This window comes from Oncorhynchus mykiss, chromosome 18 (assembly GCF_057628025.1).
Source record: "Oncorhynchus mykiss isolate SJ-2025 chromosome 18, ASM5762802v1, whole genome shotgun sequence".
In the NCBI taxonomy this organism is placed as follows: domain Eukaryota; kingdom Metazoa; phylum Chordata; class Actinopteri; order Salmoniformes; family Salmonidae; genus Oncorhynchus; species Oncorhynchus mykiss.
The window spans coordinates 28,921,719-28,993,807 of NC_143039.1; the positions used below are offsets into that span (position 1 = coordinate 28,921,719).

The following is a 72,089-nucleotide window of genomic DNA, read 5'->3' on the forward strand; positions in this document are numbered from 1 at the left end:
TCGGACCAAAATGCAGCGTGTAGATTGCGATCCATGTTTTAATGAACAAACGTAAAACACGAATCAATGCAAACACTACAAAATAAAGAACGTGATGAACGTAACGAAAACCTAAAACAGCCTATCTGGTGAAAAACACATAGACAGGAACAATCACCCACCACCACACAGTGAAACCCAGGCTACCTAAATATGGTTCCCAATCAGAGACAATGACGAACACCTGCCTCTGACTGAGAACCATATCAGGCTGAACATAGAAATAGACAAACAAGACATGAAACATAGAATGCCCACTCAGATCACACCCTGACCAATCAAAACATAGAAAATACAAAGTAAACTATGGTCAGGGCGTGACACATCCCTACTGTCTAAAACCTATTATGAAAACAACCGTTTTACGTTGGGTGGGCCTATTCTGTTAGCTTTGTTGGGATAAGATTAAACCAATTGCAATCTAACTGAACACATTGTTGGATTATCTCTCGTGTCTGCACGTGTGGGTGGAGGGATACTAGCAAAATCAGTTTCACGTCCTGCCTAGCCTTTAGGGAAATTGGGCTGTCTAGTTGCAGCTTGCCTATGCTCCTGATCTTGTAAGAGGTTTGCACTGCTGGCACCGCTATGGGTAATTCAAATCCCCAGCCTGTGTCATCAGGGGGTACAAAATATTATTGCTTTCCCCAGATGTCTAAAGCGGTCGTTTTGGATCTCGCTCCAGAACTACAGGACATTAATTTGAAGCTCTGGTGGATAATATTGAACCCCCATTGTCAACCAAACTGCAGGCATGTTGGGGCAGAGCGCGCCTCATACTTGTAATTCAAAAATCCTGCAATCTGTTGCAAAAAAATATACCCAGAGCCAATAGCATGTTTTCCAAGTCAATGGGCGACGCTACAGAGAGCTTGATTATCATCGGGAACAACAAGGGAGACTGCTGTGTGTTTGTATGGAAAGAAAACCCCAGCTGATCCCTCTGCCTTCAAGGACTGTCTGGAATACCCCATGATACAGGGAGTTTACACCTGCATTGAGGGAGTTTACACTTCATAGTCAGGTATAGTCAAGTTTACACTTTACAAAAACATATATTTTAAGAAGGTTTACCTGTTCATTAGAACATTTCACAGTTAAGAGTAGTTGTATAAGTAGGTTTATAAGAAGCACATGATAAATGTTCAGAGTTAACAAGGGATTTAAAAGGGATCAAGCCCATGTAGGAAAGAGCTGGATGCACTGTCTCCTCCATGTCTATGAGAAAGAGTGATAGCGATAGTGGGACAAACCGTTGGTGCCAAGTCTGCTAAGTGTCAACACAATCAGTAGCATCTCCCCCCTGAGGTTTCCCGCTCTTTTGTGTCCCATTCTGAAGTCAACGAATGGGACAGTGGGAAGAGGGAAGGTGGTGGGGTGGGGGGGTGGGGGGGGGGTGGGAGCAGGCAGCTCAACGTTCCGCATAATGGGAATGAGAGGTCCAAACCACATGATAAAGCACTCAAAGCACTGGTCTCTCCAGCCTGCTTCACGCTCTCCTGAGCATCTCGACAAGTATGAGTCAAGGGAAAGGGGGAAGGACAAGGAGAGGAGGGGGAGAACAACAGAGGGAAAGACTCACTGTGGAGGCTTGATTACTCATGTTGTGTTTTGAGTGCCCGTTGGATACGTGGCTCCATCTCTCTCTCTCTCTCTCTCTCTCTCTCTCTCGCTCTCTCTCTCTCTCTTTCTCTCTCTCTATATATCGTGCCGTGCTTCACTGTTTTCCCAGGTTGGTCATCCTATGCTTGTCTGTTCTCGGTTGGAGGATTACGAAAGAGTCTTGAATGTAAGTACTTCATTTGTTCAGGGCCATCCTTGTGGGCTGTATGTTAGTGGAAGATGCTGAGGCACTAAGCTTGGTCACACATGGGGAGGTGTGTTTCGGGGGCTCCATGTGCTTGGGCATGGGTGCACGTGTACGTTGTCTGCACGTGTACATTGTTGTTATTCTGTCTGTGGCTTCCACTCTTCGGGTCTGACTTGGACTGGGATAGACTTCCAGCAGATTTACTTCAAATGGATTCAGATTCAGTAAGTCAAAGTAATTAAAAGTACAAACCCTTTGAGGTAACTATATGCAAATGTATGTCCAAAAACAACTTTGAAATGACTGATTGGACTGTATATATTGGAGACCACAAATGCCATAGATTCAATAATACATAAACCTATTACATTGCTGATTAATTTTGCAGTACAGTTATTGAGAACATTATACGGTGGCTGAAACAGGAAGCAGTTGCTTTCCATGTTGAAACAAAGATCCATTTTTTCAGATGAATTCTTCTTGGAACCATAATTCCAGTCTTGACTGACTGATGTCCAATATAATGTCCCAAGTCTTTGGAATAAGGCTTTGGCCTATTTTGTATTCTCACAGGCAGCTGCCAGAAGGACTCTGAAAAGGGCAAATACCCTTGGAGCAATCATATTTTGTGCCTTTTTTCAAGGGATTTGTCTTTGGAGGTTTGCCAGAATCAGGGTTTGCGTAAATATCACTTGAATGACATGCTCACTGCTGAATTGTATAACAATCTAATACAATAATGTACAGGGTACATTAGAGGGCAGTGCCTTCAACTGCACTCAAGGAAAAATGGTTTTCATTTTGCACTCATCTGCAGGACTATGTTGTCAGGCTTTTTCTGAACACCTGCAACTGACCTGGGATAAATTTAGTCTTACATTTTTGGATGTTGGTAGTTAACATTTGCATTACATTTAAGTCATTTAGCAGACAATCTTATCAAGAGCAACTTACAGGAGCAATTAGGGTTAAGTTCCTTGCTCAAGGGCACATCAACAGATTGTTCACCTATTCAGCTTGGGGACTCGAACCGGCAATCTTTTGGTTACTGGCCTAAAGCTCTTAACCCATACGCTACACAGCAACAAAGGAACACAATTCTGACCCTATTTACTGTCTTTTTTGGTCAATTATAGATGAATGATTTACCCATTTTGAGTGTTATATTGTTTTTGTGCATCTCTAAGCAATGACCTATCAATTCCCGGGGTCATTTCATGTTTTCATGTATATCTAAGCTATTACTGTTCAAGCAGGAAAAAATCCTGCCGGTAAGATGTAGCGCTGCGATAAAGCTGCTCTCACTACACTCAAGTTAATAGGAATAAGACTTTTAGATTGTGAAAACATCTATCATACATGTCAGATTTCAATATTTGCAGATGTAATAACTTGGGAGGTTGCCTTCTCTAGAATGAGCCATTGGTCATATTTTTGCGATATTCCTACCTTGAGAAATGTGTAATTGAACAGGAGGTCCACCTAATTTCTCCTATTTGTCTGCCTCTTCAGTCCAGGGTGCCTTGCATGGTTCCGTTGTGAATGTCAGACTCCACTCTGCGAGGCACATCGAGCTGCAGATTGAACATGGTGAGATTGTAGACTCCTAAATTGACTCCAGTTTGTTTAGGCGATTTTAAAGCTAACTAGCTACTCACGTGTTGATATTGATTTTGTTATTATTGTGTGCAGCTATGTTTGCAGGCCAGCACATAGATAGAGTATTGTATTGTGGGTTTTGTAGTCAACTTGAGCTGCAACAAATTTCCACAATTTTTACATTACCACCAACTGTATTATAAAGACAAAATGTGTTAGTGTTATTTAACACTATAAATTATAGGAATGAGTGGTTTTGGGTGGATTTTTCCTTTAGGGCTGAAGCACGTTGAAACCCACAGGATACTGTATTCATCAAGGCCTAATTGTAAATTCCACATAGAACTACAAATGAATCATAAATGTCCCCGTGACCCTTTTCCACTTGGTTGTCACGTAGGATGCTTTTATAGGGGTGTTTCTATTCAGTGCAACTCAAGGACATTTGAAGTGAGTTTCAGTCAGGACGACTGATGAATAATCCACATAGTGTACATACATTTAAGCAATAAGGCCCGAGAGGGTGTGGTATATGGCCAATAAACCACAGCTAATAGCTGTTCTTATGTGCGATGCAACGTGGAGTGCCTGGATACAGCCCTTAGCCGTCGTATACTGGCCATATACCTGAAACCCCTGAGGTGCCTTATTGCCTGTGGTATATGGTCTGATATACCACGGCTGTCAGCCAATCAGCATTCAGGGCTCGAACCACCCAGTTCGAACCACCCAGGGCTCGAACCACCCAGTTTCTAAACATCAATAATACACATGCTTGGTACAGTATGTTTACAGAGTGCACATCAAATAAACAGAGTCCGAATTGGTGGCTGCGACCTAAGTTTTAATATTCATTGTTGGTTGTTTTTCTGTGTGGCTGCTCTCTACTTTTCACACGGTTCTGCCCTGGGTCCATTGTTATAGCATGGCAGATTGTGTCCTAACATAAATATTGGATGACAAGATAAGTGTATTGGTGCAGGGGCCTGGTTCCTCCTTCCACCCCCTCATCTAAACATATAACACCATCAGCAAGTCCCAAGGGAGTGATAAGATACATTCTGAAATATTTCTTAACACTTCGAGGTCAGGAAGGTAATATGCTCTTGGGAAACCGATGAAAGGTAGGATAGCTGTCCGGAACTCTGTTTACTTGTGAAAAGATGTACTTTCTTAGTCAGACTTCTCAGTTGACCTCGAGCTAAGGTTTGTCCTCTGAGAGAAACTGTGAAATGGGACTGCTTGAGCTCAGACATATACTGTAGAAGTAGGATCTTCATTTGATTACTGTTTTGTTGCTGAGAGTTTTCCTGCAATTTTCCTACACTTGTAGTGTATTCAAGGTAAAAAAAAAGGCCTCTAAAGTTCCCAATTTCCACTTTAAAATGTCAAACTTGATTTGCCCTAATGACAAATGTATCAACCCCTACAAAAACGTCCATAAATTATAATCGACATGATAATTCACATTTCCTGTTGCTGTAGGAGTAATTTCCTACTGTAGCAAATTGACTCAAATTAAAATTCTACATTTGTATTTATAGATTTGAATAACTTCAGTTTGCCCCTCGCTTTCAGAAAATCCCTGATTCTAGTTGACACGCAGAGTTGAGGCAGTCGTGACAAAGTCAGGGAGTGACAGTTCTGGACCTGAGGCCTGGAACAGAGCTGTGGTTGGTCACACTGCTGAGACTGTTGACATAGAAACACAGAGAAAGTGATGCTGTTATACCAAGTCTTTGTCTTTGAATACTTGTCAAATAAACTCCATCAGAAAGTCATGGCCACCCCCCAAACAGTAAAAACACAATGGATAATGTATTCATATTACTTTGGTGGGATCAGTTTCAGTACAAATGTATTTAATTACTTTATTTAACCTTTATTTAACTAGGCAAGTCAGTTAAGAATATTTTATTATTTACAATGACGGCCTACCAAAAGGCAAAAGGCCTCCTGCGGGGACGGGGGCCTGGGATTAAAATAAATAAATACAATGTAAATACAGGACAAAACACATATCACAACAAGAGAGACAACACAACCCTACATAACGATAGACCTGAGACAACAACATAGCAAGGCAGCAAACCCATGACGACACAGCATGGTAGCAACACAACATAACAACAACACGGTAGCAAAACAACATGGTAGCAGCACAAAACATTGTTTAAACATTATTGGGCACAGTCAACAGCACAAAGGTCAAGAAGGTAGAGACAACAACACATCACACAAAGCAGCCACTACTGTGAGTAAGAGTGTCCATGATTGAGTCTTTGAATGAAGAGAGATAAAACTGTCCTGCAGCGAACTGAAAAGAGGTGCGACCCAGGGATGTGTGTGCTTTGGGGACCTTTAACAGAATGTGACTGGCAGAACGGGTGTTGTATGTGGAGGATGAGGGCTGCAGTAGATATCTCAGATAGAGGGGAGTGAAGCCTAAGAGGGATCAGAGATAAGCATCAACCAGTGGGTCTTGCGACGGGTATACAGAGATGACCAGTTTACAGAGGAGTATAGTGCAGTGTTGTGTCCTATAAGGATGACAACATGGTCTCATTAAAATGTCAAAATGGTGACATTTAACCTCTGTACCCAAGCTGACCTATTAGTTATATGAATGATACAGATATTCCTTTACATAGACTGCTATATGTTGTTAGTCAAAGCCTACAACGGAAGATACCACAATGGTTCGCAGTGGTCAACAAGGCAAAGGAGAGTTCACATCAGCACAGTCCGTCTTTAGGCTAATTACTGTGGTCCAATTTTAATAAACCAACTCCCTTGTTGCCATGGTAGAAACACCACCATTTCCAAGCAAGGCCTTGTGTCTCAGATCTATTCACGGCCAGCCAGTCTCCCAAATTCCTGCTGAAAATCTATCCTTTCCCCCTGCTGTGACTTCTAGTGTCTGGCAGCCATTCTCTGGCTCTTCCACATCACACAGTTTCCCACTTGAGTCAAGAATGCTGGAGTTGTCAATAGAACTAAAGTGGTTTGTTTGTGAGGGTCTTTCTTTTCTACGCTGTGGGGTTACTGGACTGTGTGAAGGGTGGTTTGTGTTCCGTGTGACCAGACATGACATTGGAACGTACCTCTTGGCAAAGACAGACTAGAGAAAACCAAGCGAATCCAATTTACTGTGGTGGAGGGTGGATATTTAGTTCTATTCTATTCCGCACCTACTCATTAAAGTGTGTTGGCTTGGGAAAGGTTCAGTGGCCACCCTTTTCCAGCTCTATGCTGGAGGACAGTAGCAGAGGACATACAGTCATAGTATGCTTACCCCTGGGATGGTGTTGTGCAAACTTGTCTTTAGATTCAATGTCATGTCTATTAAACCAGCTATGACCCTGCCACAAATAAAATGGTCAATGACTTTACCCTGAGGCCAGTTTCACATCACTATCTAATGAAGGTGTTAGTGCGATGTCAGACTTTGGGCATACAGGGACATGATAGGAAGCTGCTGTGGAGGTTTGTTGACTATAACACGGTTGACACCGTCAATATAGAGCAGAAACAACCCGAGAGAGATCTTCGAGCAGTAACTGATAACTGCAAATATATTTTGGCTTGAATATCTTGACTTAGACCCAGGGCAAGTCATTGACCTCAGAAAGTACCCGTATTAGCCTAATCTGAGTATCTGAGTTGATTTACAAGGACGTAACGCCATCATGTAGGTTTATTGTTTCTCAAGTGCACACTTGATTTGAACTGGTTGATTTTAAGCGTTGTGCCAACATGATTTTAGTTGCATTGACAAAAGGCGCTGATGGAGTCTGTGTACACAGCTGTCGGCGTTAACTGGATATTCGATTGGATGACGTTTTCAGTCAATGGCACTGCATTTACACAACAGAGCAGTAGATTTTCTTTTCAAGCTAGGCTAGACGATAGCCCAGGATAAAAGAGGAGAGAAGCGAGTACAGAAAGAACAGTATTGATTGTCTCCTAGCCTTTAGAAAACACACGTTGACTTAAAAGGAAAGAAGATAATCAACGTATTTCCCTATTTCATGTTGTCACTGTGGTGAAACTACCAGAACTCGAGCACTGAAACATCGTCTTAGGTAACCTTCTACATGCCTTTTGCTGCAGACAATCTGCTGTGCTCTGTAATTATCCATTGTGTTTGTGGACCCATTTGACCCAGTCTATGGAGGGAGACCATAACAATACATTGAGATGCAAGGTGTGTACACACACAGCTACGCCGTGTTTAAGCTCATTAATACAGAAAGGCCACTATTGGTCCTGGGGAAATTTTATTTTGTTGTCAATTTCCCCTAATCTCCACTAAAACGGGCTCAAGGGGACAGTATTATTAAATGCAAGTGCTTTGGTGGGCAGTCCTGGCACATTGGTTATATAAGATAATATATATATAATCAAAGTATAATCAAAGTTAAATGTCATATATGGTCAATTAACCTAACGGAATCCATTTAGAATTCATATGGGACGGGTTATGTTAACAGGGTATATTTATGAAATTCAGGTAACACTATACATTAGGCTGCTCTTATACACATTTAGTAACATCGCAATTACACTAGTAACAACATTGTTAACATGATGTCAACGCACACAGTGTTTCAGCATTAGTACACAGGTAGAAGATCAACTTGATGCAAAGTATTACAAAATATAACACTTATGGTTAAACGTCACAAGAGCAACTGAATGTAATGTGTTTACAAACATCTAGTCCAGGGAGGGTGACACTGTGCTGACTTGTGCTTCTCGTTCCACACTATCGACTATGGAAACGCTCTGTTGTCTCCACAGTTCGATGCAGCAACCCCTCAATGTTGTTTTCCATCCACACAATCCATTTGGACTCATTTGATATACCCATCCCATGCATGAGCACACGCTGAGAGGAAGTGTCAAGGTTGCATTGCATCGCCACCAATCAGAAAGCGTCTTTCTTCGTTAGCGGATAACAAGTTGTGAGACAACAAAGCCACGGTGTGCCAAGGGAATTAATGTGAAATCAGCATGTGGCCTATGATAAATTCGGTAATGTGTTTTAAGAACAAAACATCACATTCTGTCTAGATAGAGGCCTACAATGCAACGTTTGCTGGACAAAGGCTATGCCGTCAGTGGTTTATTGATTTAGGTTTTCGATGTAAAAAGAATAGAGATAAGGCGCTTAGTTTGCCTTTAGTCTGAGTCAGAATCTGTTAAAGGCCCAGTGTAGTCGAAAACATGATTATCCTGCGTTTTATATATATATTTCCACACTATGAGGTTGGAATAATACTGTGAAATTATGAAAATTATGATAATGCCCTTTTAGTGTAAGGGCTGTTTGAAAAGACCCCCTGAAAATTCAGCCTGTTTTGGTGGAATTGAGTTTTGGCCTGCCTGGTGACATCACCAGGCGTAAATTAGTTTACACACTCTGAGGAAGTTTACACACTCTGTCCCCATCGGAGAACGCTTTTTGGTTCCAAGTAGAACTCTTTTGGGTTCCATGTAGAACCCTTTTGGAAAGGGTTATACCTGGGTTATTCAAAGGGTTATCCTATGGGGGCAGCCGAAAAACCCTTATAGGTTCTAGATAACACATTTTTTTCCCCAAGAGTATAGATCAATAAAAGGGAGTTCGAAACCTCTGCCAGAAAACAGCTAGTTTTCAGTTTTCCACTCCCAGACAGTCCCAGCTAAATTCTTGCTTGAGAAATTGCTCTTTGCTAAGAAGCTATTTTTGTTTCTTTTTGACCATTTTAATGAGAAATATCACAGTAAAGTACTTAATTGTTACTCAGAAATGATTTGCTATTGAGATAAAAACGGCTGCATTAGACCTTTCAGACTTAACTGTTCATGGTTTAAACTATTTCAGGTGAAATAAACCCATTGTTTGACTTCCCATTGAGATCCTTAGAACGTTTTGTTTAGTTTGGACCCTATTTGGAACTTTTGGAAGGTGAATGGAGAATTTAAGGAAAATTAGTCATTCGAGATTTTGATAGGATCCACGACTATAGCCTGGCTCGAGGGCGTATCAATGGATCACGCGACCTAATGGCCGCTCATCACCATTTTTAATTCCTCTGCCATAGCTAGCCCGTGTCCGCTCATGTAAAATGCATGGCTCTGATGAATGTTCCTACGCCTTCCTCTCTTAGCCCCATTAAGCATTTCTCTCCCATCTCTCTGTCTTTGATGCCTAAAGATGATGCATAACTTTCGTATTGGCGAAGAGCGAAGTGGGATATTCCAGTTCTGAGCGAGCCCAGGGTATAGACCTCTTGCTCTCTTTTTTGAAGGAGAGATAAATCACGTCTATCCCTAACGGGCCGTCACATTACACAGTGCACTACTTCTAGCTCCACTGTTAGGGGAACGGCGAGGTTAGAGTGACGGACGTATTCATGACTTATTCATAAACTTGCATTTTTATGCACCTGGATATTTTCAGTGTGACGTTGCTAGCAAGGGCAGGTGGTACAGGTGGTAGCCCGCCTGGGAACTTAGTCTTCTCCCATCCATATTCATCCTCTTTGACTTATTCTTTCGAGTTGTTTCCGTCAAGTCGTTTGTTCTAAATTATTATAAACCGTGTTACATATTGTATACGTTCAGATTGGCTGAACAAACCCCCAGTGCTCACTCCCCCACACTGGATATGAGTGATGCGTTCATTAGATATCATTTCTCTCTTTAACCGTTTCATCTCTAATAACTTCAAGCGTCACAGCTTACATGGGCACTCGACAAATAGTGCCTACATACGATATGGGTTCAAAAAAAAAGGATTAGCTGGCTATCGGGATGGGTTTGGCACATCACAGTTCCGCTGTAATCCATGCGAGTTGGTCATAGTAAATACATGAAACATATACAGTATTTATGCCACTAGATTGAGAACGTAGAGGAATATAGCACATCGCACCATCACAGGGTCCAAAACCTTATTTCACTTAATATGTTAGTTCCTTGCCGGAGCCTAGCTGGTGTCAGTGATGGGTGGGTTGAGGGCGAGAGTGGAGTGGACGCGTTTGACAGTTTAAGGCCTCTTTGTAATACCGTTCCCGCTGTGATAAAATGGTGATGTTTTGTGACATGCCAGTGTTGTGTGTGTGGGTGTGTGTGTGTGCGTGCGTGCGTGTGTGTGTGTGTGCGTGCATGTGCGCATGCCTGCTTGTACCCATATGTGTCTTTGCACATGCGTGTGTGTGAACTGGATTAACCCTGTGTGACAGAGAACGAGTTCAGTGCCGGGCGAGGGGCTTTTGTGTGTGTGTTTGCCAACACTTCCAGCATCGCCGCAAACTGTTTTCACTGTTCAATACTGGATTTGATTTAGCATCAGGATGTCTACTGAACCATAAAGACGAAAACACACAATTCATGATGCAAAAGATATTGATCTTGTGTATTTCCATTCAGCCCTTGTAGACTATCTCACTGGCTTGTGTCCCCTGGCAGAAAGGAGAATGCAGTATTCACTGGTTATAGTCATTACTGACCTCTTCATTCGTCCCTGAGCGGTCATTTCATTCAGTTTGTGTCCAATTATTAGTTTTTGCCTAGCAACCAGAGCCGACTCATAGGAAGTCCCTGAACAACATGGCATAGCTAAAAGAGAATGTCTGGTCCTTTCAGCTGAGACATGTCCTTTCTCTTGGTGTCTTGTTGAACCACGCAGCCACGCATACCTGTGGAACTTGGTGATTAGATCGAAAATATTTTCTAGGTGCCTGTGTTGAGAAGCCAAATGCAAACACTGGCAGTATATATCACCACAAAGAGTTTAAAAAAAAACTCCTTAAAGGCCCATCTGAACTCAGTTAAAGGGGCAAAGGTCACCAAGTGAAGAAATGTGTTTGGGATTTGCCTGGAGGCCATGACGCCTTAGAGCGTGATGCCCCCCCCCCCCCCAAGCAGACGTGTACTTTTATTAAAGTGCCCTCCCTTTTCTGTGAGTGCTTTGTCAACAAAGCTATACAGAGAACTTTAGATTTCCACTCAGCTTTATTAAACTACCACTAACATGTGTAGGAGCTCCCCTGTCAGACCATACCAGTTCATTGCAGGAGGGAGTCGAGATAGATGTGAGTGGTAAAGATGTTACGACCAGGGAGGAAGATGGGAGATGTTGATAAGAAGGGAGTGTGTGTGTGTGTTATCCATAGCGGCAGTGCCCTCTAAATAATCTGGTAACAGCCCTGGTCAGGCTTATCCCTTTAATGGGCTCACTTAGAGAAAGAAATCTCCTGAACATTCCAAGCATTCCACCACGTTAAAACCAAGGCTCCCAAAACACATCCTAGAAAGAAAGGTAGAGAAACCCCATATAACAGCCTGTGCTAATAATTGATGTCAGTTTCAAACACAGTAATCATCCACACCCGGATGAAAGAGCTGGCATTTTTACTTCGCACACTCTGACTTTGCACTAATGATTCCACAGACATTGTGTAGGTTGATGATATTACTTCCACGTACTAATTCGATGGCGGTCCTTCCAGGAAGAACAGAGAAAAGAATAGAAGCACAGTATCAATCAAATAAATAACACATCAAATCCTTTACATTGGAGGACGCAAGGCTCAACCTTGTTATAAATGACCTTCTTGACTCGTATAAGAGTCTCTTGAACACTGAGGAGGCTGAAGAACGCTGAGCTCCGCCTGTGTGCTGAGTGGCATGCATTGTGTTATTACAGCCGAGCCGGGGGCTTTCCAGCCAGGCTCTGTGACTGGAGGTCTATTGTGGGCTTAATTAAAGAAAGAGTCTGTGCTGTGGGTATTCATGTGCTTTCTGAAGAGGCCTCTCCACCTAACAGCACATCCCAAAGCAGCAGCAGCTCTCAAAAGGTTGCAAAGAGAACGGGGCTTTTATTTGATTTTCTTTTTACTCTAAGGGAAACGGAGGATATCATCTTACTCTGGAGATGAGCACTTATTTACTGAGGCTATTCTGGCGTAGTGTTTTTCCCAAAGCTAGAGAAACCTCTCTCCTGCTCAAACCTGCTACATAGTCTTTGTCTTAAAATGTACAATATTCTTTTTTGTTGCATTTCTGCAGACTATACATCATGTTTCATCAACTGTGCTTAGCTGATATAAAAGCGTATTTTGGGATGATACACTAACTTTGCTTTTTCAGTTAAAAGCTGAACTCTTGTCTAAAATGAACCTTAGATGGAAATGGATTTACTTCTCTTTCTCAAAAGTACATTTTTTAAAACTGTGCTTTACTCATCCGGTTCCAACTCTAAAAATAAGAGCCAGAATCACTGCCACGGTCAGGGTGCTTAACTAGCCAAGCGCCCTGAGTCATTGATTTCAGCCCAGGGCTTGTCTTAAACTTCAACTCTTTCTGATGAATACAAGCGTATTACATTCTTCTTCCAAACACGTTTGCTTTGAAATGCACAGATTCTAGAAGGGAGGTGGCAGATTTGAACTTTTCAAGTGACTATGGGGAATGTGACTCAAGATAAGGTCAGTGAGTCACTCAATATAATGCAGAAGTTGAGGGAGAACGAACGCCCTACTTGTCTCCAGAAGTAAATGACTGGGGCCAGAATCTTTAATCTAACCTTCTTTCGTTTGGGGAGAGAAAACAGCATGCGTGTGTGCGTGTGTGCGTGTGTGTATATGTGTGTATGTATGTGTGTGTGTGTGTTTGAGAGAGAGAGAGAGAGACATAGAAAGAGAAAGAAAGAGAAAGAGAGAGCGCGGGAGTGAGATACCAAGAGAGATACCAAGAGAGAGACGAAGTGAGACGGAGAGCTTTGACAAGATTGCAACAAGCGTAAATTATAAATGGGACAATACTAGGAGGGAGAGAAGATTATAAACCAGGATTGGTGATTGACACATTTCAATTTCAGCTGCCATAATCCCACAATAGGCATACTGTACTGTGCCAACTGACTGCACAGCATGGGCTGTCCCTGCTCTAGCTACAGTACCTCCCGATTGGCTCATCTAAAGCAGAGCCGCCCACTAAGCTATTTGAATACAGAGTGGAGGGGAGGGGGAAGGGGAGGTGGAGCGGTGAGCTAGATTCCCTCCTCCTGCCTGCGTGCTCTCACTGGGCTTGGGAGAGGAGCGGCTTTAGGGTGCGAGGAAATATGCCACGAGAGGCGATGTGACAGCCAGTGACAGACGCACACTGACACAAAGTTCCCCCAGTCGGACTGGAGTATTGCTGCGCTACTACTGCTGCAGCTGATCTGTTGTAACGGAGAATGAAGGGCCTCTACTGACCTGACGGTTCAGCAGCTCAGTTCAGCTCTCTCATTTCTTCTTCCTCTCTTATTTCACTCTGCTTATGGACAATGGGATTTTAACCATGTGGCAGGTAAGGAGGACTGTGATTGATAGTGTGGAAATGTTGTTGTGTGGTCCCTGAGGCTGTGGGGTCTCTGGTTACTTAATGCAGGGCTCATCAGGAGTCCTCTCCAAAGCACGTTACATCTAGTGATGATGGTATCACAGAGAGAGACGGATTCTAATCCTCAATAACTGGGATTACAGTTACAGACCTAATGATCGTATGACCATGAGGTTAAATAGGCAACATTTCCAGATGGGACTACCACCATATGCTTGTGAGAGGTAGTTCATTTAGTGAATATTCTACTGTATCAATATAACCTATCGATCATTTGTAGAATTGTAGAGTGTGATACACTTTACTTCAGAAACAGTGTTATTGTGTTTATGAGACTAGAACAGGTTTTCTGTCTGGGGTTATAACATAAGTAGTTGTTATCGCGCCTTGCATATTGAGATGAAGGGGACTGTGATATGTTAAATCTTTTTGAAAGCTGGAATACAGTGGGACTCATAAGGGTGCTTGACGTAATTGTATCAGCGCAGGGAGTGATGCCTCTGTTCGCTTCCACAATCGTTTTCATGCGACCCAATTGTGGGACGCAGACGAGCTTTTGTCCTCTTGGCAGACTTTACACGAGTGGGTGAGAGATATCGATGGGGTGTTCACAAAGTTAGTGTGGTGTGAGAAACCTGAACTGTTAGGCTTTTTATTGAAGAGAATTTGACACACTGACTATGGGGGGAGGGGGGGGGGGGGGGGACATGGGTGGGGTGGCAATTGGAAGGATGGCGTGTGTGTGTGTGTGTGTACCTGCATGTGTGTGTATACACATGTGCACTTGTGTTTGTTTATGCTATGTTATTTCTGAGTTCCTCCAAATCCACTCAGCATACTGCCGTCAACATGGTGTGATACTAATCACACAGAGTAGGAGGGAAGCAGAGGTCACATCTGCCCATTCAGCGACATGTCCTCTCCAGCCAGGCACGCGTTTGACAACGCTCTGCTGAGGATTCCTGTCCCTAAGCACAGTACTGTGGGTCAAAGGCACAGAGATGCCCCTCTAACCTTCTCTGCCCTGGTTCCAGATCTATTTGTTCATGTTTGGCATGACAATGACCATATGGGGTGACAGACAGCACAAACATACAGTATCTTGGATCAGGCTTTGCATTTATTGTCTTTGATAATGAAGGGAGCTGTGATTTCATGATGTGGTTGATGCTTTTTTAACCTGTTATAAAGCGGTCCACAGTCGACTTGGTCAGTGGAGACGACTGCTTGAGGACCATAGTCTGATAAGCTCTCGTGGGGCCACTTTGACCTGCCACAGGACATGACAGACTGTGGGAATGAGTCACTGTGACTTGCTCTGTGTTTGTCACTGGGCATAAATATAGCAACAACAGCATTGTCTGTTTGTCTCTGCTTTCCTGTGTCTTTGATGCACTTCTGGTCATGTTGTGTGTCTTGTTGATATAAGGTAATTAGATGGGTGGTGACTTAGCTGTTATCTTTGCGTTTGTAGTGGCTGAGGCATTTGTTTTCAGTTTAGTACAGTTGTGCTGTTTGCTAATTGCATTCTGGGTATCTCCCAGCAGGAAATGAACCACAGACAGTTTTTTTTCTTCTCTTCTGCGCCTATGCTTATGCGTTCTTTGATTGTTTGGTCCAATAGATGCATGAACAATATTTCCATGGTAACTTCTGCACTGAGCCTTTGACAATGAGAGACTTGTTTGGGATGTTGGCTCTGCCTCTTCGATCAAGGAAGTCGTGTGGACCGGAATGCAGTTTTTCAGTCTCCAGCGATCAGCCATAGTCATTCGGCAAAGTAGAGCGAGAACAATTGAAATAGGAAAAGTGTGACGCTTGCCATTTTGGGGGAAATGATGGAATGTGGGATGATGAGAGCCGTCTCTCTCAAGATCCAGCGAAGCAGATTCTCAAATGTATAACGATGTGTCTTTCTGCACGTCTGCATTGTTGCCACCAGAGAGCGTTCTTTTTTGAAACGTCTTACAAAGTCACCTTGATGGTCATTTTCGTGTGTAAATTGAAGAATTAAACGGAGTTCTCACATTCATATCACAAGAATGGTCAAACAACAGTATTAAAACAAGGCAAGATAATAGACAGGCTTGTATATGGTACATTGCACAGAAAACCCCGAAGAAGCAGGCACTGCGTGCTAAAACGTTGGTTGCTACACCCATCACATATTTGGGAGCATAATTAGTGTGCAACTTTCTTTCTTTTTATAGTTTACTCTCCGTTACTCAGCACTTCTACAAAACATTTTCGGGGTGTGTGTCAGCTTATGTCTTTTACTACAGAAAATGTGTAGTATTTGAAGTGTGAAACATAAACAGAATCACTCACACATAGGCTGCTTAAACACCTCCCATAGTGGCTTCATAGAGCTTCTAAGTTGATCCATGTGTAAGGTGTTATGTATGCTGTTATGACCTTATATGACTGTTTACCAGGTCAGTTCAAGCATGCCAAGGGTAACCTGGGGTCAGCCTCTTGGAGTGTGACTGATGGAGCAACCAATGACCCGTGGTCTTACTGACATGTCAGGACAAGGGCTCCCCAATCCCACGTGTCTGCAGTCTATAGCGACATCTTCTGCTGGTAGAAATGGGTATCAGTATGACTTGACGATGTGTGTCAGAGATAAGACCACCACACACGCACGCACACACGCACACACACACACACACACACACACACACACACACACACACACACACACACAAATAGGCGCACAACCACACAAACACACGGAAGGACACATGCACACACGCACACACACGAACACACACATGCACACACACACAGGCGCGGCCGCACACACACAGGTGTAGGCACACACTCACACAAAAGAGTGCACCCACACACACACCTTTATTACATTCCCACCTCTGACCTCTAAGACTGTTAAACTCAGTACCGTAAGCTTCCTAGCTCCATATAACATTCCACAGACGCCAGGTAAAGTTTTCCCACTCTCTCCACTCCGGCACTGGGCCTTTGACTCTGCCAGAACTGGCTGATGAGTGGAGAGGCATATGTCACCCCTGACCCCTCTCTCCTCCCCTGTCACTGACTGACACTTAGCCATGTCTGTGGAAACAAAAACTGGGCCTTGAAGAGTATCACAAAATCACATCAACAGTCTCAGCTGTTCTGAAAGGCAGACACTGAAAACATGAAAACATGCACACACACTTGCATTGTTGCTTGCATAGATCTCTCTCTCGTCATCTGTCTTGTAAGGGAGTGGAGCGAGGTAGAGGGGAACGACCCTATACAGTAAAGTGCATTATAGATGAAGGAGTTATGTAATGTTCACATCACACAGGTCATATAAGATGTCTCCACCGTAAACTGGACAGACTCCCACTTTCTACACAAACTCATAACCTCACATATGGGACTCAATTCAGGGAATTAGGCGTATGTCGCGGGTCACTACTTCACAGGATAGCCATTTTTTATGCTGACTTGCTGTGCAAACATGCACTCACACGTAAGCATGCAGGCAACGCACACACACATATGCATGCTTGCACGCACACACACACGCGTCATGGAAACTTTTCCATCGGGGCCTGTCAGCCTTATAAACACTATTATACATTAAACACATTCTTCCCCAATCTGTCCCCAACACAATTTTTTTTTAAATAAATGTTTTTATTATTATTCCATGTCTGGGTCAGTCAGGAGGGGGGAGTGAGATGAGGATCATAGCCAGAGAGACCCCCCTGAGTCAGATGTGGGTGACCCCCCCCCCCCCTAATCGCCTGGCTCACACCCTAGCCTCAAATACAGCGTCCAATCCCATTAGTCGTGACTGACCCAATCCTCAACATGAAAGTCTCTGACTGGTCACAGACACAGTGGCAGGAGCGGATTATGGATAAACAGGCAGGATGTCTAGGGTCGAAACAAAGACAGGCAGGCCAAAAGTGAGGGGGGGTGGGCTAAATGCTAACACTAATGAGTCGTACGGTCTGGGGTGGTCATTAGAGGTGATTAGGGGGGCACTGCATGCAACGGTTACGGGGAGAAGGGGAGAGAGACACTGGGTAACAATACACTCTATATTAGAACTGGTGTCATAACAGAGGAGGGGCTATGGAACTGTAGCTGTGACAAATCTGTTTTTATGCCAAGACCAAGGGGTCCAATAGCCATTTAGTAGTGGATATTTTCACACTCTCAACAATGACATTGGAAATATGCCTACAGTACATATTGACAATAAAAGCTGACATCAAGGGCATGAAGACCATGCAACAAATGTTATTCTATGGTTCAAAGGGTGGTGTCAATTTCATACACAAAAAAACATCTATCACTTCAGGTACATTGTAAAAGGGGGGGGGGGGGGGGGGCGGTTAATCTAGCGTCAGGAGTTAATCTCAGATGCTTTTTTTTCAAAAGTCCTAGGTAGCTAGAACAATTTTTTTCATTTTTTGTCCCTGGTTTGGAAACTATAGATTATGTCCTGATATATGAACTATGGACATGTGAGCTTTGATTCTTATTATATACCGTATAAGGATTATAAAACTCTAGTCATTCATTTCTATCTTTTTGGTCCCTTTTTTTCAACCCCAAAATAATGCAACCATTTTTTTCCCCATAAACAATGGTAAAATAAACCCTGCTATTTGAAGCATGTATCTCACATCTAATCCCCAAAAGTTGGGCGAGATGTGGACAAGACATGTTTGTATTTACACTACCTATAAATGGTTCAATCTCTTGCCCAAAAAACCACATTGTGCATCTCCTCTTGTTTTTCACCCATCTCGGTTCATTTGGAAATGAAAGTGCATGCGCATCCACACACTGATTACATTAGCTAGGTCAATGCCTTTGACCTACTTTGAGCGTTGCGTTCCGTGGGATGCCACAGTCGCTCACGTCAAGCCACCGGATGGACAATATTCCCCTCCATTTTGTTACAGCAGCTTTCTGCTGGTTAATTTATTTATTTGTTTATTCTATTTTACGTTTCAGCTGTTCTGGGACAACAAGCGTGGGATTTTAAAATGGCATCCATTGTATGGGATCTCCCTTTTTCGATCGTCCCATTGTACCAAACTGAAAGGGAATCTCTCACCACATATTATTGAATAAGGGGTGTTTTGTTTGGCTACCCCAGCTACACACATTCAGTAGGAGACGCAAGCTTATTATGAGAGCATAGGGGCTATTTTTACACCCAATTTCAATATACTGTAGCTTGAAGGCGTTAACCAATCTTCAATCAAATACTTTCCTTTTTTTTGTCTCAGAGCATCTGTTCTTTGCACCCTTATACTGCGTATTGTCTCGCTCTTTCATCTCTCATCCACTCTTCATGAAGTGACTGTTTTTAGAAACCGGAGAGAAAAATGATCTGTTTCAATTGTTACAGATCAAAGATAGTGAAAAAGCCACAACCTCTAGTAACCGAGTTGAATTAAAGATACAACCAGTACCTCCACACACAGACAAGATATCCAGAGAGACCGAATGGGATATGCACAGTGCTCTAAATCAGGGGTTGTTCAACTTTTTCAGCCTGGGACCCAAATGAGAAATTCAATGTTATCCTGGGATCTAAGCTCATGAAAACTTGCCACCTTTTGAGGGCCTTAACTGAGCAAAATATTTCAGTGGCCCCCCTCTTGAAAGCAGAGATATTTTTGGGGGTTTTAAAGTAAATTTCCTGCAATGGTTCATGCCATGGGCATAGAGAAAATGTATTTTTTTTTAAAGCAATCTTTCTGCAATTTTACACATTATGCCATGGGGCAGAAATCATATGTTGCCATTTCATAACAAATTGCATGCAATTCTACAAATGTTGCCATGGGGAAGAGATGTGTATATATATATATATATATATATGTTATATATTTTTTGTTTGTTTTAATGTTTGCAGTTTTACAGCTGATTTCATGCAATTCTACACATTATGCCATGTTAATATGATATTAGAGTGAGAGTGCAAAACAAAATCAAAGGGGGACCCCTGGAGGTCAGGGCCCCTGGGCACGTGCCCTGCGTCAGTATTCAGCCACAATAACTACACGTTTAGATAGCTGGCTAGACTAACTTACCAATCAAAAAATTGTTAGCTGACAAGTGACTGACATAACAAGAGAGAAACTGCTGATGCACAACCAAATCTCAAAATTGCACCGTGTATTCTACTATTGTAAATCTTAATAGTTAGTTGACAAGGCGCATTGAGTGACAGACATAACAGGAGAAAAACTGCTGATGCACAACAACATTTCAAAATTGCACCATGTGTTCTACTATTGTAACACTCAACAGTAAATTGACCCCCCCCCCCCATCATACTTTAAAAAAGGTTGCTCTTAAATGTTACTTAGGACTATATAACTTACTCACAGTTAAGGCAAATTTAGCTGAAAGTGATAAAGTTTACCTTAACGGTAAAGCAAACTGTTAGGTTTCAACTCGGTATGAAGATAGTGTAGCCTCTTCTTCATTGGTCATATTTCAGTCTGGCTGTGGCCAAGCTGGCTGTCAGTGTGAGTCTCCATTCTTTGTATCTGTCCCAACCTGGCTGCAATTGCCAAACCAGCAACATTTAACTTTCTCAACCCAAACCTGCCTGAGGCACCATTTTAGCTACAACAGAAAGTGTTAATGCCTTGAACGTTACTAAATGGAGAGTATTGTAATTCTACTTGTGACTCTATCAGGCATATCAGCACACTAACATAACTCCACACAGTATTTTATTGATCTTAAAGGTTCAGACTCAGTTCAACTACTAACCCTTGTTAGGCCCTTTGGGAAGGTCATCACAGTCTATTTTTCACAGAGGTCAATAGGAAGAAGAGTCCAAGACTAGTGTCTAAACCCATTACATGTCATAGAAGTTTACGCAAATATTGTTTTACATATCTGTACGTGTACCCCTCAGTGTACACAATGTGCTTTCCTCAGATCTGAAATTCACACCGTATTTTAATGACATGCGTTACATTGGTTATTCTTCTGACACCTATCCCTGCTGATTTTTCATTGGACCACAGCTATAAATGAGCAGAAGGGAGAGAGAAGACAATACCCTCTCCCTCACCCCCTCTCTGCCCCTCTCTTCTCTTCTCTCCCTCCTCCCCTCCCGCACCTCCACTGTGAGGTCCGACAGATTGCAGTGTCACTTTTTGTTTGTGTGAAGTGGGTTCTGTCCACAGAGCTAACCGCTCTAGTGAACCGCTCTCTCTCGCTAACTTTCCTGGAATTGCCCAGACAACTCTGTCCTTCCCTGTTGTGCCTCTGTGGCTCCTGTGGTACACTGGTCGGCAGCTACACTAGACGACTCCGTGTATTCAGTGTGTGCATGAGGAGGATAAGGGATAAGCAGACAGCAGAGCGATGCCTGCTGTGGACCGGTGTTCCACCCCGCTGTGTCTCCATGCTCAGGGCTCTGTCCTCTGAGCTCCCTGCTGCCTGTGTTTCTGATTCGGGCTCTTCAGCTTCTGTAGCATCGTCCTCCTGCATGGGAACGAGAGCCATCGGTGGTTACTGAGTGGGTAGGCTAAGAGGGGATCAGCGTGCTAAGGAAGGGAAAAGACCATGGCAAAGACTGACGGGGGCTCCACTTCAAATCAAATAAATGTATTGGTCACGTACACGTGTTCAGCAGATGTTATTGCGGGTGTAGAGAAGTGCTTGTGTTTCTAGTGCAGTAATATCTAACAAGTAATACCTAACAGTTTCACAACATATACACACAAATCGAACTAAAGGAATGGAATTAAGAATATATAAATACATAGACAAGCAATGTCAGAGTGGCATAGACTAAGATACAGTAGAGTAGAATAGAATACATATGAGATGAGTAACGTAAAATATGTATTCATTAGTAAAGTGACTAGCATTGCATTTGTTAAAGTTCTTACTTGCTTTGGACTTTTACCAGGGGAATATATTCAGCGGTTTCACGGTTTACCTGGTGTTAGTAGGTTGAGGGCCGACACTTTGACACGCCGTCGCATACTTTAATGGCGTACACCGAAGTCAAGGGACCGATCTCGTCGCCTGAGTTCAGGGAAACGATTGGGTCACTGCAGTTGTCTCTGCGATAGCCAAGTCATTGTTACTACGGCGCGTGCTACCCTTGATTTATTCAGTTCTGTATCAGCTCAATCATTGTAGGCAAGTTTGGTGTACGTGTTTAAAACGTACGAGTTATTACACATTGTATGATCCTTAATGGTGAATGTGTTTGGTCACTACAGCTTCTGTCCGATGGCGGAAGGTTGACGCATTCTGCAGTTGACATTCAGCGAACTCACTGTCCCCGATCAAAGGAATTCAGCAATGATTCCATACTAAATGAGAAGACTTTGTGTCTGTCACAGTTCCAGAGGGGTAGGGGAGTGGCGTTGCTTAGCAGTCTAGTCCCACTTGGAACTAGGTCAGAGAGATGTAAGAGTACCGTATTCGCTGGACACACAAGTACAGGAAACAGTGACATCTGTTGAAAATGCTGCACTCGGGGACATCCCTGGAAAAACGGCTTTATTAGAGGAAGGATTATTCTCTAACGTTGAAGGGTTATTGACATTAGACTTTGAAGAAGGGTTCAAATTGAACCCTTCAATTACATCAGGTCATCATTACCATGGTCAAGTAAAATCACATAAAATCATTACATTTCCTGGTAGACAGGTCCCGTTTCCTGTGCTCTGCTCAGCATCAGTTTATTGAAAATCATTTGCCCCTTGCTGTACTCGGCCAACCTGAAGTCCGAGGGTACATTTTCACTGCCGCAGGACTGAGAGAAGGGCATGGCGTCGGGAGAGTATTGGCACCCGCCACCTCAGACAATGGCATGTGTGTTTAGTTGACCTGTCTCAACGGCATTGTGGGGGAGCACATTTCAGTTCTCTGTTCTGATGTGATGTTCTGAGTGATTATCTGCATTCAGCATCAATTGGGGATTAGATAACCCACCTAGAGGCCTACAAAAAATGATATACAAATGTATATTGCCAAATGTATTGAGTTGTGTAACCAGGTTTTCAGGTAGAAGTAAAAAACATCCCTCCTTAATTGGTTTTGCCAATGGTTCTGGGTCACCGTCAGTCAGTGTGTTACAGCTTGCCGTTACCAAGACTGACGCTTAACATAAATTGTACTCCTGTCCTCTGTTTATTAACGTTAGACAATTAAGACACATAAATAAAGGAAACATAAAATAACAGAAGAGACTTTTGCTTTGTTATTTCTATGACCTCAACTTTTTTAGCATCACCCATATACTGTGGATATTGTAAACACTACAAGCTCTGACAGGTCAACACTCCACGTTTTTGTTGAATTCATTTTCATTGAAGTACGGAATCGGATGACAATGGAAATGATCAGTCAACTTCAGATAATCATTCACGTGTATTTATGTGAACGGTTCATTTCACCCCAAACTCTTTCTGTCCACCTCTCCAGATAGCTGAGCAGTTACCCTGGATTTCGCTGACACCGCGCCTGAGTTCCGCTTGAGAGGATGGAAGCGCTGGAGTCAGAGCTGACTTGCCCAATCTGCCTCGAGCTCTTTGAGGACCCACTGCTCCTGCCCTGTGCCCACAGCCTGTGCTTCGGCTGCGCCCATCGCATCCTGGTATCCCACTGCGCCTCCAACGAGCCCGTCCAGTCTATCGGAGCATTCCAGTGCCCTACCTGCCGCTATGTCATCTCTCTCAGTCCGCAGCGTGGCCTAGAAGGACTGAAACGCAACGTCACCCTCCAGAACATCATCGACCGCGTCCAGAGGGCCGCCTCCTCCGGCCCCCTGGCCCTGCTGCCCCACAGCGGGCCCAACTCCCCTAGCGAGGACGCCGGGCGATTCGCCCTGGCCCTGATCCCCGCCTCCACCGCCATGACCAGCCCCGGGACGCCGCCCAGCCACGTGCAGTGCCAATTCTGCGAGCAGGACCCACCGCAGGATGCCGTCAAGACGTGTGTGACGTGCGAGGTGTCATACTGCGACGAGTGCCTGCGTGCCACGCACCCCAACAAGAAGCCCTTCACGGGCCACCGTCTGATCGAGCCCATGTCGGACTGCCACCTGCGGGGGCTACAGTGCCTGGAGCACGAGGAGGAGAAAGTGAACATGTATTGCGTCACCGACGAACAGCTCATCTGCTCTCTGTGCAAACTGGTAGGAAGACACCGAGACCACCAGGTGGCGGCCTTGAGCGACCGCTACGAGAAACTCAAGGTAAGGGATGACTTTTTGATTGTATGCATGAACCTGGTCGCTATTCTTTGCTGGTGGACATGTTGTTTTGAGGAGGGCAGGAATCAGAACTGCTGTGGATAATCTGTGTGATCGGGTAAAGAATTAAAAGCCAGAGGTGAAGAGCTGCGGAAAGATATGTGTGATGTGAAAAGAGTGAGAAAGTGAGATGCCTTATTGTGCACTCGTAATCATAGGTATGACTTTGTAAGTGCAATGTTGTGGTGAAGAAATACAGCTACTGTATTTTGCTTTGAGTGCACTATAATGCTCACTAACTATGTAGCCTAGATTTCCAACAAAAATGATGTTATCATCTTTTTGTTTCATCATTAGCGGAGCGTCCTAATCATACAATTAGTACAAGTACCCCCAACATGCCAAGAGGGTTTCTCTGCATCTCTCCTGTGCAGGCAGTGTGAAAATAGGGGCTCATTAATGATGGGGAAGATGGCTGCCTACAGAAGGTTGAGGTTAAACAGTGGTAATCGCTCCGTTTGGTGGGGGTTGGTTTAATTGAGTGTGACTGGTAGGTCGTGTTAGAGGCTGTTAGGAAGGGCCCACTGGGAGATGGCAGGGTATTACCCCATCTCTGCAGGACAAATTAAGACCGGAGTTTGATTTGTGAGAAGGCCATGTGTGATCACTGATTTTCAGTTTGGCATCTTTTGCAATCAGGTCCATCTCTCGTGTGTATGTTAATTAAGGGGTCTAGAAAAGTGTTCTGATTACAGAAGTAACACATGAAGTCCAAATTGTAACTATTATCAGTGCTTAATTGGTAAATTGGGAGGTTCTGAAACAAAAAGTGAGCGCGAGAGGGGGGTGACCTGGGGGGCTCTGAGGTACCGGAATACATTATAAAAAATGTTTTTATAATAAAGCATTGCATGCACATCATCGTATTTGCCTAGTAGAGCAGTAGAGTAGAGGCACTTGCAGAAGTGGGGACTTTTTTTGTAGCCCCTGGTCCGGGAATTTTTTTTGCTTTTATAAAAGCATTTCTTGCAATTCTACGTCATTTTAAGTGACTGGTGACTTTAGCAGAATATTTTTTAATACCGCACAAGTTATAGACATTACAGACTACTTTGACACAGACAAACTGATAATCTGAGATTAATAAAAAACTACCTTGTGGAGACACACCAATCACATCTTTTTTTTTCACTAATTGTTCTTTGACCAATCAGATCAGCTCTGAAAAATATCTGTTGTGATTGGTCAAAAGACCAATTAGTGGAAAAAATATCACAGCCTTATTGTACAATATGAGGACGAAATTATAATCCTAAAAAAGCTTTCCAGTTTCACTGACTCACCCAATGAGCAACAGCTCACTCACTGGTCATGGACAATGATCTGATGTCAACAGCCTATCTCTCTATTGTTTTACTTTGTAAACAATGCTGTTTACTCAACAGGCCTATTTGGAAGTTGACAAAACAAAACAATCCTGCGATTGTATTTGAAATATTGCGAAAGGTCTGTTTTGGCTGCATGCTATTCGCTGACAGATTTGCAGAGCTTTCCTGAGGCCAATCCTTATAATTGGGCTACACACAATCCACTCATATGCTATTTATTTTAAATAAGCTATTGATCTTCTGTGGCTAAATAATAGACGTATTCCTAGTGTAGTATTCTGAATGATTTCATTTATTTTTGAACAGACAGACAGCAGTAATTCTATTCTTTGGCAAATGTATTTATTACAATTTCTCAGGGGTGCTGCAGCACCTCCAGCACCCGTTCCGTGGCTATGATTCTAAAAGGAAGTAAATGACGAAGTGCAACGCTGGAGAGGCGATAGTTGCAGGCTCATGTCCGTCAGAGCAAGAGAGATGGGGAGAGATCATAGAAAATGAATATCATTCTAGTTCTGTGAGTGATTCAAGAGTACTTCTCTCTCTCTCTCTCTCTCTCTCTTCACAGCAACGTTTGCAATTACCAGGCTACAATTATCTGCCCCCTAAAAAAAGGTATCTTTTATTTGAATTTTTACATTGCGAACGGTGTAAATAATGTTTCATACCAGAATCGGTAGGATACCGCATACTGGCAAAACTGAAAGGTGCCGGATCCTATGGTCGTGCCACGAGAGGTAGGCTACCGGATCCTTGCAAAACTGAGAGGTGCTGGATCCTATTCCGGCAAGATCCAGCTTAACTGAAGCACTGGCTTTTTGTTTTTCAGAGATTTGAACCATTGACTGAGTTTTTCATTTATTCTACACTACAGTGTCTTTCTGCCTCACTTATATATTATGTGTGCATTATGACAGACAGATGCATTCATATTAAGGTCAGTGAATCTCCCAATTTGTACACAGAATACTGTCATGGTGGTATACATGCATTTCTCACGGATCTTCTGCGCTTAAAGGGCATTGCACATTGCACACATGAGCAAACCAGAGGACTCACAATCATGTAAGAATGCAAGGACCGGTTACTGTTCTGCCGCCCTAGGTGTGTCCAAAAAAATGCCGCCCCCCCGCAAAACTAGAATGGGTACCTGGGTGCATGATTATAGACTTGCTCTGAGGCTTTGGGGTTCTTGGTTATAACATGGAGATAATTCATGATGCAGTGACAACGCAATACCACATGTAGGCACTGCAATCATCAAATAAACACATTTCGACCTACTGTAGAGGAAGAACCTGCTGATGCATGTCCAGTGAAGTAAAATTTGTTTTCAGAGTAATATTCTCAGTGTTGAGAATCCTTTATATTTTCCAATTTGACTCCAGTAACAATTAAGTAACGGAATGCAAACATTAGCTTTTCTTAAGTCCAGGTAGCCCCTCCTTGTAAGGGTAGACGAAGCTCAGATGTAGGTCACTACTACCGGGGCCCTTTGCACCCCACCATGTAAAATTCATACAGTATTGATTTGATTTTTAAGCTTTGCTCATGAAAGAAAACATTAAGGATCATTAAACTTGTACTACTATTAGGCGGAGCTGCCTAACGATTGACGGGAAATTACTGTCCTTTGATTGCCATATTTTCAGCGGTGGCAGTGGGCCTCTGTGAAGGAGCTAGGTCATTGTGGCTACACCCTTTCCTTTTGGGAGATAAAATTACCATTTCACAGAAACGTACAGAGAGAGGAAATGGTTCAAAATATCATCAGAGATCCATGGATCTGGGTCATAGAGGAAGCTCTGATCTAACAATGCAGAAGGATGATAAACTTGTAGTAGCTAAGCAAAGACCTTTGACTGTCCTCTGTCTTCCTCCCCTCCCCAATGGCACAGCTCCTGGCTTGGCCACAACTCATCACTTTTACTCAGCCCCAGTACAACTTGTTCCTCCATGCCCTGGAGTAATTGAGTCCTACTGTTACACTGTCATGACCCTTTGCCTACAGCCTTGCTTCCATCTACGACTGGCCATGCCGATGACTTTGTGTCTCAAGGGTCTAGGCCAAGGGACTGACAACAGACAACACAAGCATTGACAAGTGTTATCATGTACAGTATGTTATGCAGCATTATGGGTTGCATTTGGCAGAACTGGCAGAGTAGTGTCAGGAGAAACGTTACGTTTATCATGAACGTATAGTGATATAAATTATTTTGTATACATTTGATGTCAACAAAACTAATGGCACAAAATCACATGGATCCTGCAACTTTCCCATATGGTGCACACATGAAGGCCTGGAGTCCATTAAGTGACACTAAATAGCTCAAAATTGCTTGCCTTTCTACGTAAACAAAATCACTGAGTTTATATCAGACAGAAACAGCTTGGGAAAATGAAACGGGAGAAACGGAGAACTGAGGGAGATGACGAGAAGGTTGACACATGTAAAGATGCGGAGAACGAGATGGCACACAAACTAATACTGAGACAAGATACACAAGCAAGACAGACACATTAATTATAAAGCAGAATGTGAATTGGCAATATCGGAGAAGTTGATATACAGTCTAGGGCTGTTACAACATTCTGTATCCTCTGCTCAACAACCAACAATATCTTACGGTCTCACTTCAGTATTCAACTTTTGCACAGGGGGGACAAACGTCAAAACTCGACAGCTGTGTTTAGGTATTAATTCCGACTGGTTAAGGTAAGGGTTAAGGCCTGGGATATGGTTAACCCTGTGAGACCCAAGCATAAGCCTCTAATTATGGGTTAGGGTTATTATTATTTTTTTACTTCAAGTTTGTAGAACAATTTTGATGAAAAGCTGCAAAAATGTACCACTGTGATTGGTAGGAAGAATTTGTGAAATTGTAAAATTCTATAAAATACACATAAAAATGTACCAAAAACAGTGACGCGCTGGTGCATGTCCCGTGGGTCCTGGTGGTATGATCTTTGACCCTCTGTAACTTTCTCACTCATCATTATTCATGATTCATTCATGATTATCCGTAATCATGTTAGCATCCACATTAATGTAGAATTGTTTAGAAACATGTTCTGTTCTCATTTACAATATAAGTGACTCAAAAATGACATAAAACGTTAACTACCATATAATTCTGTTTTTAAATTTTGTAACTTTTATTTCACTTTTATTTAACCAGGCAGGCTAGCTGAGAACAAGTTCTCATTTACAACTGCGACCTGGCCAAGAATAAAGCAAAGCAGCTCGACACATACAACAACACAGAGTTACACATGGAATAAACAAGCATACAGTCAACAATACAGTAGAAAAAAATCTATATACAGTGTGTGAAAATGAGGTAAGATAAGGGAGGTAAGGCAATAATTAGGCCATGGTGGCGAAGTAATTACAATAAACCAATTAAACACTGGAGTGATTGATGTGCAGAAGATGAATGTGCAAGTAGAGATACTGGGGTGCAAAGGAGCAAGATAAATAAATAAATACAGTATGGTGATGAGGTAGTTGGATGGGCTATATTACAGATGGGCTATGTACAGGTGTAGTAATCTGTGAGCTGCTCTGACAGCTGGTGCCTAAAGCTAGTGAGGGAGGTATGAGTCTCCAGCTTCAGTGATTTTTGCAGTTCGTTCCAGTCATTGGTAGCAGAGAACTGGAAGGAAAGGCGGCCAATGGAGCAATTGGTTTTGTGGGTGACTAGTGAGATATACCTGCTGGAGCGTGTGCTACGGGTGGGTGCTCATATGGTGACCAGTGAGCTGAGATAAGGCGGGGCTTTACCTAGCAGAGACTTGTAGATGACCTGGAGCCAGTGGGTTTGGTGACGAGTATGAAGCGAGGGCCAGCCAATGAGAGCGTACAGGTCGCAATGGTGGGTAGTATATGGGGCTTTGGTGACATAACGGATGGCACTGTGATAGACTGCATCCAATTTGTTGAGTAGAGTGTTGGAGGCTATTTTGTAAATGACATCGCCGAAGTCGAGGATCGGTAGGATGGTCAGTTTTACGAGGGTATGTTTGGCAGCATGAGTGAAGGATGCTTTGTTGCGAAATAGGAAGCCAATTCTAGATTTAATTTTGGATTGGAGATGATTGATGTGAGTCTGGAAGGAGAGTTTACAGTCTAACCAGACACCTAGGTATTTGTAGTTGTCCACATATTCTAAGTCAGAGCCGTCCAGAGTAGTGATGCTGGACAGGCCGGCAGGTGCGGGCAGCGATCGGTTGAAGAGCATGCATTTAGTTTTATTTGCATTGATGAGCAGTTGCAGGCAATGGAAGGAGAGTTGTATGGCATTGAAGTTCGTCTGGAGGTTAGTTAACAGTGTCCATAGAAGGGCCAGAAGTATACAGAATGGTGTCTTCTGCGTAGAGTTGGATCAGAGAGTCACCAGCAGCAAGAGCGACATCATTGATGTATACAGAGAAGAGAATATGCCCTGTGGCATCCCCATAGAGACTGCCAGAGGTCCAGACAACAGGCCCTCTGATTTGACACACTGAACTCTATCAGAGAAGTAGTTGGTGAACCAGGCGAGGTAGTGATTTGAGAAACCAAGGCTGTTTAATCTGCCAATAAGAATGTGGTGATTGACAGAGTCGAAAGCCTTGGCCAGGTCGATGAATACAGTTGCACAGTAATGTCTCGTATCGATTGCGGTTATGATATCATTTAGGACCTTGGGCATAACATTTTCTGAAACACAACCAAAATGAACTGCAAATGCATCCAATACATTTGTAGAGTCACAAGCTTGTAGTAGTCATTGCGTGCTAGGAATATGGGACCAAATACTAAACTATGATTACTTTATATATAGGAATCTTTAGGGGAGTCAGTCATTTTGACACCTAGCTTTTTGAGTGAAAAAAAACTCCTTGTTATAAACAACATCTCTTTCTCTGAGCAATTGGGTTAGTATAAAATAATATAATTTCCCTTTTTTTGCATACAGTTTAGCTCAGTATTTTTATTATTTATTTCATACAGTCATTATTGTTCATCTTTTTCAAGGATGATAATCATTTCGGATATTGAGCATCTAAAATTAAGTCATATTGTCTGAAATAGCAAAATGCATCAAATTGATCTATCCACAAAAAAAAATTGCTATCAAAAAAAGTATTTTTGAAAGGATCAACTATTTTGTGGATTTTCTATGTAAGAAGAACAGCTAACTTACATTTAGTAATATTTGGTTGTCCTGTTTTAACTTGAAGAGATAACCTCCTGTCTTGCCTCTTTACCATAAAATGAATGATCATCAATGTCAGTTTTTTGACCTCATAGTTCTTTTATTTTTTATTTTTAAGATATACATTTGTATTATTTTCATATGTAGAGGCAATTTCAACATGATTCTTATTTGGTTGTCTATGTCTTGCTTGTCTATCAACATATGAAGAGTTTCATTCCGAAACGCTATAATGTATATCCACCTCACTCACAGATAAATAAGTAGTACATAATCACTACATCTTAGAGAAGACAGCAAAAAATGGCTCAAGTCATGTACTTGCATTGATGGTGTCATGACATTGGCCTGGGGGGTAGGTTTATGACAGTCATAAATACCTCTTCCCCCCTTTTTCCTCTCTCTACCCTACTGATGAGACATTTGAAAACCCCTTGGTTAACATAGAGATTCTGGGAACATCAGAAGGTGTCGGGAAATAAACTATATTCTGGTAATCTGACCAATTGAACATATGCGGTGGTACTTAATGAATATGATGTCAGTTCGGTTGTCCTCTGGGACATTCTCATCAATGATAGCATGACATAAACTCTACAGGGGAAAGTCTGCACATTGTAGTTATCGGAGTCACATGGAATTGTTGTTCAATTTAAATGTTTGAATATACAATTATTGTGAAGAGATGAAATGTAATTTTAGCTTCCAAATGAGAGATTTGGGTTTTCATAAGGTTAGGGCTCTGCTCATTCACCGGCCTGCCCCTGTGAAGAGACATTGGTTATACAATTTTTCAAACACACCCTTCTCGCTCCACTATATAAAGCCTTGACGAAAATGTAACCTCCTGTTCCAAGTACGTGAGGTCTGCAGCCTCTGCGTTAAAAAAGGACTAACATGTCAACTACAGAACTAAGCCAATCTCAGCATCATCTTTGGTTGCGATTGGTATGAACTTTGAACTCTTATTCACTACAGAAGTGATACCTCCTAGCCGTTGAGTTAGCAACAGCAGCTGCAAACACGGGCTAGGAAAGAACAGACAGAGTATCCCGTCTACAACGAAACGACATTACTACAACGTATCCAATTGACCACCAGAGACATTCTTCAAAGGACAAAGGACTCGGTTTGGCAACACGGCCTTCCATCTACCACCAACCTATCGAAGCGCAGCTCAGAGTAAATATTTATTGCATTTTCCTTTTCCAAATGGGCGGTAATTTAGAATGCATAAGATGCTGTATTTACGATGGCACAGCTTCTCCCTTTGTCCCTCAGTCTTCCCGCTCTTTCACTCAAACCCAGCCCCTTTTCTTTTGTGTAACCAGCTGTCATATCTGTTCCGCCCGCTAGGGACGTTTTCCTTTATGACGTAATTTGTAATCAAGGTATAATTCATTCTGTGTATATGTAATTCTGTGTGATTAGTCAGGTATTTAGTAAATCAATAATTAAACCCAATTTGGTATTGCTGATTCAACTTGTTAGCTAGGGTTCGTGAAGATAACCAAGAATTTACAACTTTCAGATGAGACTGATTTAAGGTGACGATTAATATTGACTGCTATTGATGTATAATATTACTAGGTCTTTAAGAGTTTACTCGTAAGATAACAGCTCTATAAATATTATTTTGTGGTGCCCCGACTCTCTAGTTAATTACATTGACATTGATTAGCTCAATCAGGTAATATTAATTACGGAGAAAGGATTTTATAGAATAGCATGTCATATCACTTAATCTGGCATAGCCAAAGACACCAACATATGCTTTTGTAGGGGACCATTGTAGTCTCAGTCGAGTGGACAGGTCTCTAATGTTTCAGAGGCTACTAATGCCAAAGGAATCATACTGACACACAACAAATGCTACTAAGAGATAAATATGGGTCGAAGGAAATGCATATAGTGTTTGACATCATTTTTTAGTGTAGGACCTTTATATGATGCGACTGTGGGTCTAAAAGGGATTAAACAGAAAAAAGGTAATGGTTAAGTTTAGGCATTAATTCCGACTGTTTAAGGTAAGGGTTAAGGTTAAAACATACCAAATGCAAAAGAGTGCCTAGCACTGGGATTCAAACCTCGATCCTCGGAGCCGTAGCTTGCGGTTCAAGCCCTTCCTCTATCCTAATCCACAACGCCCTATCAAGCCGCGAGCCTACTAGATGGTAATAGGTACTCACATTGCCCCCAGTGGATCGTATCCAAGGCATCTCCCGACGTCCTGGGAACCTGGACAAACGTTGAATACTGAAGTGGATCTGGTGTGACCTGGCTGCAACAACAGCGCTAGAGGGAGTTGTGATGTGTGATGACCCGGTAGACATTTTTCAGAGGATTAGACTGCTTGTTCAGGGACACCCGGACACAGAGTGAGCAGGAAAACAACGTCCCACCTGCCTATCTGGAAAGAAACAGTGGTGTAGCAACAGTATAGGATAATCGGTCTACTCCCATGACATCACTGCCTGAGGCTAACTATGTCTAACATCACTGAATGTCAGTGATAAACAGGGATAAAATATGTTTCTTGTTGTCATTCCGAACAGAAGCCTGTTGCTAAGAGATGTTTGGTATTGTGTTATGTTATAATGGTGGAATGGGCACTGACATGATAGTTCTTGGGGACCATTGTCTGCTAACTTTTTTTAGTTTTTCAAATCAGTGTCTGACCAGCAAATCCAGGTATATGCTTGCAGGTAATTACATGCCAGGCAAAGCACAACAACCAGCCTAGTTGCCCTCGTATAGAGGATGCAGAAGAAGTTATGTCACACGCCATGTTTTATCAGTGACCTTGTTTACAGTATAAAAGGTACAGGACCTGATGTACAGTGTGTGAGGAGGGTAGGCCTCCTAGGACTCACATCTTAGGGGGATGCTTTAGTGGGATGCTCACTTCTGACTATGGGAGAAGGAGAAAAGGGCAAAGTTGTGATCCTGATACTCCTGAGTCATGCCGTTCACAAAGGCAAACATTGGAGTAGAAATTGACACCCCAAAAGGTTCTTACTTACAAATATATAACAATTTTGTTATTTCCAAAACACATACATTATAGGTTGACCATTGCATTAAGATAAAAAACAGCCTGCCTGTCCTCAGCTCTCTTTATGCTATGGTAGTGTCAAATAAATAGTGTTTTAGATGCCTTTGGTGCTTCCTCCAATATAGATATGATCAGATATTGAACAGTAAACGTTTTTCAGGGATCTTGGAAGGTCAAGTTGAAAGAAGCCATTGAAATCTTGGTTAGTGGTAGCTTTCTCTTGATTAGATACAGATGTTGAAGGAAAGACGTTGGAATGTATTTCCTTTGTAGAACTCCCTGCAACTGCCTTCAATGTCATCTGACCACACTCAGGAGTAGCCCACTTTGTTTTTAGAGAACTGTATTTAAATCTCCAAAGTTTCCATATACCCTGCCACTAATGACCAGGGATTTCTCCCAGTTTGAAATGTTAACTACTGAAATGTGGCTAGTGATATTCCGCAATGAAGAGAACTAGTGTATTTGGTAAATGGATACAGTAGGCTGTCGTTTCATCTACTACATTATCTCCTGCTATGAGAACATTCAAAATAGAAACTAAGGATTTAGGCATTCCATCTGTTGTATTTGCATTTTAAAAACAAACTATTTTAAATATCTATAAATAGGACAATTGCATTGAGTTTAAGTTCAACCATGTTTTCATTTGTATTTTATTTCACCTTTATTTAACCAGGTAGTCTAGTTGAGAACAAGTTCTCATTTACAACTGCGACCTGGCCAAGATAAAGCAAAGCAGCGCGACACAAACAACAACATAGAGTTACACATGGAATAAACAAGCGTACTGTCAATAACACAATAGAAAAAAAAGAATGTCTATATACAGTGTGTGCAAATGGCGTGAGGAGGTAAGGCAATAAATAGGCCATAGTTGAGAAGTAATTGCAATTTAGCAAATTAACACTGGAGTGATAGATGAGCAGATGGTGATGTGGAAGTAGAAATACTGGTGTGCAAAAGAGCAGAAAAGTAAATAAAAACAATATGGGGATGAGGTAGGTAGATCGGGTGGGCTATGTACAGATGGGCTATGTACAGCTGCAGGTTGGAAAGCATGCATTTGGTTTTACTAGCGTTTAAGAGCAGTTGGAGGCCACGGAAGAAGTGTTTTATGGCATTGAAGCTCGTCTGGAGGTTTGTTAACACAGTGTCCAAAGAAGAGCCAGATGTATACAGAATGGTGTCGTCTGCGTAGAGGTGGATCAGGGAATCACCCGCAGCAAGAGCGACATCGTTGATGTATACAGAGAAAAGTGTCAGCCCGAGAATTGAACCTTGTGGTACCCCATAGAGACTGCAAGAGGTCCGGACAACAGGCACTCCAATTTGACACACTGAACTCTGTCTGAGAAGTAGTTGGTGAACCAGGCGAGGCAGTCATTTGAGAAACCAAGGCTGTTGAGTTTGCCGATAAGAATACGGTGATTAGACATCCATGGCTTAAAAACAGTGTCCATGTATGCCGATGACGCAAGCTAGATCCCTGCAATATCTCATCGATGACTTTTCTGTACTCTCTGGACTAAAACCTAAATATGATAAGTGTACAATATTACGTATTGGATCCTTAAAAAATACAACTTTTACATGACCTTGTAGCTTACCTATAAAATGGGCTGATGGTGAAGTAGACATACTCGGTATTCATATTACAAAATATATAAATAAGCTCTCCACAATGAATTTCAATAAGAAACTTGTAAAAATAGACAAGATCCTGCAACCATAGAAAGGTAAATACCTGTCTATTTATGGAAAAATTGCCCTGATTAACTCCTTAGTCATATCTCTGTTTACTCACTTACTTATGGCGCTGCCTACTCCTGATGATTTGTTTTTCAAATCATACGTGCAAAAGATATTTCGCTTTATCTGGGACGCTCAACCAGACAAAATAAAACAAGCCTATCTATATAATGAATATGAATTGGGTGGGTTGAGATTATTAAATTATTAAATATAAAAGCACTAAACCTCTCTCTAAAAGCTTCACTCATTCAAAAGTTTTATTTGAACCCTAAGTCGTTCTCAAGTAGATTAATAAGAAAAGCTCATCCATTGTTTAAAAATGGCCTTTTTGCCTTTGTGCAGATTGCCATGTCTCATTTTCGATTAATTGAAAATGATACTTTTGTGAAAGTATCTGTCTTTTTCAAACAAGCATTGCAGAGCTGGCTACAATTTCAATTTCATCCCCCTGAAAAGGTAGAACAAATATTACAACAAATATTATGGCTGAACTCAAATGTGCTGGTTGATAAAATACCTGTATTTATGGGAAAGATGTTTGAAAATGGTATTTTGTTCTTGAATGATATTGTAAATTGTAATGGTAGAGTTATGTCCTTCGTGGAGATATCAGAATTGTACGGGAAGGTCTGCTCAATCCAAGAGTACAACCAATTGATTACAGCATTGCCCCCAAAATGGAGGAGGTGGGAGGCAGCTGGAGGAGGTAGGGAACTGGTCTGTCTGCCCAATATAAAGGATCAAAACTGGAATAAAGGAATAAAAATAGCATAAATAGGATAGTATACCAGTTTCATTTGAGGACTAGGATGTTGACAACTGTGCCATACAGATTGCAAAATAGTTGGGAAGAGATTTTTGATGTACCGATTCCATGGTACAGGGTGTATGAGTTGATATATAAAACAACGCAAGATTCAAGACTTCGTGCTTTTCAGCTAAAATTATTATATAGAATTCTTGCCACCAACAAAATGTTGAATATTTGGGGCTTAAAATCATCAAAGCTCTGCAGATTTTGTTGTGAGGATACAGAATCAATAGACCATTTATTTTGGTATTGTCCTGAGGTAGCCTGTTTCTGGTCTCAGGTTCAGGAATGGCTGAAAATGATCTAATATTGACCCTAGAAATAGTACTGTTAGGAGGTGTGGAATGGTTGAGGGACAGCTATTGGGGAACTGTGGGGGGATCTTGGAGGGTTCGGGTATCACAAGATTGTGATCATGAAAAAGGAAACTATGACATATATTTTATATCACTATCATGCACACGCACCCTCACACATAAGGATGGCTCTGTTGCGGAAAGACTGATACATGTTTGATAGTGTCTTGTTTGTCCTTCATGTTGTAATACTTTAATGTTACCCCTTCCTTGCGTTTTTTTGTAATAAATAATTGTAAAATAAAAAAAATGCAAATAATACGGTGATTGACAGAGTTGAAAGCCTTGGCCAGGTTGATGAAGACGGCTGCACAGTACTGTCTTTTATCGATGGCGGTTATGATATTGTTTATTACCTTGAGCGTGGCTGAGGTGCATCCATGACCAGCTCGAAAACCGGATTGCACAATGGAGAAGGTACGGTGGGATTCTAAATGGTCAGTGATCTGTTTATTAACTTGGCTTTTGAAGACTTTAGAAAGGCAGGGCAGGATGGACATAGGTCTATAACAGTTTGGGTTTAGAGTGTCACCCCCTTTGAAGAGGGGGATGACCGCGGCAGCTTTCCAATCTTTAGGGATCTGCGACGATTCGAAAGAGAGGTTGAACAGACTTGTAATAGGGGTTGCGACAATGGCGGCGGATCATTTTAGAAAGAGAATGTCCAGATTGTCTAGCCCAGCTGATTTGTACGGGTCCAGGTTTTGCAGCTCTTTCAGAACATCTGCTATCTGGATTTGGGTGAAGGAGAAGCTAGGGAGGCTTGGGCAAGTAGCTGCGTGGGGTGAGGAGGTGTTGGCCGGGGTTGGGGTAGCCAGGAGGAAAGCATGGCCAGTCGTAGAGAAATGCTTCTTGAAATTCTCGATTATCGTGGATTTATCGGTGGTGACAGTGTTATCTAGCCTCAGTGCAGTGGGCAGCTGGGAGGAGGTGCTCTTATTCTCCATGGACTTTACAGTGTCCCAAAACGTTTTGTAGTTAGAGCTACAGGATGCAAATTTATGTTTGAAAAAGCTAGGCTTTGCTTTCCTGACTGACTGTGTGTATTGGTTCCTGACTTCCCTGAAAAGTTGCATATCGCGGGGATTATTTGATGCTAGTGCAGTCTGCCACAAGATGTTTTAGTGCTGTTCGAGGGCAGTCAGGTCTGGAGTGAACCAAGGCTATATCTGTTCTACATTTTTTGAAAGGGGCATGCTGAGGAAATTACTTTTAAAGAACAACCAGTCATCCTCGACTGATGGAATGAGGTCAATATCCTTCCAGGATACCCGGGCCAGGTCAATTAGAAAGGCCTGCTCGCAGAAGTGTTTTAGGGAGCGTTTGACAGTGATAAGGGGTGGTCGTTCGACCACAGACCCATAACGAACGCAGGCAATGAGGCAGTGATCGCTGAGATCCTGATTGAAAACAGAAGAGGTGTATTTGGAGGGCAAGTTGGTTAGGATAACATCTATTAGGGTGCCCGTGTTTATGGATTTCTGGTTGTACCTGGTGGGTTCCTTGATAATTTGTGTGAGATTGAGGGCATCTCGCTTAGATTGTAGGACTGCCGGGGTGTTAAGCATATCCCAGTTTAGGTCACCTAACAGAACGAACTCTGAAGATGTGTCTCCTGCCTAATATGAGTCTTTCCTTTTACCACCATAGACATTTCTTTACTCCATACAGCCAAATGTCTTTCAACAGAGGTCTTATCCACATGATTTATCTCTCAGGGATTCTCATTTACTCTATCAACACATTTACAGACAACAGGCTTGGATCACCCCAACATTGTCATACATGATTTATTGTCCAATGGTTTCAAGATATGTAACAGATGCTTCTTTCACATTTCTTCTGATACTCTGATTTATTCTGACCTCCTACTGGGTGAATAAGAATAAAATACATATTAAATATCCTCCTCAACCCAGAGCTTGTGTCCATTTTAAACTCAGTGAGTAGAGACTATGGGCTATAAATACATGAGATCAAGAGTAATTTCTCCTGACCCTAATACAAATTTACAACAGGGACATTTTAATTAATCTTCTCAGGAATGTGGGGGACAAATTCCATTGTATTAACGTCAATTTCAATCGGCCATTAGATTTAACACGCTGAGGAGAACATAATGGAGGGAGTCACATGGGGCATACTGTTTGACCCCTTAGTTGGTGACTGAACTACGGTTTTGGTTTCCAGTGATACCTATTCAATATGTCCATTCAAGCAAGAATACACGCTAGTAGTCCTTGTAGTATTGCTGTTTTCCTCCATGGGTTCAGTTATTTTTACACCCCCGTTGATCATGCCATCCCCTATGGTCCTTAATGTGTTTTTTGTTTTGTATGTCATCGTCGTATTAAGGCCATCCATTAGACTGGTAAGCCCCCCCCACCCTTATTCTCCTGCCTGGCTCGTCTGTAGTTTACGCTGTTTACCCATGGGGCAACTCCATTTAATCCCTACTGAACATCACATTGTGGCTTAATATGGTCGGTTTGGCAATAATATGATAGAATGATGAAATAAAGAGGACAGGTTTTTTTCCTGGCAGAATAGGAAGGGGGAAAAGGGGAAAAAACGTCATGAAGAACAGCTTACATAAAGACTCTTTGATAGGTAGATGGGCTGTCAGAGGAGCTTTTGATGCTTCATTTGCCGATCGGGGGGGGGGGGGTATGCATGACGTTTTCTTCCCCGGAGTGGCTCAGGCTCTGCCAGTCGTGTTAGGCTGTGAGTCCTGCTCAGAGACTGACTGACCGGGATGAGGCGGTATCGGGACGAGGGACAGGGGCAGCGCCCGGAGGTTCGTGTCCAAATTGTCCAAAAGCGAATGTGACAACTGTGGATGAGATTTTGGAAGGGGAAGGAGGGAGGAGGAGGAGGAGAGGGAGGAAGAGAGGGAGGAGGAGGAAGATGCTTCTCCGTTTTGGCTTTATGATTTTGCTCTCTCTAAAACAGAAATGTAGGACCTCTGACACCTTTTGATCAGCTTGGTTTTGTGTTTATTTTCTCTTGAAAGTATGGTAGGTTGATTTTCAGGCTTGTTCATAAGAAAAACAAGGACAATAACTGTTGTTTTCTCTTCTGTCTTCAATAGTAATTTCCTCTTTCTTTTGCAGCAAGCGTTGGATTCCAACCTGAGTCATTTGGTCAAGAGGAATAATGAGTTGGAAGGGTTGATGGGAAAGTTGATCCAAACCTGTCAACATGTAGAGGTGAGCGCTCTGTCACTGACCATGCTATGAGTTCATAGATGCGTGCATGTGCAAGAGGCATGCTGTAGTCAGTGTAGTGCATGTGATGCAAGCCCAATTAACTAACTGTACAGTATGTCATTCACCTCAGAGAACTACAAACTTTGTAGATTTTTGTATTGATTTTTTTCAAATGATGATTTCCCTGACATGATTATGCTAATGTTGTCATGTCATCATGAAGTAGTTTGTGTGGCAACAGATGCTCCTGTCTCCGCTTGAGTTTGCTCATCTGAATTTGTACATAGAATCATGTTCTACAATTTCAAAATACACAATGTTTTCCTGATATAGGCTACTAATCATTGACTTGTCAAGCAACACATTATAAACATGTATTATAATGTATCTATACGGAGACCACCGATTGGTTGTGCCACTTCTTTAATGAAGGTTCTTCTGGATTAAGCCTTTCTGACCATAGTCACTTGTTCTTGATCTGTGATGATTCAAATTAGAAGCGCCTGAGAGGAAAGAGTCACAGCCCCATGGTGGAAAGGTGGGCTAGGAAATGAAAATGACATGGCCTGAATCTTTATGACTTATACTCTAAGCAGAGATTGTAATATGCCTCCATGGCCACTGTGACCAGTACACTAAAAGGGTGGTAACATTTGAGGACAGGCCGCAGGTCCACTTTGGTCATTTCATTTAGCCTTTTAAAATCCACAAACCTGGTCCTTTTAAAATGGATGTATTTAAATAATGCATCAGAGAAAAAGAGGGGAAATATCTGACCTCGTTTTCATGGTGGATGTAGGTCAGAAATGAACGTGTACATGGTTTTTAAACACACTTCCACCCATTAACTAATGAGTGTATAGGCTAACTCTCAAGTGATTCTGTGTTTGTGTGTGTGTGTGTGTGTGTGTGTGTGTGTGTGTGTGTGTGTGTGTGTGTGTGTGAGTGCGTGCGTGCAGCTTGTGCTCAGTGAATCAACTTTGTACTTTGTAAAAGTAATCTGCGTGAATAATTGAGGAATGTGGAATGAGCTGCAGAATTATTGTGCAACACATGAAACCACTTCATTAAAGCTGTAGATTTTAATTTGATATATCCACCCCAAGGATTACAGTTAGAGTTTTTTTTGTATAGTCATCATCAGTGTGCATAAATGTGCAAGGACCGGAAAGACTCCCTTTCTCAGCACTTAAAGAGAGTACACAGGACGCGTGTGTACTTTTTGGAGAGATCGCTGAATATTTGAAATCCTTCTAAAGCAAATCAGCCTCTCCTCCACCTTCTGTTAAACGTTTCTGAGCTCTTTTGACGGGCAATTCCCCAGAAACGCTTTTGCTTTGGGTTAAATGAATCTCTTATGCTCCTGCCAAAGGCTCATCTTTTATGTCCGTCACACGCTCCCCTGCCATGTACAAAGGCTGAGCCCACAGTGTGTCCTCACTGAACATCCTACTGTAATACATAGAGAGTTCATTAGACCTACAATCCACAAATATTCCACGGCAGATCAGAGGGAGAGATGGTGGCACTCACCCATGACCCCCGTCTAAACCCTGTGAATGTACAGTAGAGAAACTCACTCACAGGGCGAAGGAACCTAATTACTGGCGTTGGAAAGGCGGATCTGTGTGCTTTTCAATGAGTCCCTTTCATATCATAAACAGCCTGTCCACACCAGGGAGTGACCGTAACACACCTCGTTGGCTTGGCAACGCTCAAACAATCCCTCTTTCACAACTCCCCTCTCTGCTTTTCGCTTCGGTTGAAAATCTGTGTTTCACCAGGACATAAAAACTGGCACCAAAGAGGCATCTATTTCAAAGGCCTGTGGCTAGTAAAGTGGACCTGAGTGTGCATGCACTCAACAATCGCAAACCTTCAAGATCTGTAGACTGATCCAAATGCTACATAGAATTGAGCACTGTTAGACTCAGCAAAACACAGGCACAGGGCATTCTTTATCTTCTGTAGTAGCCAGAAACAAACACACATTAAGGTACTGTGGCTCAATGTTGATTCATTCACCCGTAGGCTATTATTTGCAATGCAAAACCAACTGACATCTGAATTATCATTAGTTGAACTAGAGCTTTAAATGGATACTGCAAGATTCTGGCAATTCCTCTGTTTTTCTACTTTTTTTTATAAATCATGGCCTTGAGACAGGTCGGACATTTTGACAAATACAAAACATTAATGGGATACTGCGAGATCCGGTTTTCGACATAGCCAGAGTCAGATGAACTCGTGGATACCAATTGTATGTCTCTGCATGCAGTATGAAAGAGGTAGTTTTGAAAGCCAATGCTGAGCCACTGCTAACTAGCGTTAGCGCAAACCATACGCTAGCGTTCCTGTAGACTTCCAGGAATTGCGCTGACACTAGTTAGCGTTGGCTCTTGAAACTACCTCTAACTTCCTTCATAATGCAGACATAAAAATGGTATCCATGAGTTCGTCTGACTCTAGGTAAGTATAACAGTAAATGGTTTGTAATCACAGCTTACTTAAGGCTATGAATAATCAGACAGATGTATTATGTTCCACTTGTGTTTCTCAGGTCAATGCATCGCGGCAGGAGGGAAAGCTGATGGAAGAATGCGACCTCCTGATTGACATCATCCAGCAAAGGAGGCAGATCATTGGGACCAAAATCAAGGAGGGGAAGGTAAGATCCAGGAGGGGCCATGGGTCTGAAAGGGGAATCCCATCCAACACACACAATCCTCTGCACTTTCACTGAGCTGCAGTCTGAACCGTACGGCCTGGGAAGGAATGTAATAGTGAAACAACAGAAGGGTAAATGTCTCTCGCCTTCTGTTCGGGGTCTGCATTGGATCTGTTGGAAAGTCCACCGTCTGTTCACTCTCGATCTGTTCATTTACGATGCAAAGCGAACATTTGAACAAGGTCACCAAGGGGAATTGGACCATGCTTAATTATCAAGATGTCCAACCTACAGGGCATGTCTCAATTATTTTTACTGACTGACAGAGTTGGAGTTCTCTTAAAGCTAACTATTTGTAGTCAGAGAGGAAATGGAAATGACTTCACACTTTGTGTTACTTTTACTTGCTTCATTTCCCTTACTGAATTTCTGTTGGCGTTGGAATTACCAATAGCTGTCCAGGGTTAGTCAGAAACCAGACTCTTGCAGTTTCTCTAAATGACGGGACTTCCTTCGTTCCTTCCTGGTCTCGTGTCAGGACTTGAGTCAGGAGCAGGGCTTTAAAGTAGAAGTAGCAATATCAGGGGCCATAGAGGCAGTTTAGCTCTGACCTTTCGACTGGAAATAAAAACCTGCCTAAATAGAAATCCTTGAAAAGTTGTTTCATATAAATACCAGAAAATTGCAACAAAAATATACACATTCGAATGAAACCAAAGATTAGTTGTTCAGTTTAGTGTGTCAGAAAAGGTTGATGAGGGCAGTGTCTCTGACCTAAATACAACATCCAACCAACCACATTTCACTGCCCTCAATCACTCTCTCTTAACCTCTCATTAGGTGAAGAGAAAGCAACAAGCCAAAAACATCTGGATACGATCCCAAAAAGCCCCATCTGGGCTAAATCTCTACCATCCCTGACATGGGATTCAGTTAATCACCTTTAACCCATTCTAACCCCCTCTGTCCTATCTGCTCTATAGGCGGTCCGGATCAGGAAGCTAGCCCAGCAGATCTCCAACTGTAAGCAGTGCATCGAGAGGTCCTCTGCTCTCATCACCCAGGCCGACCAGACCCTGAAGGAGACAGACCACGCCCGCTTCCTCCAGACCGCCAAGAGTATCACCGAAAGGTGAGCAAGGCCAGCACGGAGGGTGTGGTAGAAATTCACTACAAACACCGGCTCTGACTAACCATTGACAATTCACAGTCAATCAACACGACCTCTGGCATCCTATGAAAATGTGCAACATAGTGGGATAGTTGTGAACTAAACCCTCTGGGATTATGTGTTTGTGGTAGGGTTTCCATGGCGACGGCCTCCTCCCAGGTCCTGATTCCAGAGATCAACCTGACGGACACGTTTGACACGTTCGCTCTGGACTTCACCAAGGAGAAGAAGCTGCTGGAGAGCCTGGACTACCTCACAGGTACAGAGTACAATCAGCTCTATTTACTGGTAGTGGTGGGCGCCAATAGTGATAATTTAATACAATATCGGTATATTGTGATAATGTGGCAATATCGTGATATACTGTGATATTGTTGCCTATATTATGATATTGCTTTATGTCATGATTTCAACTATATCAAAGCACTGGCAATATATCTCCCTATATTCTATTGTCAAGTGCAAGAGTTGGCATCTCTCTCTACAACCATAACCTAAAAATGTGGTTGTATGCACTCCACCTAACTGTGGTCCAAAGTTCCACATCTACATAATGCCAAAATAGTCCATGTTATTGCATATTATTGCAGTACCCAAAACAATTATACATCATATGAATAGATTTATATGAGTTTGTGGAAGAGATTGTTGTTTAGTCTTTGTGATGGCAGAGGGCTTCGCTTGAGGGCTGGCTCACTAAGTGAATCACTCTGAGTCATCGATGTGCACTCACTGGCGGAGGGGGAGCGCGAGAGAAGGAGAGGGAGAGGGGGGAGAGAGAGAGCGAAAGGGAAGGAGAGAAGAGAGAAGAGAGAGATGAGAGAAGAGAGAGAGGAGGGTTAGGGAGGGGAGGAGAGCGAAAGATGTCATCAGCCTCTGCTCAACTGTCAACCTCTGAAATATCATCTGGGCTACGAATTATCATTAGCAAACAAAAGCTTGGCAATCAACATAAGTCTCTAGCCTTCAGTCCTCCTTTAAGAGCCACGGTACTTTGTTTGAGGTAAAACAGCACGCTCAAAAGGTGAAGCACTGTTATTTCATCATTATGCCAGAGCACGCATAACATAACATTCTCCTTACCCTTATGTAGCGCCGAGTCCTCCGGGCATCAGAGAAGAGCTCTGCACTGCATCGTACGACACCATCACCGTCCACTGGACCTCAGACGACGAGTTCACAGTGCTTTCCTATGAGCTCCAGTATGCTATCTTCACAGGGCAAGCCAACGTTGTCAGTAAGTATCTGAGTGTCGGCAAAAATGCAGTCACACATACCAGGAACACCTCCAAGCACACAACTATCTTCATAGGTCAGGCCAATGTTGTCAGTGTGTATCAGGGTGTAAGTTAAACTACCCTCTGGCATACCAGGCACACCACCAGACACACAATGGTATCTTCACATGGCAAGCCAATGGTGCTAGTAAGTGCACAGAACGCCTTGAGAGAACGCTTTGTGCTCACAGAACTCTCTCCTGATGATAACTTTTGTATTTTCCAACTCAAAGCCCCGTGATGATTCGGGTGTAAAGCCAAACAGCTGGAGGACTCAAGAACCAAAACATGTGTTTCTTCTCTCCGAGCCTGTCGACTAGGGCCAATGGGGTGATCTCAAATCTCAGGATCTCAGCTTGAGTTATTGCAGTGTCAAAGGGGACAGAGTGGAATGGAGAGAGGGAGACTAGCTGACTCGGAGCGAATTACAGTCATAACACGAATCAGTGCTCAGAGCCCTCCTCCCCCACGGATCACGCCTGAATGCCACGCTCATGCATACTTCGCTGGGCAAGCAATATAAAATGAGATCAGGGGATGGGAAATATAGCGGTGTGTGGTTTGATGAAAGCGGACGGCTAGCAAACAAGGTTATAGGGTGTCATGAGAATAAATAGGATATGGTTTGTCTCATGTTGTGATCACCTCTCTTCACTGCAAACGTGAGCATTTTTAGCAACAACAACAAAGAGAAGAAACTGAGAAGTACCAGAACTATAGCTTTAATATTGCAATACAGCATCGGTGTTGCTGCAATTTGGAACTGGAGCAGTTGGATTTTTCCACGCTTAAATCATGTTGAAAACTCCAGTGCCCCCAAGTAGAATGACTTTTTGAATGTCTTTCTGGTACCAATATACACAATGAATGAGCATAAATGTATAATGGAAGTCTACCATGTTCACCCTAGAATGATAATTGAACGTAACAATTGTATCAGATGCTGTCTTTGGAACCCCATTGAGAAGGCCCTTTACCAACATCAGCACTTTTCATGAGGGGTTGGCTTTAAAACCCAAAGTGACACGTGTTTTTCTCCACTTCCTCCTCTCCTCATTCTCTGCACACGCTATGTTTTCTTCCTGCCCTAGTTTCACATCCAATCACCAGGTCTAAGCTCTGGACTGAGGCTGAGGTGTTGTCACAATGTCACATCTTTGAAATGACACTTCAGAGGAAAAGGGGTGACGGCAGACACTGGCCCCATAGGGTCTCACTCAGGGTCATTTAATTGCAGGGCAAACAGATGTCGCGTGAAGCTTACGGAGAATACACTGTGCACTCAGCACGATGGCTGTTCTGGCAGAGAATTAAGCCTGCGGGCATCAATGTGGCACAGCACGGCTTAGTATAGGCATATCAATGTACAGCACAGCCAGTCCCACGGACATGGAACAGCACAGCCATTGAGAGGTGAATGACCCCCCCCCCTCCATCCTAACACCTACAGTAACCACATGAAACAACAGAGTAGAGTGAATGGCAATATATATGGAATGTGTTGGATCATTAGAAATGAATCACAACAAATGGCATAATGCTGCGTTGCATACTGGCTGACTTTTTGAACATCACTGGCATTTGTCGTAATGAATTGACTTTGTATGATAAATTACCCCTCAATTCCCCTTAAATCTACTACACCCTCCGACGCCAAAGTCATATTGGACAAGAAGCATTGTCTGAACACACTGATCATGAATCCTTCCCCTCTCACTTGAGTATGATTAAAAGGCTTTAGAATTGATTGAGGAAGTGACTGATTATGGAATTTGGACCACTCCACTCTATCCTTTAGCTCTGGTCTCCTAGGATCACATGAATCGACTTCCTCCCCTCCTAACACAAACAGACTCAAACCTACACCTCTCTCAAACTATAGATAAGAGTTCGCTAAACTAAAGAATACAAATATACAATATGTTGGGGAAATATGGACTTAATTAGGTGAATGTTTATATTTGGTCCAAGTATGATACTTACATTGGCTGAGGATTGGCGGTCTCTGCAGCAGGCAAAGCAAATCATCTCCTCATTCTGTGACAATTAACTTTGCTTACGTCCTGGAATTCAGCAGGTTACGAGTGACCTAATTCATTGAAGATGTTTGCTTTTCAAAGTTTATCAAGGCCGCAATACTTCAACAACAAAGTATGTGTACTGTACATGTGCAGTCTGCGTTATTGGTCTGTTATAGCCACTCTGTGTGTGTTCATGTGACTACGTGTGTGGAAACGTAAACATTTGTGTGTTCCCACATACGCACCAATGCATAGCTGAGTGTGTATGCATGACCACACTGTAGCTGTGAGTCTGTTTCTCCCTCCCAGGCCTGTGTAACTCTGCAGACAGCTGGATGATTGTGCCTAACATCAAGCAGAATCACTACACCGTGCACGGCCTGCAGAGCGGCACCAAGTACATCTTCATCGTCAAAGCCATCAACCAGGCAGGTGCCCGCAGCAGTGAGCCAGGGACACTCAAAACCAACAGTAAGGGCTCCACATTCATTACGATTGAAGGAAACTTGGAATTATAGCATGCAGTTTTAGAGAAGTATCTTGTGATTCTTACCTAATATGGTCACCATATTATGTTTCAATACGGTGTCCATATTAGGACAGCATCACATGTCGGGGATGGTCTCCTAATATGGACACCATACATACAGCTGCTGCCTTCATAGCCTATCCTACCTTAGTCCCTTGCTAACTTAACCATGTTGTCTCTCTCTGTCCTCTTCGTCCAGGCCAACCTTTCAAGCTGGACCCCAAGTCCGCCCACAAGAAGCTGAAGATCTCCCATGACAACCTGACGGTGGAGCGCGACGAGACGGCATCGAAGAAGGGACACGGCCAGGAGCGCTTCACCAGCCAGAGTAGCTACGGCGTCGTCGGCAACGTTTACATCGACAGCGGACGCCACTACTGGGAGGCCCTGATTGGAGGAAGCACATGGTGAGTTAGACCTGGGAGACATGATGGACCAATGTCTTGCTCTGAGCCACATGGTGCCACATGGTGCCACATGGTGTTGGATCTGGCTGGGTAGAATGACAGAGATATAGGCCACATTGTAAGTCACTTAAAAGCACATTTACACAATGTAGTCAGAGAAATATTCGATGCACATGTAATAACTATGAGTATTTAACACTTGGTAAGTGTTCACAAGTGTTGAAGTGTTTGGGTTTTAGAGGCAGGCAAACAGTGTCTTCTTACTCCTTTCTCCGCAGGTATGCGGTGGGCATCGCCTACAAGTCGGCCCCCAAGCACGAGTGGATCGGCAAGAACTCGGCCTCCTGGGTCCTGTGCCGCTGCAACAACTCGTGGGTGGTGCGTCACAACAGCAAGGAGCTGGCCATCGAGCCTTCGCCCCACCTGCGCCGCGTGGGTGTCCTGCTGGACTACGACGCCGGCTCGCTTACCTTCTACGACGCCGTGGGCTCGCAGAACCTGCACACGTTCCACGTGTCCTTCGCCCAGCCCGTGTGTCCCGTCTTCAATGTGTGGAACAAGTGTCTGACTGTCCTCACGGGTCTGCCCATCCCCGAACACCTAGAAGGGTTGGAAACCCAGGACTGAGACCCCCTGGGAACTAGAGTTCCACCGGGCCAAATCAGACTAAATTGGGTTGGGTTAGGTTAGATTAAGCCACCTCCAAGGCACTTTGGGCCACTATGAACTAGAAAAGGCCATCCGCAAACTTGAATCATCACAGAAAATGTCATGCTACCACCTCATTTTATTTTAGGCACTTTGGACCACCCCTTGGGCCAACGTCAATCGCACAGACCACCCTCGATTCAACCACAGACCGTTTGACCACAGACCGTTTGACCACAGACCGCTCTTTGCAATGGGAAAGAAGGAAAGAGCTACGTAGCTGTACAGTTGTGAATTATAGCTTTGCCAAACTCCCACCTTCATGATTATGGAACTAAAGTAGCCATGAATTTAAATGTTTTTACTACCATTTTCTTGTGCTTATATGACAGATATTAATTATTGAAGTGTAAGAAAATAGCCTAGATAAATTTCAATATGCACATCTTCCCTTACATTTACACATTGTTCATACGTTATTTATGGTCAGTTTACCAGACATAGGAGACATTTATAAATCTAGGGAAATTATTTTGATGCAATTTATCGATGTTACTTTCTAATCTAGAAAAGGTATTGTGTCCTAATACATTAATGTGTAAATTATACATATTTTGTGACAACATAATTACTTTCTTCCTTGTAGTACCTTAAACCCACAAGTGTAAAAGTACTGTTGCATTTTAGACAAGCAATCCCTGCTTGCATTGCATTTTTAATTTTTGTCATGTTTTGTAATGGGATAGGTCCCTCTTTGCAATGGGATAGGTCCTTTGTAGTTCAGCCATGCATGTTAGTAAGTATCTCTCAGGTCTATTCCAAATCTTGTTTTCATCCATGGAAATAATGCAAACTACTTTGTCCTCTCCTGAGTGAATACTCACTTCCTACTGTACTTAGCAGTTGTCACAAACCCGAACTGAAAAACACTTCCACTTTGCTGTTAGGTACAGTGAGGACAAGACTAATATAATCATCACTCTCATTTCACTTACAAACTCAGTCATTATTTCACCAAGGTCGATGCCACCACGAGCCACAGCTTGACCTCAGCTTGACCACTGTATGACCCAGTGACCATGAACTCAAATGTTGTAGGATACGTCTCTCCACCACACACAGGCACTCCATGATGCACATAGCATATTATGTTCTCTTTTACTCTTGTCTTCTTTCAAAAGAAGGACCATCTGGATATTTTACAGATAATCGTTTTGTTTTTAAAGGAACAAAATGGATTGGTTCACTCATTAATATGTGTCTTAGGTTTGGGATGATCTGTTTCCTTGTATTGGATGCAGCGATTATCTGCTCTTTAATGTTGCCACAAAAACGGTTTCATTTCAGATGTATGTTTGAATCCGGTGGACACTATTTTAGGAAAGAGGATCGGAATGCTTGTGTCTCTGTACAAATATGAAGTAGCATTTGTCGATTGTCAAAGGTTCAATAAAATGAGATACAATTTAACTTTTTTACTGCCTCCTGTACTGTATATTTCACACGCACACACACACACACACACACACACACACACACACACACACACACACTCACTTTGTCGTAAACATCACTTTAGCAATACACCACATGGTCTTTGTCTGTTTCCGACCATCAACGTAGCCTAATATATCGTTTTTTTCTCTTTCTAGACCCTTGCCTTTCTACCATAAACCAACCCAACCAGCCATCTATGTCTAAGTTAAGACTACAAGCTGGTGAATTTATCCTGAGAACTTCCTGTAGACTACAGGGCCTCTTCCTGGTCCGCTATAGGCTTTTGACTGGTTCACAAGAGCAACGGTGTGACCGGGCAATATGGGCTTTACCAAAAAACAATAAGGGCCTCAGACAAAACAATATGGGCCCCAGACAAAACAATATGGGCCCCAGACAAAACAATATGGGCCCCAGACAAAACAATATGGGCCCCAGACAAAACAATATGGGCCCCAGACAAAACAATATGGGCCTCAGTCAAAACAATATGGGCCCCAGACAAAACAATATGGGCCCCAGACAAAACAATATGGGCCTCAGACAAAACAATATGGGCCCCAGACAAAACAATATGGGCCCCAGAGAAAACAATATGGGCCCCAGACAAAACAATATGGGCCTCAGACAAAACAATATGGGCCTCAGACAAAACAATATGGGCCCCAGACAAAACAATATGGGCCCCAGACAAAACAATATGGGCCTCAGACAAAACAATATGGGCCCCAGACAAAACAATATGGGCCCCAGACAAAACAATATGGGCCTCAGTCAAAACAATATGGGCCCCAGACAAAACAATATGGGCCTCAGACAAAACAATATGGGCCCCAGACAAAACAATATGGGCCCCAGACAAAACAATATGGGCCCCAGACAAAACAATATGGGCCTCAGACAAAACAATATGGGCCTCAGACAAAACAATATGGGCCTCAGACAAAACAATATGGGCCTCAGACAAAACAATATGGGTCTCAGACAAAACAATATGGGCCCCAGACAAAACAATATGGGCCCCAGACAAAACAATATGGGCCTCAGACAAAACAATATGGGCCTCAGTCAAACAAAGACCTGAAAACAACTGACTGGGGTCCTTCCTCTTACAACTAACATACATGTTTAACAACAGTGTTTGGGAAGGTGTGTGTGTGTGTGTGTAGTCCTTCATGTATGTATTTGACCTTAAATGGTACTCCACTGACTAAAAACTGTGATGACATGGAAAACTGATTGGACTTCCAAAAAGTTATCAATGTAATTTAGTCTTAAGCTGAATTCAATGACAGGGTGAAATCTTTGATTGATTTCACACTTGCATCATTTAGCAGACACTCTTATCCAGAGCAGCTATGGTTAAGTGCCTTGCTAGATGACAGATTTTTTAAAAATCTTCAACTCGTCAACTTGGGGATTAAAAAAAAGCAACCTTTTGGTTACTGGCCCAATGTTCTTAAGCGCAAGGCTAACTGCCGTCAACATATCACATTGAATTCATGTTAGTTGACAACTCAACCAAATGTAAATCAAAAATAGATGTTGAAATGATCTGTGCCCAGTGGGATGGTACGGTGATTCTCGCAGCTCTTGCACCAGCCCAGGAAACTGTTAGGATGACATGATTTTCAATGACATCTCTTTTGGTCCCCCGGTAGAAAAAGCTTTAGGGACTTGCTGTGTGTTTGGTGTGTGCGTGATGACATACGTACGTTGTGCATGAGTGAGTGTATGTGCGTGCATGCGTGCATGCATGTGCGCGTGCGTGTGTGCATACATGTGGGCATGCATATGTGACTGTGTGCGTGCATGTGTGTTGTTCATGAACTTACAGTGACCCTGCACATCAATTACTGGTCAGTGGAGGTCATGACTGAGCAGGAGCGCTGTGACATTTCCCTCACGGCTGGATGTTTGGCCAACACACCAGGAATCTTAGCTACCCGTGAAGGAACTGTCCAGAATCACAATTTACAGACACAGGAAGTGAAGGACAGTCGATAAGAAGGAAATAGGAAAAATAACAAAAACAAATGTCTATATCAACTGCCTTCATTCAATTTGATTAACATTGTCTGGTTTCGTGTGACTATTTCGCTGTATAACAGGCATCTACACACATTTCAATAGGGAACCCAAGTTGCTGGTCACGTATTAAAAGGAAAAGAAACCAAAAACGTTGTCCACGTAATTATACTTCACATTATGGCTCATGATACTCTTTTCTTTAAACAAAAAGTATTACATCAACTGTGGATGCCGAGTCGAGTCAACTCCATGGATGGCCAGCAGAGGCCAGTATAATGTGAAAAGAAAGTACTTCATCCATAATCCATAACGTCCTTTGGAGAAAATCAAAGAAAGTCTTGTGCCAATGTCTAACGGTCAGGGTAGTGATTTGAATAGGATTCATTACAATAGGACCACGCATGCTGAGTTGAATCTGTGTAGTCCGGCTCTTAGTATGGGTTATGGTTAATATCTCTGATGCAGGCGTCCGGCTATCAACAATGATCTGACAGTACTGATTGTACTTTATCAAAACAACATCTGTGAATTTGGAGTACTATAACATAAACAACAAAAACACACAAAAGAAAAGATCCTATTCATTCACTGACTACAGCTGTTCCAGTAATCAACGTTGGATCCTAATGAAAAGCTTATCGGTTCCTCTTACGCAATGTTTTGCTTCCTGCCGTGTACTAAATTCCCGTTTGATTCGCTGTGCCGCTGATGGATCGTATGAAGGCTGGGAAGCAATTCAATCGGAAGATTTTAGTCCTACTGCCCTGGGCCCAGGTTTTTCTAAAGTTATCTGCCTGGACTTTGCCGATCAGATAGGATTAAATGTATGGAAATAGAATGAATAGAATGGAAGTCCCCATTCAAGTAAATTGTTTGTCAATTCTATTCATTCTATGTCTATGCATTTAATCCTATCCGATAGGCAAAATCCAGATGGGTAACTTTGGAGAAACTGGGCCCTGGGATTACAGGATTATTAGGATAGATAGATGAGAAGGGAGGAGTTTTGGAGTCAGTTGTAAACAAGCATCATTTTTGCTTCCTTCTTTCCTGGTCTGGTCGGATGGCCTAAATGTTCACAATACGTGATTGCAAAGCACAACAAATGGCATAGCGTGGCAACCCTGACTTTAACATGACACATAATGCACCCATAATTCACTGTGTAAAAACACATGGAGACTTTTCATCAGATTGATATGGTTTTTACCAGCATAGTCAGACAGAGCATGCTCTGTATCCAGTTACACCAGTATTCACCGACAAAAAAGTTAAGAGAACATGCCAAAGAGGATAGAATTTCATAGCGGATAGAATTTCACAGCAGATACAATTTCTTGAGATCATCATGTCGCAAGTGAAGATGGGAAGGTCTGTAATCACAACTATTAGTATAAATATGATATCCTCCTATGTTCCCTCCATCACGCCTAATCAGAACTGGGAAGGTATCAGGTCTGTAATCTAACATCCTAATAGTTCTGATGTTCTTTCATCAGACCTAATCATAACTGAGAATAGCGGGGGAGCTCTCTGAGAGCTGGGTCAGAATAACAAATGATGCGCTCGTTTCACCTTAAATCATATTTTCTCCTAGCCCTCTCTCTCCATTTGGTTGAGGCAGCTCTGACAGCTCCTGTATCTGTCTGCACCACTCTCTTACATCCCCACTGGGCAAGTTCAATTAAGAGGCAGCTCACAAATACGCTCAATGCAAAGCTATGGACTGTCTCGCCTCTGTTTCTTTCCCTGTCTCTCTCTCTCTCTCTCTCTCTCTCTCTCTCTCTCTCTCTCTTTTCTCTGTCTGTCTTGCTCTCTCTCTCTCTCTCTCTCTTTTTCTCTCTCTTTTTCTCTCTCTCTGTCTGTCTGTCTGTCTGTCTGTCTGTCTGTCTGTCTGTCTGTCTGTCTGTGTCTGTCTGTGTCTGTCTGTGTCTGTCTCTCTCTTTTCTGTCTGTCTGTCTGTCTGTCTGTCTGTCTGTCTGTCTGTCTGTCTGTCTGTCTGTCTGTCTGTCTGTCTGTCTGGCTGGCTGTCTGTCTGGCTGTCTGTCTTTTTTCTCTGTCTGTCTGTCTGTCTGTCTGTCTGTCTGTCTGTCTGTCTGTCTCTCTCTTTTTTCTCTCTCTGTCTGTCTGTCTGTCTGTCTGTCTGTCTGTCTGTCTGTTTGTCTCTCTCTTTTTTCTCTGTCTGTCTTGCTCTCTCTCTCTCTTTTTTTCTTTCCCACATTTAGTCAGTCAGCTAGTGAGTCAGTCTCTCCATCCTTTCATAATAGTCAGCAATTTTATCCTGACAGCCAAGAGAATCCAATTATTTTTGCACCCCTCAATCCTAAAATCTTCACCGAGGGTGAAACAAACTTGGACAGGCCCCCCTTTTACCACTGAAGCAGCTAATTAAGTGATGATCATTTATTGCACTCCACATTTGCGAGGGCTTTTGTGCTTTCAAGCTATTGAAAAAAAGCAGCTTGAGCAGCCGAGCGACTGAAAACGATAAAGCCGTAAATTAAAAGGTCCCCCGCATCAGCGCTAACGCGTTACCTAGGTGTTTCAGTCTTCTCCCTGACCTTTCCCTTCCACTAATCTACAAAGTAAGAGCAGATCCAATGGGAATTGAGATGGCGAGGGCAGCCGAGCAACAATGAACGGCGAGGTCACTCAGGGACGTGTGCAGCCAGTTTCCATCCGACCGTTAACATTCTGAAGAGAAGCTCTACCTTACACTGACTCCCAGACACAGGACATGCACGTGAAAGTGATGCTGACGCTCCAATGGCAGTGGCTCACCACAGTTTATCCCTCCCCCCTCAAGGTCTGAGCAGTTTAACAGCACATTTCCCGTAATTCATTTGTTCACTTGTTTTTTTGTTGCCATGGCTATGACGTGTTCATATGCTATCTGGGGAAGGGGGGTGGGGAGGCTTGGTACACCAGTGTCCAATGGTGAAAAAGCAAAGGATCCTCAGTTATGTCAGCCCAGGTTCAAGCGGCGCTGCCTTATAAAAAAGGAAGATAGCGGAGAGATGATGTGAGACGCTGTGACTCAGTAGGTTGAACAGACAAGCGGAGGTGTGTTTGCACAGGGGGGTGGGATGTGGCGGGGGGGCGCATCGCAAGGCTAATTGCTTGTGGATAACCTGAGCAGAGTCCCCTTGGAGAGAGATTTGGAAGTTGCACTCTCCCAGGTGACACTTAAATGGCATTTTGCTGCCCCTGTTGTGTTGAAGGGAAGACAGCTCAGGGTTAGATGCATCTGTGTGTGTGAAGGGGGTGGGGATGGGGGGGGGGGGGGGGGGTAGTGTGCGTGCTTGCTTGCATGCTGTTTGGTGTGTGAGGGGTGAGGGGGTATGTGTGTCTGTCTGTCTGCCTGCCTGTCTGTCTGTCTCTGTGTGTGTGTGTGTGTGTGTGCGTACTTTAAAACATACTGAAACAAATACGTTTCACTCTTAGCGTCTCCTACAGCATCACACAGATGTCATTCCCATAGACTTTACAGATTGTGATCTGAATTGCCACCTGACCATGACCAAATATATAAGCAGTCACCCAGCATTTCCATATGACAATTTATCATCGAATAACTAATGATTAATACAAAACAATTTAAGACAATCAAAGTTTTTCAAGCCTTATTGCTTAAATAATGGTGTGTATAGACAGTATGAACAGTATATGAATAGCAAAGGTGTGTACGACAGTAGTTATATAGGATGAGCCTTGACTAGAATACAGTACATAGATATGAAGTGGGTAAAACAGTATGTAAACATTATTAAAGTGACCAGTGTTCAATGACTCTATATACAGTATATAGGGCAGCAGTCTCTAAGGTGCAGGGTAGAGTACTGGGTGGTCGCCGGCTGGTAACAGTGACTGAGGTTCAGGGCAGGGTACTGGGTGGAGGCACCTGTACTGTCTCCTACTTCGAGATGGTAGCAGGGTGAACCATCCATGGCTCAGGTGACTGAGGTCCTTGATGATCTTCTTGGCCTTCCAGTGACACCGGGTGCTGTAGATGTCCTAGAGGGCAGGCAGTGTGACCCCAATGACGCGTGAAAGCAATATCTTTAAATACATCTGGGAAATCTGCAAATATGACCCTTTTTCAGACATATACATGACAAAGGTTGTCATAATTGCATTTGATTTTGACATCAAGAAGATTATTTCTCTCTTCTGGAGTTTGCCATTGAGTAGGAATGACTTGCATCAATATCTCTCTTCAGGGGACAAAAAATGCACATTTTCTAATTGAAAAAACAAACCCAGCATATTGATTCACTTTGATATAACATCCCTTAACTCTTCTTGATGATAGGCAAGATTAAAAGAAATGTTCTTACCAGGTGAGTTGTGAGGTGAATGGGAATGATACAATTTCTGCATCTGAACAGCAGAGGGTGCTGTGGACACATGAATGAACCCGAGTGGATGCTTAGTGGACTGGGAAAACCTGGCTTGGCGCCTCTTGGGGCCTCATTTCTACCTCTGCAACACTGCCGTGCAGAGACACTACCAAACAGAGGCAGCAGAGACAAAGCTCATGCAAAACAATGCTTCATTCTCATTCGGTTGGTCACGTTCGCTTTCACGACCCTCCGTGTTTGCTACTTCCTGGAGGCAGCAGGCGAAATCATGTCTTTTAGGAGATGAACGTCCACATTCACTCCCGGCAGTTAGTGTGCTGAACGCATACCGGAGTGACACAAACAACCTGGGGATGTTCGGCTAAGTTTAATATCCATTTGGCGTTGTGATTTTAATGGGTCAGCACGGCTCCAGTGAGACGAGCGTCAGTCGAGAGATTGTCCATTGCACACCTTAATAAAATTAAGTCTGATGCATGGCAATGCAATCCAGCTTCATTCGCTACAGAAGACTGCAAACAAATAGCATTGATACTATCTATACATTGTATCATTGGGGTGTACACTAACTTGGGCTAACTGCTCTGCAGATACTGAGCAGTAGATAGAGACAACTAGACTACATTTCTAAACTTGAATTCAATCATTTGGAGTCTTAGGAGTGCAGTAAAAGGTTGTCCATTAAGTAATAATGACTAATGAACAAAGGAAAGATTTTACCTTCTGGTGGTGCAAATCCTGACCTGATTAAAACACAAGTAAAAAAAAAAAAAAACACGAGTGTGTGTTCGTGAGTCACGACTTCCACCGAAGGTGGCTCCTCTCCCTGTTCGGTGCGGCGTTCGGCGGTCGTCGTCACCGGTCTACTAGCTGCCACCAATCCCTTTTTCTTTTCTGTTAGTTTTGTCTTGATTGTTTTCATCTGTTACTTATTTGTTGTTAATTATTGGCTCAACACCCACCACTCCTAGCTATCCGTGACAACGTGTGTGTGTGCCTGTTGATGTATGTGTACAAATTCAGTGTGTGTGTGTGTTTCTCTGAGTTTGTGTGTGGATGTCTACACATGCCTGTTTGTGTGCTTCTGTCTGTGTGTGTGTGTGTGTGTGTGTGTGTGTGTGTTCCTCTGTGTGACTGTGCATGTGTGTGTGTGTGTGATTATGCATTTTTTACCATAGTCTCTGATATTCTTCTCACCACGTCTGACCTGTAGATTGACAGGGTCTTCCTCGAACCTTCAAGAGGAGAGGGACTGAGAGTCCTGAAAGTACTGGAAGAAGCACCAGGGTCCTGAGGAGGACACTTTAAAGCACTTCGTAGGAATAGTCAGCCAGCAACACAACGGGGGATTCAAGGCATCACTCCTTCAATCAACCTGTAGAATTGGAGTAAGCTGCTAACAGTGGCCCACTCACACTCTAGAGCACAGAGAGGGGATTTCAGAGCCTCACAGGTAGCCCTTTGTAGTCCTGCCAAATCTACGGAAGGGAGGTGCAAGCCGATTTCCACCCCGAGTCCGTCTCTCCACCCCTCTGCCTGGACGAGTTTGAAGACTTTTAATCTCAGAATTTCTTTTTAGGGGTGGGGATAATTCATGGGGATCTAAAGCTGAGATCCTGTGAAATGCCATTGGGATTCGACTTCCTCTTACTGCATATTCTCACTGAAGGTGTTTAGTTCTGTCTACAGTTGAATGATATTTTTGAATGAATATAAAAAGTTATCGAAATAGATGAAAGCGCTTATCACAACAGTGCCATGAATCGACAGTATGCAGACGGGGTATTAGGGATCAATAGTTTGTTAGTCTCCCCTGTTAGATGCTCTGTCAAAGGTAAGTGAATGGCCCATGGACTCTTTGTCAAATGCAAACCTAATGGTTGGACCAAAGGTCGAGCAGCGGAGACCAGCAGTTCAAAATCGATGGCCGGATTAATCTCGTTCCACTGTGCAGCTATTACAGCGGGAGAGTGATCACTAGACCATGGCAAAGGCCAGCATTCATCTCTGTAATGATCAAATGTGTTGGATGACAAAAGGTCCACTTCTAGGAACCACTCCAACATAGACATAGGCTCTCCACCTTTTCAGCCTCGACAAAGATGCACTCCGATTGAGACGCATGCCGAACACCTTGAGGCATTATTCTCCCTGACATGCTCCTGTGCACCTCTCTCTCCAACACCTTTCCTTACCATTAAGTGATGAGCACATGATTTTTCATTGGAACACCTCCCCGCTCTCACACACAGTGGGATTCCATGGAAAGAAAGGGGGGTGGGAAGGACACTGTGAGTAATCTTAAACCCTTAAATCTGGAATTGTAAGCTTAACTGGCTATTTATAGTCCCTTAGTCTCAACCTTAGCACCCGATAAAACCCCTCATTCTCCTCCCTTACCAACTTTTTTTTATAGTAGCAGATTGGCATGGGAGGAAGCAGAATTGAGTGGAAACTATTCACATTGAGACTTTGCTGTATTATTTTCCACCAGAATCCCCTGACAACCAGAGCTGGCCTTTCATATTAACCCTGGCTCTCTACCCTCCTCCCCCTCTTCCTCCGCGAACCTCCAGCACCAACCAACCATCAGCCTCTAAGGGATCAATTGAACTACAAATTCAATGAATTATTTGGCAGCTCCTGTATTTCCTTGGAGAAACCATTCCTCTGGCTATCAGTCGAGGGGGGGGGGGGGGGGGGGGGCGTCAGTTTGCTAGGGGGATGCTTAGCGCGTGGCTCTGACTGGTCTTGGCAGAGGAGTTGCTGCTGTTCACTCCCAGCAAGGCTAAATGAAAAGCTGTACGAGGAAATGAAAGAGGGCCAAAGGATAAGATCAGGAAATACAATAAGGAGCTGTCTTGTAAACAACACCTTGATGGCAAAAACAGATAATAAAAGGAAGTGTATTGAACAGCCATTTCATTTTTTCTGACAGAGGGTGTGTGTTTGCTGTTTTTTCATTTAGCCTCGGTGTCTGAGGCTTTACGCTGACGCTAACATTACCTTGACTTTAGAAGTGCTAAACACCACTCACGGTCCCTCCTCCTCCAATTCAATACCATTGCTTTGTAGGTAAAAGTCATGGCAACGTGCTTACAATACTAGCCAATGTGTGCATTTCCCCAACATTCAATTGCTTGTTTAAATAACCCTATTTATCGTACCAGTCCTGATACATCATGCACTTTCACGACATTCAGCATGCTCATACATAGCATACATAAGCAAAGATGTGGCATATTATCATTGATTTTATTCATACATTAATAGGCCACCCTTGAAGATAATGAACTTAGCTGGTGTATACATTACTCACTCAATAGGACAAAAGAATAATATGAGATATTAATATTTGTTTTCGGAGCATGGGTGATTAGTTGTGGGTGTGTGAGAACCTGGTTAGAAAATATGATGAGTGTGAAGACCCGGAAGGGAGGATCAACTTTATAGGGCAGAACAAGTGAACAGTTCCACCAGCGCATAAGACATACCGAAAGGATTCAGTGACACATTCACTTCCTCAGGCCTCATCTCACCAAGTGGTTGTAGCACACTAATGGAAGAATATTTATAAAAGTTCTCTTCCAGCATAATATATCATATAATACATGCCGTTTAGCAGACGCTTTTATCCAAAGCGACTTACGGTCATGCGTGCGCACATGAAAGATAACTACTTCATTTAATGGATGTAAAGTGCCTGTAGGACGAAACATGGAATATTATGGAGTCCTGAAATAAAAAAGCATCTCTTACTCCTTCTTTCTATTGCAAATGAGAGTGCAGCCCAACAGTAACAACAACAGCAGCAGCAGCAGCGGCGGCGGGCGGCTGTCCGTCTGTCTAGGAGGAAGTCTGTCTAGGAGGAAGTCCGCGTTCCTCTACAATAGCTGACAGAGCGGCGTTTGTCCGCGTCAGCAGTTTGTGTGACAGCCTGAGGAAGTCTTAAAGTACTGATCTCCAGGATTGGAGGGAGTCGTTTGATCACCACAGCATGGTGCTTCTTCCAGTACTTTCAGGACTCTCCGTCCCTCTCCTCTTGAAGGTTCGAGGAGCGTCTACCTACATAGCATTGTTGCCTGGAGGAGTGGTGCTGATGGTGGGAAGACCATTGTGTTCTAATAGCCTGACCACCCACACGCACACGTTTGTTGAGTGACACTTTATCAGTGTAAATGTTTCTGCGATGTCCCCATAATTATAAGTTAACTGCCCCCACACAATTTGTGCGGGGACTTTGAAGACCCACGATGAAGACTGAGAACGTTTCTGCATTAATGTTGACTAGTGATCATTCAACTGGCATTGTTATTTGATGTGGTGTGTTGGAAAATGCACATTCCATGCAAAAAGTTGAGTTTTTCTACATTTGAGTCCACGTCATAGCAGAAAAATGTATAACATACCACGTTTAGTGAGGCACGTCACTTGATTTCATCATAACAGTTTACAACACAGTTATAAGAGCCATCCTAGAATATTAGGACAAACTCCAGGCCAAGTGGAGGCTGCTGAGGGGAGGACAGCTCTCAATAACGCCTGGAATGTAGTAAATGGAATGGTATCAATCACGTGTTGGATACCATTCCATTGACTCCATTCCAGCCAGTATTATGAGCCGTCCTCCCCTCAGCAGCCTCCACTGCCCAGGCCAGGTCCTCATTTTATCTGATGAGCAAGGATGGCCACGCCGTCGCCATTCCTCACAGCTGGTTGAGATCAAGAGCGACAACACACACACACACACAAGCCTCTCCCAACCTCCCAACACCTGTGGATGTGTACCGCATGAGTCTCTATGAGTGAGAGGTGAACTCCCGATTAAACACTACTCGCCGCCACGTTCATCCTTCCTCCCTCCGTGACATAAGCCCAGGCATTTAGATCACTTAGCACTTTCTGAATCACTGCCTCTCTCTGGCTCTCACAGTAGCCTCCTCCTAGCCAAAGACATGGGGAGGAGGATAAGGGTTCATCAGACAAGAAATAACCCGTCAGGGTGAAAATATTCTTCCTTCCTCATCTACACCCTTGACTTTCTATCTTCATTCCTGCTCTCTTCATGTGTCTTTGAATGTTCTTCACTTATTTGCAATTTTCCAGTTCAGGGGAACCTCTCTCTTTAATGTCCAATGACAATACACTCTTCTGAACATGGACAAATTACCTTGACTAACCTATACCCCCGCATGTTGACTCAGTACCGGTACTAGTTATCGTTATTTCATTGTGTTACTTATTTGATTTTTTTACTTCAGTTTATTTAGCAAATATTTTCCTAACTCTATTTCTTGAACTGCTTTGTGAGTTAAGGCCTTGTAAGTAAGCATTTCACGGTAAGGTCTACTACACCTGTTGTATTCGGCGCATGTTGCAAATACAATTTTGATTTGAACCTTCTGGAATAGAAAAGACTGGACTTCCATGCATTTTTTAAAATTCCCCCATGACTGGTAGACTATAACTCATTCGTTAGATAACTTTGTTCTGGCACACTGCGTCTGGAAAAAAAACAACAACCTTAAGTTCCCAAGGTGATTATAAATATTGTTAGTCCTGGTAGTAGGTCAGTATAAAATGTCTCTTGAGACCCCTGGCAGATTTCTCCTCCTCCACACTTTGCTTGAGCTTGTCAACGCCCCAAAGTCACTTTCGCTGTCTTTCTTCACAACGGAGTTTCTTCCACCTCATTGCCTAAGCAACCCTCTGAAACCGACTCCTGTGTCGGGCCAACCTGTGCTGACAACCCCCCCGCTGGAGTAAACCCCGCTGGAGTAAAAAGTCGGCACATGGGCGCCCGCTCCCCGCTCTATACACCACACCGCTGTCTCCATGCCCCAGGATCCTCTCTGTTCCAATCCGGATTGACTTCCCTCTTGCTCAAAGCCTGCCAGCTCTGTAGGTCATCCAGCTAGTAGAAAAGATAGAAAAAAATTGAAAGAGAAAGAGGGGAGTGAGTGAGAAAATTTAACAAAGAACCCACACCGGCTCTCACAGTGTGGTGCTGGTATATCTCAGTCTCTGTAGAATGTGGAGCCTGGCAGAGTATATCCATCTGTCCATTTGTCTGTGGCATGGTGAAATTCACTTATTTTATGTCCGGGTATGACCTGAAAGGGAGAAGCATTTGCTTGGGGAGAAAGTTAAAAGCATCAAGGAGAGTCTAATATGAAAGTGAAAGTATAGTTTGTGGTTGTGCATTTTCAAGCGGCATATTGAAATGACCTGAAATGAGGAAGTGCAACCGCCACCCAGGACTATAATGTTATATTGTTTTTGTCATGACTGTTTCTATGCACTTTCAATGCAAAGTATCCATTTTCTATGTAATTATAGGCACATAGATGGGCAACACTGAGAAAAATAACTACGGCACTCAGTCTCTGTAGCAAAGTGTCTTAAATTGGAGTTGAACATGTGGGCACTCGACGTCACATGTCCTCCTCCTCACCAGCTAATTGGTATTCATTATCAGGCAAACGTCACCAGAACTTGGCACTAAGGAAACATCCTGTTATTTTCTGTTTAACTATGGGGGGGGGGGGGGGGGGCATTAGCTGTAGTGGTATTTGAAGAGAAGCTGTTTGGAAATTATGTGTGTTAATTGGGCTGAGGACGTGCTCACCTCTTCTGTCTTCTGGGGACTGCCTATGTGGTACCAAAACCCCGGGTCTAGCCAATCAGCATGATACAGTTGCTCCGTTTTCCTGTCAGAACAGCTTGCTCTAACACAACACACCTCTCAAGAGTTCAGAGCTTTCATTTTCTTCGTAGGTATTTTATTTAGGACTCTTTCCTCTTGAGACATGTTTTAATTTGGCACGCACTTCAGAGTCAAATAGGCCTACTAATTCAAAGAAAAATGTAAATAGCAAAGTGGGATTTGGGTCCTTTCAAAAATGTAACGTTAATTCTCATTACAAAATGAACATCGTTGGAGAATAATCCTTGGCAGTTAAAGCAGGGAATGGGCTAATATTTCCACAAGACTAAATACGTCAGGCATGACTGGAGGGAACCGGGAAGTAGGGCGCCCGCGGAGGGAAGGGAAGTCGACGTGAGAAGATCACTGTGTAGGTGAGAAGGGAGACTGAGGCATCTGACGCAGGCAATGGAGGATGGGCTGTGTGTGTATGTAAGTGTGTGTGTGTGTGTGTGTGTGGCAAAGAAACACCGGTACAATTTGTAAAATGCAAATATGACCCAGTCAAACACGCAGGAGAGGGAGAAGAGTGAGACAGAGTGTAAGACAGGAATAGAAATGTGATTCTACGATAGAAATAGAGAAAGAAAGTGGGATTGAGGGATAAGGAGAGAGAAGGGTGGAAGAAGTAAGGGAGGAAGGGCCCAAAATGAAGGTGTCGAGCAACTTTCAGATGAATTATGAATTATAAACAACCTAGGGAGAGAAACCCTCTATGGATTCGAGAGAAGAGAGACTCTTCATACGGTGACTCTTCAGGACTTTGCAGAGAACAAGATAACTGTTGCTGCAATATGTATCCACGTCTTGAACACCAGTTGATGAGCGACTGTTGAAATTGTTGATGGTAAATGGCTCTCTATTTCAAATACATTTTATATAAGAGATTCAGGATGGCTAATATGCCTTGAGTATATGGAAAGTACTGGAGAACTCATGAGACATGACTTTACTCTGTTGAAGCAGGTGATGACACATAATCAGGAAACATAATGACTGTATTCTAGGATCAGTTTGGCCTTTTAGATAATAATGAATGATGTTATATAGACAGAGAGGACCTGATCCTAGATCAGCACTCCTACTCTGAGATTCTTTGTGAAAAGGGGCCTTGAACATTGAGAATCGGCAGTCAGGATTTTGTGGTGCCGTCCGTGGTTCTGAACCTCCTCCGTCACTCCTCCATTTTGCTCATTTGTTTGTTATCGTTAGATATACTGTGAGATGATTTGCACTTCCTCAGTAATTGAAATGCCCAGATTGTGGCCAGTGCATGAGCAAAGACAGAATAAAGAACACATCCACATTTTAAAAGCAGTCAAACAGAAGGGGTACCAGAAGAGACACAAACACACTGCACACACACACACGAGCACAAACACACAACATGCATGCGCACGCACGCACACACACACACACACACACACACACACACACACACACACACACACACACACACACACACACACACACACACACACACACACACACACACACACACACACACACACACACACACACACACACACACACACACACACACACGTGTTTGAATGTGGAAAGATTCTGCACAGTTTATTTGGAAAATTCTCTCATTTATTTGTGACTTGCTTTCTCTACCTCAACCAGGAAAACATTTCCTTGTGACGAGCCCTCATTACAGTATCCCTTCTCAAACACACCAAATACAGGTCTGGAACTGGACATCAAAGTCAACAGAGCTCCTTTAATATGTGGGTCGGAGCAGCAGGGAGAGAGAGGACCCTGCGGCACAACCAGGGTTGATTTCAGTGACTCGGGCCACTCTGTGAGATCTATGAACTGTGTGTGTGATGTATGCGCAGTGGAACCTCTGAGGAAAGAGTTCGCTATTTGAATTGGAGCAAAGATGAATCAGCTCCATTCCCCAGGACTGGCGCCCTTCAGATCTCAGATCAGTATTTGACAGTGGTGGGAAAAGTACCAAATAGTCATACTTGAGTAAAAGTAAAGATACCTTGAGTAAAAGTCTAAAAGCATTTTGTTTTAAATATACTTAGGTATCAAAAGTAAATATAAATTGCTAAAATATACTCAAGTATCAAAAGTAAAATTATAAAATCATTAAACATTCCTTATATTAAGCAAACCAGATGGCACAATTGTTTTGATTTTGTAATATAAGGATAGCCAGGGGCACACTCCAAAACTAATTTACAAACTAAGTATTTGCGTTTAGTGACTCTGCCAGATCAGAGGCAGTAGGGATGACCAGGGATGTTCTCTTTATGTGTGACTAGGACCTTTTTCCTGTCCTGCTAAGCATTCGAAATGTAACGAGTAGTTTTGGGTGTCAGGGAAACTGTATGGAGTAAAAAGTACATCATTTTCTTTATGCATGTAGTGAAGTAAAAGTAAAAGTTGTCAAAAATATATATAGTTTAGTACAGATACCCCCAAAAACTACTTAAGTAGTGCTTTAAAGTATTTTTAGTATTTAAGTACTTTACACCACTGGTATTTGACATGGCTGATCAACCCATTTCCTACAGACAATGTATTTTATTTCAAAGTAAGCCTCACTACGTGTATGCTGTTTTTTTGGGCAGGGTGGGTGGAGATGTTTAGCTGACTGTCACGCCCTGACCTTAGAGATCCTTATTTATTCTCTATGTTTGGTTAGGTCAGGGTGTGACTCGGGTGGGAGAATCTATGTTTTCTATTTCTTTGTTGTTTTTGCCGAGTGTGGTTCCCAATCAGAGGCAGCTGTCTACCATTGTCTCTGATTTGGGAGACAATGAGTTGTCATTTTCCGTTTGGGTTTTGCGGGGTGTTGTTTTCCGTTTAGTATGTTTGCCTTCGTTTTTGTATTCGTAATTATTGTTTGAGTGATTCTTGACAGTAAAGATCATGAACACTTTCCACGCTGCCCTTTGGTCCACTCTTCCTTATAACGACGAGCATTACAGAACACCCCACCAAAAAAGGACCAAGCAGCATGGCCAGGAGGAGCAAGGATCCTGGGCCTGGGAGAAAAGGGAGTGGAGGACATCCTGGACCTGGGAGGAGGTAATGGCAGGGGACAAGACCCTGCCATGGAAGCAGGCGGAGGCAGCGAAAGAGGAACGGCGACGATACGAGGAGTCAAGGCAACGACGGAAGCACGAGAGGCAGCCCCAGACATTTTTTGGGGGACGGGGCACACGGGGAGATTGGCAAAGGTAGGGTTTAGACCTGAGCCAACTCCCGGTGCTTACCGTGGGGAGCGTGTGACTGGTCGGGCACCGTGTTATGCAGTGATGCGCACGGTGTCTCCAGTACGCATTCATAGCCTGGTGCGCTCTGTTCCAGCTCCTCACAGTTGCCGTGCTAGAGTGGGCATTCAGCCAGGACAGATTGTGCCGGCTCAGCGCTCCTGGCCTCCGGTGCGTCTCTTCGGTCCAGGATATCCTGCGCCAGCACTACGTACGGTATCCCCAGTTCGCCAGCACAGCCCGGTGAGGCCTGATCCAGCTCCCCGCACTCACCGAGCTGGAGTGGGTATCCATCCAGGACATGTGGTGGCAGCCCTTCGCACCAGGCTTCCAGTACGTCTCCTCAGTCCGGTGAGACCTGTTCCGTGTCCACGTACGAAGCCTCCAGTGATAATCTATGGCCCGGAGCCTCTAGTGATAATCCATGGCACAAAGCCTCCAGTGATGATCCATGGCACTGAGCCTTCAGCGAGGGTTCCAAGTCCTGAGCCTTCAGTGAGGGTTCCCAGTCCAGAGCTTCCAGCGAGGGTTCCCAGTCCATAGCCTTCAGCGAGGGTCCCCAGTCCATAGCCTTCAGCGAGGGTTCCCAGTCCGTAGTCTCCGGACTGGGAGACTTCAGTTGTTGGTAAACACAGCTTCAGTTGTGTTTACCAATGAGCCAGATTGACATATGAGACCGCATGTTTTTGTACACATTTTAACATACAATTTTAATGAGACATTACAGGAATTTTTGAGTTGTGCACAAGTTCCGTCACTCATATTGCAGATATACAGTCTATCAGATTATTACATACATTCTAATTATCTGCAGGACAGTGTGAATGGTTGTGTTGTTTTCAGCTTTTGACAGGCAGCATAAGAGCTGAGGCTTAAATGACCGCTATAAGTGCATCTGGCTGAAATAAAGTAATTGGGAGTAATTTCCTACCGAAGCCATTACATCCATTGCTTCAAATGAGAAATTCAACTTGACATTTTGAAAAACGCCAAACCTTTCAGACATAACTTTCTTTTCCACTGCTCCCTTCACTCTCTTTCTATCAAATGTACCCCCTTTCTCAAAATCCCCTGCACTTTCTGCAGATGAGCCCTCCCAAAAGTAGCTGCAATTACATTCGAAGCCCAGGGCAAGGGATAGGAGTGGAGGCAGGCGGAGAGGGGAGAGATAAGGGGGATGGGGGGGGGGGTTAGCTGTGTGCGATTGGTCATGCTTACCCTCTCTACTGAACCTCAAAGAGACTGAGAGATGAGAGAAATGGGATTGGCTATTCTCTTCCCCCGGATGAGAGAAATAGACTGAGGGCCTGGGTCTTTGGTCACCGCACCCGTGGCCCAAATGATGACTCATGGCTTTAATCTTGTTTGCTCGGGATTGATGCTGCTGTAGCCTGAGTTCGTACACACGCTGCCATAGCCACTCTATATTGCAGACTGGCACCTGGGCCTACCACATAACAGGAAGAAAGAGGCAGCTAACAGGGGCCAAAAGACAGTCAGAAGAGTCGGTGTCTCTGTAAAAGATGAGGGCGCTGTTTCAAACAGGAAGTGGTGATGAAGTCTTTCCTGTCATGAACTCTTGGCAGGACGTTGCTTTCAGCATTACACCTATAACAGAGGTGCTGCAAATCTGAACCTTTCTCCACAGATCCCCTTTAGAAATCCTTTCACTTAGTATTCCAAGCCTGCTGGACTTGTTACAGGTAGCGATGTACGCTGAGAGTCGGGAAGCAAGTTCAGGGAATGAATACATTTAATTAATAAATGAACAAAACAAGAAACACAAACAGAGCACCGACATGATACAGGAACAATGACGACTGGGGAAGAAACCAAAGGGAGTGACATACACATGGCAGGCAATCAAGGACGTGATGGAGTCCAGGTGAGTGTCATTATGTGTGTAATGCTGGTGACAGGTGCGCGCCCTAACGAGCAGCCTGGTGACCTAGAAGGCCAGCGAGGGAGCACACGTGACAGCTACGACATATCATCCCAAACCAGGAGGATTAGAAATAAGTGCAAATAGCTCACAGTCCCTCTGCCTTTCAGCAAAGACTCATGTCATCTTCTTTACTTCTAGGAAATCTCACCGATTTATTATGCTCGTAAATGAATAGGCTTCGCCGACACAATTTCACAACTGCCCAATTTAGGACGAAAAACTAATGAGTTCTGTTTGCCATACTATTGAGGGACTTTGTGTTATTTTCTCTTTGTGTTAGTATTAGAAATATTTCTCAACATCATCGTTATTGAGCACCACTTGGACTGTCTACTTTAAGAATTTAGGAAAGTTTCCAATGAGTACTTTGGGCCGTTATCGTAAGTGCGTCAGATTGGGTTGTGGTAAATATGGAGGCCTTTTATGGCCACATACATAACTCTTGATTTCTAAGGACAAGGGCTCGGGAAGAGTACCAACTGCTCTGTTTATAGAATGACATTAAACCCCTGGTATTCTCCTGAAGAAATAATCAACCCACACCAATAAAAAACAAAAGAGGCTTAATGAGCAAAAGGCTTTCACTAACCCATTATCAGAGGGCTGGAAATACTAAGGCATCGCACAATTACAAGGCCCTACACTTATCTTCTCACTGCAGATTCCTGTGGAGGGGAGAAATAAAGTGTCCAGTAAGATTATAATTACTGAGACTTCTGGTATGCCAAGGGAGAGGCAGGACAAGGATTCGCTGATTCTCAGGACTTACTGTCATGCCAGGCAAGATACATCACGGTTTATATGATTTATAATTCTGTCACTCCGTGTTAACCATTATGTACCACAAAAATGTCATGTCGCAACGATGGATTTGCGTTTTGTCCGTATGGTGCTCATTGCTACAGATTCATCTTTTTACCCGGTGGTTTTAACTGTATCTCTGGAATTGGTCCGTCCACCTGCTTGCCACCACTTTGCAGCTAACGAATCAATTAGGGAACAGTTAGCATGAGAGGAGATGAATTGGAGAAGATGTGCAGTGCGTCTCTGGTAAAACATTGAATCGTAGTGCTCTTGGTCCAGCTGGTGGGTCACTTAATGTGGCCCATTTAATTCTACTTGATCTCAATGAAGGACTATACTGCAGAAGTCTTTTTTACCAGTTTCGAATTAGACACTGGAAGAGTTCTACCAAATGGAACAAAAATATCATAATGCCAATAAATACACTTTAAAACACAATAAGGCCAATATCGTTTGCCAGGCTGTAACGTTTCTCGTTGGTGGAAGGAGAGGAGGACCAAAATGCAGTGTGGTAAGTGTTCATCATGTTTTAATTGAACAAACTGAACACCACACAAAATAATAATGAAGAGAAAACGAAACAGTTCTGCCAGGTGAACAGACACTAAACAGAAATTAAACACCCACAACCAAAATGGGGAAAACAGGCTACCTAAGTATGATTCTCAATCAGAGACAACGAACGACACCTGCCTCCGATTGAGAACCATACTAGGCCAAACGCATAGAAATATAACAACCTAGAAAAAGGAACATAGACTACCCACCCCAACTCACGCCCTGACCAACCTAACACAAAGACATAAAAAAGGAACTAAAGGTCAGAACGTGACACAGGCACAATTTTATATGCTCTCAATGAAGGCCTGTACCTCAGGAGTCTATTCACAAGCTTTGGTCTACAGACTGGAAGAGTTCTATTAAACTGCACACAACATCATACTGCTAATGAATACACTTTTTTAGACCATTGACTACAAAACGAACAGACCCAAACAAAGGCTTGCAGAAAGACTCCAAAAAAGCTCTGAAAAAGTGTGTCCAGCCAAAATAGTATCAAGGCCTCATTGCTGAGAAGGACAGCTTCCGAACATCCAAAAAGACCCAGTGATTATGTAATTGACCTTGCATCTCGGATTTTAACTGTCACCCCTGTCAATGGATGTTGGACTGAACCGCAAATTCCCAGTGCTTGACCGACCGGTACAAAGTGAGGCCAAATTGCCATAATCATAGTTTGTCACCTTGGCAACCACAGTTTATCTAATGAAACTGAGTTGTATCAGTGCATTCTGTAAATGCCCTAGGCATACAGAACAGCACGGCATGTACCGAGTCTTCTTTTCTGTTCAAATGTGGTATTTTGGAGTAAAAATTAACGTGATGTATTCTTTTCTTATAAAGCACTTATATAAAGCACTTGTTCCATCTTAAAAAAAGTGGGTGACTCACTGTGTCAGAGGTACTTGTACTGTACTTCATCCCACTATTAAATAGACCAGTATTTAGTCAGTCCAAAAAATCAAAGCTTGATGGTGAGTTGGTTTGGGAAACCCTGAAATGAGAAAAGCTGCATAACGCCCACAGGTTGCAATGACAGGGCAGGGCCAATGTAGACTTGAACACAACCATGGTGTCATGACGTTGGCCTGGGGGGTAGGTTTATGACAGTCATAAATACCTCTTCCCCCCTTTTTCCTCTCTCTACCCTACTGAGGTTACATTTGCATAGAGATTACATAGAAATTCTGGGAACATCAGAAGGTGGGGGGAAATTAATTATATTCTGGTATTCCGACCAATGGAACATATGCGGTGGTACTTAATGAATATGATGTCAGTTCGGTTGTCATCTGAGACATTCTCATCAATGATAAGATGACAAACTCTACAGTGGAAAGTCTACACATCAGAGTTATCGGATTCACATGGAATTGTTCAATTTAAATGTTTGAATATTACATTTTTTGTGATGGGATGAAATGTGATTTTAGCTTCTAAAAGATTTGGATTTTCATAAGATGAAGGCTCTGCTCAATCAGTGGCCCGCCCCTGTGAAGGGAAGCAAAGTGGGAGGAGACACAATATAAAACTATAAAACTTTTCAAACACGCCCTCCTCTCCCTTCCTATATAAGCCCTTGACGACAATATAACCTCCTGTTCCGAGGACGTGAGGACGACGGTCCTATGTCAGAATGGTTCAGATAATAACTACAGAACGAAGCCAACATCAGCGTGAGATTTGGTTGCGAATGGTATGAACTTTGAACTCTTATTCACTACAGAAGTAATACTTCCTAGCTGTTGAGTTAGCAACAGCAGATGCAAACGAGGGTTAGGAAGGAGCAGACAGAGTAACCCGTCTATCACCCAACGATGTTACTACAGCGTATCCAATTGACAACCAGAGACATTCTTCAAAGGACTCGGTTGGGCAACACGGCCTCCCATCTACCACCAGCCTACCGAAGCGCAGCTCAGAGTAAATATTTATTGCATTTTCCTTTTCCAAATGGCCGGTAATTTAGAATGCATACGATACTGTATTTATGATAGCACAGCTCCTTCCCTTTGTTCCTCAGTCTTCCCGCTCTTTCACTTAAACCCAGCCCTTTTCTTTTGTGTAACAAGCTGTCATGTCTGTTCCGCCCGCTAGGGACGTTTTCCTTTATGACGTAATTTGTAATCAAGTTATGATGTAATTATGTGTGATTAGTTAGGTATTTAGTAAATAAATGATTAAACCAAATTTTGTATTGCTGATTCAAATTGTTAGCCAGGGTTCGTGCAGATAACCAATAATTTACAACTTTCAGATGAGACTGAATTAAGATGACGATTAATATTGACTGCTGTTGATGTGAAATTTTACTAGGTCTTTAAGAGTTTATTCGGAAGATAACAGCTCTATAAATATTATTTTGTGGTGCCCGACTCTCTAGTTAATTACATTGACATGATTAGCTCAATCAG

The 72,089-nt window shown here is 43.1% G+C and overlaps 1 protein-coding gene across 5 annotated transcripts; it reads left to right on the forward strand.

Annotated features, from left to right (window-relative positions):
• Positions 1–1,636: 1,636 nt before the first annotated feature.
• LOC110495818 (E3 ubiquitin-protein ligase MID1) lies at positions 1,637–50,012 on the forward strand. 5 transcript variants are annotated; one of them, XM_090208104.1, is made up of 10 exons: positions 1,637–1,828; positions 23,270–24,041; positions 39,721–39,816; positions 42,377–42,484; positions 43,468–43,616; positions 43,787–43,914; positions 44,749–44,892; positions 47,263–47,424; positions 47,682–47,889; positions 48,168–50,012. In XM_090208104.1, exons 2-10 carry the CDS (start codon positions 23,328–23,330, stop codon positions 48,514–48,516), a joined length of 2,058 nt encoding a protein of 685 aa, XP_090064230.1. In that variant the 5' UTR covers positions 1,637–1,828; positions 23,270–23,327; the 3' UTR covers positions 48,517–50,012. The 5 variants fall into 5 exon arrangements, with proteins under 5 accessions (XP_090064230.1, XP_021426950.2, XP_021426948.2 ...); XM_021571273.3 differs by lacking the exon at positions 1,637–1,828 and adding an exon at positions 13,434–13,792; XM_021571275.3 differs by lacking the exons at positions 1,637–1,828; positions 39,721–39,816 and adding an exon at positions 13,147–13,792.
• Positions 50,013–72,089: the final 22,077 nt, after the last annotated feature.

What these genes read in the sequence shown, in the direction of transcription:
- LOC110495818 (XM_090208104.1), top strand. Translation starts at nt 23,328, where the DNA reads ATGGAAGCGCTGGAGTCAGAGCTGACTTGCCCAATCTGCCTCGAGCTC. An exon ending in AAACCTGTCAACATGTAGAG is followed by an intron (nt 39,817 to 42,376) that starts GTGAGCGCTCTG and finishes TGTGTTTCTCAG; the next exon opens with GTCAATGCATCGCGGCAGGA. An exon ending in CCAAAATCAAGGAGGGGAAG is followed by an intron (nt 42,485 to 43,467) that starts GTAAGATCCAGG and finishes TCTGCTCTATAG; the next exon opens with GCGGTCCGGATCAGGAAGCT.